This window comes from Brassica rapa, chromosome A07 (genome assembly GCF_000309985.2).
Source record: "Brassica rapa cultivar Chiifu-401-42 chromosome A07, CAAS_Brap_v3.01, whole genome shotgun sequence".
NCBI classification, from domain to species: Eukaryota; Viridiplantae; Streptophyta; class Magnoliopsida; order Brassicales; family Brassicaceae; genus Brassica; species Brassica rapa.
In genome coordinates, this window is record NC_024801.2 from 9971748 (window position 1) to 10023223 (window position 51476).

At 33.5% G+C, this 51476-nt stretch overlaps 1 protein-coding gene and 2 long non-coding RNA genes across 3 annotated transcripts; all 3 read right to left on the reverse strand.

Annotated features, from left to right (window-relative positions):
• Window positions 1–5434: 5434 nt before the first annotated feature.
• LOC117126700 lies at window positions 5435–7898 on the reverse strand. The gene is made up of 2 exons (XR_004449448.1): window positions 6060–7898; window positions 5435–5725 (listed from the first exon to the last, which is right to left on the reverse strand). It is a non-coding gene; the product is annotated as an uncharacterized LOC117126700 (long non-coding RNA).
• A 1520-nt stretch (window positions 7899–9418) lies between these two features.
• On the reverse strand, window positions 9419–12814 carry LOC103828784 (LOB domain-containing protein 4). Its single transcript, XM_009104418.3, has 2 exons — window positions 10593–12814; window positions 9419–10106 (listed from the first exon to the last, which is right to left on the reverse strand). The coding sequence occupies exons 1-2, from the start codon at window positions 10767–10769 to the stop codon at window positions 9765–9767; spliced, it is 519 nt and encodes a 172-aa protein (XP_009102666.1). The 5' UTR covers window positions 10770–12814; the 3' UTR covers window positions 9419–9764.
• A 7469-nt stretch (window positions 12815–20283) lies between these two features.
• LOC117126692 lies at window positions 20284–38173 on the reverse strand. Its single transcript, XR_004449434.1, has 2 exons — window positions 25713–38173; window positions 20284–22042 (listed from the first exon to the last, which is right to left on the reverse strand). It is a non-coding gene; the product is annotated as an uncharacterized LOC117126692 (long non-coding RNA).
• Window positions 38174–51476: the final 13303 nt, after the last annotated feature.

A 51476-nucleotide genomic window follows, 5' to 3' on the forward strand; every position in this document is an offset into this window, starting at 1 on the left:
TTTCTGTCATGTTGTTTAAAATATTTGATTAGCAATAAATTACATAGAAAAATCAAATGCAGATGACATGCTTATCCTGCCTCCCCATTCACACGCTTAGTTAATTAAAATCTCAAGGCGTAACGTGTTATGCACCAAAAGTATTTGACGAAATACTTGCAAGAACTTAAAAGAATTTATTCCCTAACCAACGATGATGTAAAAGTGATTAGTGGACTTAGTGAATTTCCTTGTTAATGCTTATTAGCTTTGTTATTCGCAAACGATAATTTAGCCAAACTAGGTGATAATAAAATGATAAGCACCACGACAGTGTTTTAATTTTGTTTAGTGGTTCATGTCCTAAGGTTATATTTAGTGCTTGGTCTTGCATCGTTAATTAGTTTAGGTCTGGGTATGTTTTCCGGACCAAAAATCTGAATTGGAACTGGCTCAAAACTACATGATTCGAAACCGTACCAAAAATTTACTTGTACCTAGTTGGATCCAAAATTCATCTATCCAAAGTAACCAAAATCGAAAAAAACTCGACCTGAATAAATGTTAACCCAAAAAAACCGAAGAAATAAGAACAGGTTTATATAAGATAAAAAAACACGAATATTCAAGACTGGAAAACCTAGGCGGAATGAAGATAATCTGCTTAGATGTTAGATCTCAGAAAACCAGTTTCATTGACACAAAAGCATTTCTGGTCAATAATACATTCATATGATACTATACTGATAAACTATAAGGGACTAAGGGTAAGTGCCTAAGTGGGTTAGCTGGGAGTATGATAAGGCTGACAATGCCATTGAGTTGCGCTTATGTGGGTTCTAAAGGATGTCCAGAAACATGAATGGTCGAATTATGTTTACACTTTGACGGACAATGAATTCATTGTTGGCAGTGTTTCAATTGTTGAAATGACCGCGAGTGATGAAATTGTTTGTGGATGGCCGAGTATACATCTAAAAAACCGTTTTATGTTTTCTACTTCAATCCCAAAAGGAACACTCTCCAACGTGTTGAAATCCAAGGTTGTAATGTCACTGGTAGAGTTTTCGTCTTTGTGGTCCATGTAGAGAATCTTAATGTTGTCCATGCAAAGCTACTCAACTTAAGCATGTCTGTGAAGAACAAGGCCATATAATTTATTAAGCAATGGATGTTGCTCAAGTCACGTCTTTTAAATTTCTGTTTTATGTTCGGTTTTTTTTGGCATAAAATTTCAGGCGTTTTCAAGAAAGCTCATCCTAGCAAGTGTTTGAGCTTATCCTAGTCGCCTATGATTAGGGTAAAGTTTTACTTGATTATTTTCCTACAAAAGAAACCCTCAATCTCCTGCTCTATGCATAGAACTTTCCGGAAGCAACTTCTATCGGTTGAGCTGATTCGAGTCTTGACGCTACACTATTATGTAAACATGAGCAGTAAAAATCTCATTGATGTGGCTAAACTTAACAACCAGCTCTGTTTGGTGAAGCTGCTTGCTTCAAAAGGACGTTTTCATTTAGAAGCTTTGATAACATTTTCCTGTGAGCAATCTAACAAGTACATATCAACCATTGTCCATTGATAACATAAGCTTTGTATAGTAGTAGGTGACGTATTTTTTTTTTTGTGGGTCAGTCAACTAGGACCTCCCCATTTATAGACTGTATGTACTTTTAAATAATTAATTCAATAACACGAAACTATAGCTAATGTTTTCTTAGAAAAGATAGAACGAATAACATAAAGTTCATATCAAAATTTGTAAAATTATTTAATCTAGTGACACAAGATTTGATAAGGTCATATTCACTACAAGAAAACTCAAGCTTAACGAGGAATATTAACGAGGAAAAAAAACCCTCGTAAGTTTACGTCAACTTTACGAGGATTTTACGTGAATAACGGTATCATCGTTATTTCCTCGTAAACTAACGACAAAAACCGTTCGTCGTAAAGTCGATGTAATGTGACGTGTCATTTACGAGGAAATAACGATGATATCATGTTTCACGTACGTTCCTCGTAAAGTGGACGTAAACTTCGCGTCTTATTTACGAGGAAACTATTTACTTGGATTTAGCGAGGAAATTTTAAATCCACCAACTTTGTAAGTGACACACGTTTTTTTTTTGCACCTAATTAATTTTGAATCCACCAACTTTGTAAGTGACACACGGAGATTATTGAAGTCGAATTTCCAGGGATACTGAAGCTGAAATGCGTCCTCTTCAAATGTGAATGGTTCGACCCCGTCGTCAACAGAGGTGTTCGGTCTAACAAATTCGGTGTAGTTGATGTCAACGGTGGACGACGGTACAACAAATTCGAGCCTTTCATCTTAGCTTCACAAGCAGACCAAGTTAGCTTCCTTCCATACTCTCGGATGAGAGATTCGGGTATAAATTGGTTAGCAGTGATCAAAGTAACACCTCGAGGACGAATCATCAGTGGCGAAGAACCACCATTGCAAGAAGAACAGATAAATGAAGTCGAGGAACCTGAACAAGAAATTGATGACATCCTTCTCATTGATCCGCATAATCACGAGTATGAAGATCTTACCGATGATGCCACAGACGAAGCTGTTGAAGACGAGTTTAATGAAAATGAAGACATTTCTAGTGATGACGAGAATGTCGATGAATCCGATTGATGTATTTCCGATTTTGTGTAGTTTGTTTTATGAATAAGGTAATGTGAGAGTTTGTTTTATGAATAAGGTAATGTGGGAGTTTGTTTTGTGAATAAGAAAATGTGGGAGTTTGTTTTATGAATAAGTAAAAGTGGGAATTGTGGTTTGGAATATATGAATTAGAAGATAAGGAATTGTGGTTTGGAATGAAAATAAAGATAGGGTTTGGAATATATGAAGTAGAAGATAAGGAATATGGGGTTTGGGGTTTCGGATTTTAGGGATTTAAACGGAATACTCGTTAATTCCTCGTATGTTGACGTCGAACTTACAACGAATTCCTCGTTTATTCCACGTAGGAGAGATTCGTCGTAAATACCACGTAGGACAAATTCGTCGTAAATACCACGTTGGAGAGATTCGTCGTAAATACCACGTAAAATAAATGATGAACGCGGCCCACTTTAATTCCACGTAGGACGGAATCGTCGTAAAAACCACGTAACCAAAATCGTCGTAAACACCTAGTACTGTAAAAACTAGAAAAAAAAAAAGAAAAAGAAGAAATATACTCGATTTTGTGTAGTTTGTTTTATGAATAAGGTAATGTGAGAGTTTGTTTTATGAATAAGGTAATGTGGGAGTTTGTTTTGTGAATAAGAAAATGTGGGAGTTTGTTTTATGAATAAGTAAAAGTGAGAATTGTGGTTTGGAATATATGAATTAGAAGATAGGGAATTGTGGTTTGGAATGAAAATAAAGATAGGGTTTGGAATATATGAAGTAGAAGATAAGGAATATGGGGTATGGGGTTTGGGGTTTCGGATTTTAGGGATTTAAACGGAATACTCGTTAATTCCTCGTATGTTGACGTCAAACTTACGACGAATTCCTCGTTTATTCCACGTAGGAGAGATTCGTCGTAAATACCACGTAGGACAAATTCGTCGTAAATACCACGTAGGACAAATTCCTCGTTTATTCCACGTAGGAGAGATTCGTCGTAAATACCACGTAGGACAAATTCGTCGTAAATACCACGTAACCAAAATCGTCGTAAACACCTCGTACTGTAAAAACTAGAAAAAAAAAGAAAAAGAAGAAATATACTGGATTTACATGTGGCAAGACTTCCAGCAATTATATTACTTAAGTCTCACCAACATAAATTCCAATATCATCTTCTCTTCCTTTTTTCTCAAATTTTTATAATTTGAATAGGATTGGATTTGAGAGTATGATGTGAGATAGGGTGTGATTTGGGAGTTTGGGTGTGGGTTGAGAAGAAGAGTTACGGGTATATTTATAGGGAAGCTTTCCTCGGTAATTCCACGTAAGCAAAATCGTCGTAACGTCCTCGTACCTAAAAAACACGGGCCTTTGTAATTCCTCGTAACTTCCTCGTATAATAAAACGCGGGCCTTTGTAATCTCTCGCTGTTTCGTCGTAAAAAAAAACACGGGCCTCTGTAATTCGTCGTAAAATTACGAGGAATTTGCGACGGTATGTAATCTTATATATACACCCCGAGCGCTCACTCTTTCTTTCCTCTCTACGTCCTCTCCACTTCCTCCCTGTTTCGTTGCAATAGTAAGCCTCTCTAATTCCTCTCTAATTTGGTTAGTTTAGGTAGATTAGGTGGTTAGTATAGGGAATTTAGATAAGTTTACGGATCTTATGTTATTTAGTGTTGATTAGGTGGATAATGTTGGAAAATATACTGCTGACGAAAATTTAAAAAATTAAATTTTTTTCTCAGGTTCGAAAAGGTAGACTTACTGCCCATTACAGAGAGATGTTCGGTGAGCCGGGTAATCGTTTAGACCCGTCGTCTTCATCAGCTCCCGGTTCTTCGGGACAAGAGACTGTCCCCGAGACTCAGTACACTCAGAGAGTCTTTGGGTCTCCTTCTTCTAGAGGACCATCGGTTCCTCCTCCCCCGATGACCATGCGACAATGAAATCCTATTCCAGGCGAGTCAACATCCGACACACATGCCGAGGCGGATGTAACGGCGAGGAGTGATGAATTCTATCGGGCGATTCACGACCCTTAGTTCTTTTTAATTTCGGTTCTTGTATTATGAATTCAAAACTTATTTATATATAAAATATTTTGGTTTTGATTTTTTTAGAATTTTAATTTTATTAATAATTTAAATAATTTAAATTATTTTTTTAATTATAATTTTTTTATTTCTGTAAAATAACGAAACGAAGTAAATTCGTAGCTAATTTTGCGACTTCTTTACGTGGAAGCTTAACGAGGTTTTTACGAGGAATTGTTTACAAGGAAATGACGTGGAAAGTTCACGTGGTCTTCACGAGGAAAGCTATCAAGGTATTTACGTTTACTTTACGAGTATTTACTTTCGAGTTATTTACGTGGTTTTACGAGGAACGTCTTTCGTGGTATTTACGAGGAAATTTAGCGACGTTCTTACGTGGAAGCTTTACGTGGTCTTTACGACGAAATATTCCTCTTTGCTTTTACGACGAAATTATTTCCTCGCTATGTTACGACGAATTAGCGAGGATATATGCGTTACGACAAACGTATAACGACGAAACGGGTTTCCTCGCTAATTCCTCGTAACACTGCTTTTACGACGAAGTCACAAGGAAAACTGCCCTCGTAAAACTTGTGTTTTCTTGTAGTGATTCTTCACACCGGTTTCAAATCAATTCGGTCTAACATTACCGCATTGTTTGATCTAAAAATGGTGTTTATGCTGGTAGTGTTTGTTGAATCAATACAATAAAAGAATCTAAGAATAAAATTAGATTCTTGAGGCTTAGGAGAAATAATCAAATGAAATCAAATGGAAAAAGAACATAAAATAGATTTATTGATTAAAGGTTCATCACCAAGATGATTACAAAGGTAAAGTGAACCTTAGAATACAAAATCTATATGAAAATATGTTCTTAAGTCTAAAAAGAGGTCCCGCTCCTTTCTCATATGGAGGTACCTCTCCATTTATAGAAGAAAGATGTCTAGGGTTTTATAAAGAAAGTGGGCCTAAATAAATGTCTAATGGGCCTTTGAGAGAGGATGTAAATCCACCCCCAACAGTAAGCCCCCCAAGTTCGTAGAGAGAGATGAAGTCGATCTCTATGAATTTTACGAATAGGGTTTATTAGGCAATTAATTAGACACATTCACGCCTATGACGATTTAGGCGAGTTTATTTCGAACTTGTGCCTAGTAAAAAGCAAGTTTGCTTTAAACTCGTGCTTAGCGAAAGACGAGTTTACTTGACTCATGCTAAGACAGAGGCGAGTTTACTGAGAACTCGTGCCTAGTGGAAGGAAAGCTTCTGTAAACTCATGCTTAGCCAAAGATGAGTTTTTGTAAACTCGTGTCTAACAACAAGCGAGTCGACCGCAAACTCGTGCCTAATAAAAAGCAAGTTCAATTTAAACTCGTGCTTAAAATACATGTTTACTGAACTATTGCCGACCCGAAGTCTCGTGTTGAGATCGTGTGCCCCAAGCAAGTTGTTGGCTTGTGTGTTCGTCAGGCTATGATGATGTTGAGAAAGCGTGCTGGTTTGTGTCGCTTGTACTGCTTCCAGTAAGCTCGTAGCTGAGGGTTGTCCTTCGAAGCATGAGGACATGATGGTGGTAGCCGCTTGTTGATTCTCTTTGGCTCAGCGATCTAATCAACTCTGGTTCACAGCAAAAAGCATGATCATGATTAATATAAGCCAAAAGAAATAACCAACTGTTGCATAATTAATATGCAAGCTATCGAACTTGTTTTTGTTTAGTGCTCTCACATGCATGTGATCATATAATAATTGTCCACCAACAGCAAAGCAATTACAAGAGTCATCTCATAAAAGTTATAATAAGAGTGAGCAGCTTAGAGTTGTTTAATGATTGAAACCACATTTATAATATATGCTGTGACACATGTGTACACGAAAGCATGTGATAATATAATTAAAGGACTTATCTTTGCGGTGGAGCTTTGACCGGCAAGTGGTTTTGTCGGTAGAAGATAAATTGGTAAACTGCCAAAGAAGAGTTGAAGCCTTGATGAGCTGTCTGTTGGAGATCTGACGAGAAGCTTTATGCAACTGGCGATCTCGTCTAGAGAGCATCACTTGATAGAGAAGCAGTTAGCTCTGAAGCTGAGTTGGTGAGACTTTTTCTTTGAAGTGGATGATCATGAGCTGATCGTAAAGAGAGGTTGAGATGGTCTGATCACTCATATGTTCCCCACGGCGAGTGCCTTCTTTCTTTCGTTTTGGAGCTTGAGCAGAGCTTGAAGCTTTGAGCTGCTGTAGAGATCATGACTCTTCTCATCTCGGGGCCGTCTCTGTTCGTCGAGCTCGTGGCGAGATGACACGGTGGCTTTACTAGATTGGTCTTGACGATCCTATCCAATATTCTTGAGGTGTCACGGCTGGGATCATGAATATGCTGAGATAGCTTTGTCTCAAGCTTCCAGACGTCTGTGGCGAGGTGGCTGGTTCACAGTGATCTCCCAAGGTCTTCTCTAGAGCTCTCCGCAACTGGCACGAACAGGAGAGGAGAAGAGTTCAGTAAGAACAAGCTCATCTCCTGATCTCGCAAGACTGCAACGATGGAGCCTAAAGCCTCGAAGAGATTGATGTATCTGAAGCCTAACGTTTGACTGCGCTTCTTGTTGTCTCTTTCCTCGTGATTCTCACGATCCCTTGATGACACTGGTGACGTGACGAGGTGAATGCCGAGAACAAAGCCGTTGACGGAGCTTTTGAAGACGTCATGGTGGTGAAGCGCAGGAAGCCGGGTGCGGAGATCAGATAATTACTATCTGCAATCCCAAAGAGATCTTGTTCCTGTTTAACTTTTTGCAGTGGTTTCGTAACAGAGGTCAAGCCAGAGCTTTGGAACGTCATCAATCTCGTGGCCACAGGGAGAGGACGGTGACAGAGATCACGACGTCGAAGCCACAAATTCTCTGGTACAGAACGTCGAGAAGGACGATCAGAATCGCTATGATACATTTGCGACCAAGGTCAAGTCTTCGCTCGATCCATTAGCTCCTTGCAAATTTTCCCATCTGCACATCACCAAGATCAACACAAGCAGACAAAACCATGGTCACAGTTGCTTCACCACTAAGCTTCTTCTTCTCGTCAAAGCTCGAGTTTTGAACTCGCAAGAACCATCTCGTCACAAGCTGGTAACCTCGTCACAAGCTTACCATCTCATCCTTTTGCTTGGAAAGGCTCCCTCGCGACCACTTCAGGGCTCACACTAGTGGAGGAGAAGGAGTTGCAGAATGGAAGTTCATCGCTGAAGCTTCTACCATGGAGTATCAGAGAGTACACGAGATGGTTCAGAGCTTGTACTGAGAATGAAAAAGCTCTGCAAGCTATGGATGGAATGGATGGGAATAGTCATCTCCTTGGCGAGTTTGTAGATGAGAGCGGAGATTCCAAGGGCGTGGACAGCCTCGGTGGCGACGAAGAAGTCGTCGTGGTCGTGGTCGTGAGCAATCTTTCCTAAGAAAGCAAGAGCAGCCATGGCGGAAGCAACACCGAGAAAGGCATTGACTTTTGGTGGTTGCGGGCGAGCCCATGTCGTGACAGCGTGGATTTGATTCTTCACCGCCTTCATCTCCTTCGATTTCACTGACCCCGTCGCGGGATGTTGGTGAAAGCTAGAGATGGAGATCTCCGATCACTTCCCCCGCCGATCGCCGTTTTACCAGGCCTCCGTCACCGTTGGGCTGAGAGTCGCTCAAGGTCTGTATCCAGGTGATTCGATGTTGTTTAGCTCCCCAGCGAGGAACGGATGGACGTTGAAGCTAGCACGAGCTAAGGAAGCAACCGGACCTCCATCGCAGCAATCAAATGCGAGAAAGTCTCCGGCTTTATCGGGAGCGGAGCAAGCTAAGGCTGATTTCTCGACGAGAGTGATGCTGATAACGCCTCTGCCGCTTAGTCTTCGCTGCTCGTTTTGATGATTTGGAGCCGATGGCCATTGTTCATGTACAGCTCCGTCGTCGGGATCTCGCCAGAGTGAATGACGAGGACGAGGTGATTACGTCATCTCTTGGGTTTCACTTGGGCTTTCAAAACAACATTTTTTTTTAGGCTCAAACAGCCTGGGTTGTTTTTGGTGAAGATCGAATGTGGAAACTGACCAGATATAGGGTTTTCTCCCAAGTTCGATTTGATTCGATGATGGTTTTCCTTAGCCCCTCCTTCTAGCGCCAACTGTTTGATCCAAAAATGGTGTTTATGCTGGTAGTGTTTGTTGAATCAATACAATAAAAGAATCTAAGAATAAAATTAGGTTCTTGAGGCTTAGGAGAAATAATCAAATGAAATCAAATGGGAAAAGAACATAAAATAGATTTATTGATTAAAGGTTCATCACCAAGATGATTACAAAGGTAAAGTGAACCTTAGAATACAAAATATATATGAAAGTATGTTCTTAAGTCTAAAAAGAGGTCCCGCTCCTTTCTCATATGGAGGTACCTCTCCATTTATAGAAGAAAGATGTCTAGGGTTTTATAAAGAAAGTGAGCCTAATTAAATGTCTAATGGGTCTTTGAGAGAGGATGTAAATCCACTCCCAACACGCATCACTTGTTACCATGTTCATGTGTCATGTCCTAATTGTGTTACACTTTACTTGGGACCAACCTAATACTTTATCGAAAGTTCTTCTAAGACCTCTCCATAGTTTTCTTGTTTTCTCTTCTGACTTTATTAACTTTACGAAATTATTTGATGATACCAGAAATAACCGCCTGTTTTAAATCCCTGGGCTAAACAATTGGATATTACAAACTGGCAAAAGCAAAAACATGTCCGTATATAGAAGTCTTAAGATAAATATATATTTCACAAGTTTACATTAGATCGATAACAAAGTTCTCTCCTCGGCTAGAAATGACCCTCGTAGATCCTGATCCAAAATCCCAAATACCCGAAATACAAATAAGTACCACTTATATTTATATATAGATAGTAGATTTATAGTACTTAGTATACATATATGTGTCTATATCATGTTAATAGTTTCACTCTGTAGTCAAAACAGAGTATTTTCATTTCCTACCCCTAATTAAATATATAATCCCGAAAATTTCCCAAGAAAAAAAAGAAGAGGAAATGCATTAGAGAGAAAAAAAGGACATCAAACTAGCAAGACCACATAGACTCTCCCAAACTGGCTTCATCCACCATGTCCATATGGCTAAATATGCCCTTGTTGTCCTGTGGACTCACTTGCTTCGAGGACGGTGAGCCACTGCTGCTCGGGCTATCCGGGCACAGTCCATTTCCCGGAAAATTAGTTGAATGGCGCACACGGAGGTGCACCACTTCAGCTTGAGCCAGAGCTAGTTGGCCTTGCAACACATCAATTTGTTGCTGCAGGGAGGAAATCGCACCTACGCAACCATAGACAGGATCCCGCACTCTTGCATTAGCCTCGTAGACCATGCTGCTCACTGCGTCTCCCCGCTGATGGATCGGTAACTCCTGTTGAGTTTTTAAACATCTTGTGAGAAATTAGACTAATCAGCTTCACAAGATTTTTTGTAAAGTACGTTGTTTAGGCGTATAGAATCTCACTGAATGTAGATTCCACATTAGCTAGCTAACAAATGTTGACCGTATTAATAACATTACCTAACAAAATGTATAGCTGTTTAATTCTATATCAGCTAACAAAAGTTAAAAGTGGTAGAATTCTACACCTGCTGACAACTGCAGATGTCATTAACAAGTAAACGTTTAACAAAAGAAATGCAATTCACAAATTCTCGTTTAAATCCTTAAATTAGATTATAATAAAATAATATATATGGATCGGACCATGGAGTAGTTGTAAATAAAAGTTCCGTGGAAATGATAGTAATGTCTTATCTAAAATAAAATTTAAACAGAGAAATAAAAACAAAATATCCTAATTAAACAAAGTAAGCTTAATCACGTTTAAATTATCATGAAAAGAAGAACAAATACCTGGAGCATCTTGTTGACGTTGCTAGCTCCGAATACTCTATGAACATTAGCAAATTTCTGAGGCTCATCCGCCGGAAAATACGGCGAAAAAACGCAATCTTGAGCGCACCGCCGCCGTAAAAGCTTGCAGGCCGCGCATGGCGACGCCGCTCCTTGCTTTCGGCTACTTTCTTTCATCCTTTTCCTGGCCACGTGTCCTTCGTATGGGAATGAAATGAAAAAGTGAAGTGTTTAGTTGAAGAGTGAAGAATGAATCTGTCGAGATTTATAGAATGGAAAAAATGAATTAAAATTTTAAATATAAAAGAATTAAGACAAAAGAAAAGAAAAGAAAAGGTCAGCACATCTGAAAGGTGGGGCCCGAAGATTTGGAAAACATATTAGATTTGTCTGGTGGTCATCAAGCAAACTTACATCACGTGACACGACCATTAAGCTTTTTGGCGCCATGTTTTCTTTTTTTTCTTCTTTTGCAATGTTTTTACTCCACTAAAGTTTAAGAAAAACAGAAGAAAAACTCACATGCATTTTTGATCCAAAAAAAAAAAAACTCACATACATTAACCAAAAAAACATTTCCTATCACTCTCGTCAAAACTCAGTAGCCATAAAATTTTAGATCTCAATCGACTGACACGTGACGGCTTCGATAGTGCCACCGCTGGTCCCCTTTCTCTTATGTATTCCTTCTATTGTAAGTTTTGTTCGTAGTTTCGTGTTTCTTCATCTCGATTCTCGACGCCTTTATTGTAGAAGGTCTGATTTGGTCTTGGGAAAAGATCTGTCTTCCTGGTGGATTCTTGTTGCTCGAGCTGGGTCGGAGGTTCCGCATGTTGCAGTATTGCTAGGTTCTGTGTGGTGGTTGCGGGATTGATGTTAGGGTTCCGGCGCTGGAATTTGGGGATCTCGTTTTGTTTTGGAACATCTCATGTTTGTTTCTTCTCTTAAGGTGTTGAGTTTGGTGTAGCTAGTTTGTTAGGATGGTTGTGTTGAGGCCTCTCGTATGGGGATCTTTATTTTAGGATCCAGTTTTGTTGTCCGTTTTGGCTAGCTTAGATTGCTTCTCTGGGTTCGAATCTGTTTTCTAGTGGGCGGTGGAGGTTATAGCCGGTTCTGATGTGAGAGTTTATTTCTTCCATCGAACCTGGTCAAGCGGCTTTCAAGCGTATCATTGGTCATTCATCGAGATTGTATCTCATTCTTTGTTTCTTGGAGATGAAAGAGTGTTAGAGGTTTGTATTGTGCTAGAGTGTGGTTGGTTTGGCGACTTGCTTGGATGGAGTTCTTGCTCGGGACATCGGTTGGAGTTTATCTGCTGTGGTCTTAGGGCGGTATGTTCTTCTTTGAGATGTTTGGGTTCAGCTGCGTGTGGTCTTTGGTTAGTCTCATCGTTCAACATGGGTTTGTGTTTAAGATTTCAGTAGATGAAGCGTCGTAGCAGGGAAGTTGTGCGGTTATTTTGTTTGCAACCAACGTTTTTTTTTATTTCTTGGTAAGAAGCTGTGGAGCTTATGCTCAATCGCAACGGTCTTGGAGTAGTCGATCGTCAAAAATGTATGTGTCTCATTGTTGGCTGCTCGAGTTAAAGGATTTTTCTATGGTGTATTCTCTTGTTGAAGAAGTGGTAAGTGTGTTGGTTACTAGTTTGGTTCCTAAGGGAACGGTTCTAAGAGATATCAGCTCAACTCTAATAAGATAGGCTTGTTTCGCTTTCTCTCTCAATCTTGTTTCCGGCTTCGATCTGCTTCATTGTTCTTGAAGTTTATGCTTAATCTATGGTATGTTTTAGCCTCTTATTCTCTCATTTGCTCTCTTAAGTTTGTGAAGTCGGTTTTAGTTCCATCATTTGTCTCCGAGTGTATCATGTTTCACGCCGGCTTGTGGCTCCGGAATGGCATTATACCTTTGTCGGCTTTGTGTAAGAACTATTGCTAATCCACTTTTAATATATTAGATGACAATTTTTTTTTAAGAAAAACATCAGTCACTCTTGTGACTAAGCTCTAGGGATATTTGTTTTTTATATACACAAAAACCCCAAATTCACTAACTAACTAAAATTCTCCATTTGTTCCTATTTACTTTTCCTATCTCTCTCTACTATTTCTTTAAAATTCTAACTTATCCTTTTTATTTATTTGGGAAATAAGTTATTAACTCTTAACTTCACATAAAATTTAATTTTTGGGTCAAAATACTAATTTATTTCTTTTTATCTTTTACTCCCCATAAAACTCTAATTGGTCTGAAAGTTTTTTAAGTTTTAAAATTTTCTAAATTTTCGTTTTTATTGTTTTTCTTCTATTCATTTAAAGAGTATATTAAGAAAAACGTACGTGAGAGAAAGAGTTTTTGTTTTGTTTGTCGGATTCTCCTCAAGTTCGGCACTGTCTCGACAACCAATGACGACTCTTACAGTACCGTTTTTTCAGCTTACCGTCTCTAGCATAGTGGTTTTCAAAGCACCGTCATGGTCGACATATCACTAGTGATTCAAATTTGATTTTTAATGAATTTTGTTTAGCGCATATTTTGATTTCATCATGAATTCTTTTTTTTTCCTTATTTCTTTGATTTTCTTTTCGATTCAATTTTAATGATAACCCTATTGGATTGTTATGATTGATATCATTTAATGAGTTGTTCTACCTTTGGTTTTATCCTTATTTTTAAGATGAATTTTATTGATTTTCTGATTCATAGCTATCTTTGTTTTAATTGATATTGGTGAGATTAATTGATTTTATTGGTGAGATTTATTGATTCTATCTGAAGTGAAGTCACAGTTTATGGCTCTACTAAATTTGATCTTTCGTTATGTTTGGTTGTTCTTATCACACTCACTCATCTCTTCTTTCAAGACCAAGAGGACAAGGTTATGGACACATGTCTACACTGTAAGATAAGCCATTGTGTACCACCTTTAGTCCCAGGGAACCCATATACTTTTTTTTGGATAATTCCACGAAACTCAACCACATTCATCACTTCTACTTACCTACATGCAAGGGAATAAAAAGGAAGGAGTGTGGAAATTGAATGCTCAGTGAGATAGCTTCTATACAAGCTTCTCCGCATGAGAAATTATACAACCTAATGTATAACGAAGACTGACTAGCCGCAATAATTATGATTCACTTACAATCAGATTTACGACAAGTTATCACCAAACACACATAATCACAATTACAACTCATTACACTTTTTTTTTCCCACTGATATCTTTTATACGCCAACTGCATGTACACGCAATGTGCCACTATTTTCCTCCCAAGGCCAACACACTTACACACATTGCTTCTACTTCCCCAACCGTCATTTCTCTCTTTCACATTCCTTTTCTCCACCAATCCACACTTTTCACCAATCACAAACAGCACATGGACTCATCCTAACATCATTCATCTAATCCATTACATGTATCTAATAACTTACTCGTTCAATTATTCCTAACAACCTAGCTTACACACAATTCATAAAAAAACAAGCACAACAATCATCAAGAATCATCAATCAATATAACAATCAATCTATCGCAAAAACACAATCAGTCCATCAAATCCTTTAAATATATAGGAGTTCTTATGCAATATATAATATGCATCTAACAACCTATAAACCATGATGATTTATCAACATAACAACAAACAAGACTTACTAAAACCTAAATCAACATCAGATAATATAAAAGATTAAGTGAAGAAACTGGTTTTAAAACCACCTCACCTGGGTTATATATCTGACACTAATTTGGAAATGAGAACGAAGAACAACAATCAAACGAAAATGAACAACTACAAGGACCAAGGGCACAACTTGGTGGTGGACTGGGATGCCTGGTGGCTGCTTCGCAGTGGCACACATCGAGGAGAGAGAGAGATGATGCAAAGGAAGAGAGAGATATCAACGATACATAGAAAGGCTGAGAGAGAGGAATAGAGAGAAGATAAAAAGAACCTTGACTACTATATTTAAGAAAAGGAGGGGAACCCTAGGTTTAATTCTAATGGGCTATGAGGTTTTGAGATGTTACAATTCTTATTTTGTTAATCAGAATTTTGTCCAAATTATAATCGTCAGACTTCAAATCATAATATCCAAAACCAGAACAAACATAGAAGACACAAATAATCTATGAGAAAGAACTCAAAAAGCCGAAAATGAAAAATAAGAAAAACATATGTCCCGCTCTTATGAAATGAGCCCAAAATCTGAACTAGATACAATGAAGTAGAGAAGCGCATTCCGACTCGGATCTATGATCGGTAGCGCAGGAAACTCTAGCTGACAAACTCTGGCTCATATTTCCACTTTGAATCTTTAGGCGAGTCCTTCTCGGGGACAGAAATAGAGATATCAATGGCCCTATCAATGATCAACTTCTCTGCCACTATCGCTTGACCTTCCATCTCCTCACCAAAGCAAACTCTAAGTCTCGTGATATATAATAAATTTATTCCTCAAATCAATGTAGTATTTGAGAATTCAATCCAATCCTAGTGATCCTAAACAATGAGAATGCACATTTGCTTAATCTAAGCAATCAATTTGTAATGAAATGTAACAAGAAATAGTCCAATATTTAAGCTAAAGAACTAAACAAGTTATCAATCAATATGGCAATATGAACCTAAGAGAATTGACTTTGGATGATCAAAATCCTATCTAGAGTGATCATACAATCAATCATTAATATTCTATAAGTCTAGACACAAGCAGTAAACTAATTCACTTCCATGGTACTAATCCCTACACTAAACAAGCACTAAAATCGACTTCCATTGATCTAATACGAGCAAGTATACATGATTAACAATTATATTAACTTTCTAAGCTTCTTTAACATCAATTTTCATTGGTTAAACAACAAAAAGCAATATAAAGTTGGTTCACGCATTTCATTAAACACATTCAATGCATGAAATGCCTAGAATATAAATTTAAGGAGATCAAGCCTAACCTGGTATTAAGATCACAAGATACACATATGACAAGAAGGATATAACACTACATACCCTAGATCATCACTTAATCATCCTAATCTACAAAGCTCATGGACTCAAAGCGAGTCTACTCACTAATCACCATGAGAAACCTTAAACTCATACAAGACTCAATATTAATCATAATTAGATAGCAAGAATAATAAATAAGCACAAGAAACAAAAATGAAAATAGACTAAAGGTTGAATCTTTCACCAAAATGTCAAGTGCTTAAAAAGAAAACAAGATACTCTAGGAGTTTTCACCTAAAACACTTAAATAGATTCCTATGCGAGCGAAGGGCTCGACCCAACAAACAAAGGTAGACCCTAAATAAAATAAGTAACAATTTGTTCAAAACATAAGAGTTACCTTTTCGGAGGCTCGCAACAGCCTTATAAAACTGATGGGGAACACCGTTGCATGCTTCTAGTTGTTAGAAGTCAAGATTTCATACAACTGTTGAAGGCTGATTACTGATGTAATATTCATTTCTTTGCAACGGTTACATAAAACTGCTGCCTCTTTCTAATTTCAAATAGAGAATAGACATTTTGTTCCATCGGCTTTCGCAGACCGCTGCTATAGCCTATGTACCGCTGCTATAGCCGATGGACCGCTACGAGTGTTTGGCACAACTGGGCTTTTTTATCTCTGAGATCTGCAACGGCTTTATGAGACCGCTGACTCTAGCCGCTACACGCCTACAACGGACTCTGAATTCACCTTCTTTGGGTGGCTATGATTCCTCTTTTCTAGCGTCACCTCTACCTTTGGTGATGGCGGAAACAACTAACAAATCGCTCCACACGCCTCCGGGAATGGGATAACAACAATTTGTGGGTCACTACTTACTCAAATGGGTAAGTGAATGGTATCATATTGCCATCTCTATCATAAATGGGCTTACTAGTATACACATGAGTTGTTTTATGTCCACAGCGCATACAATCATCTTTAAGGTTAACTCTAACTGGCAAAGACCTCCTGCACGTAAAAATATATTATCATAACTATAAATAAAAGCATACGTATCATATATGGTTGGTGGCTTTCAAAATATTTTACAAAAATTTTAAATGCCAAGAAATTTCACAAAGTTTTCCCAAACTGAAATAAGAATTTCGAAAAGGAAGAAATTGATCTCTCATTTTAGTACTAAGGGATATTAACACATGCTATGATAACAAATTTTAACACTCACTTCCCCTCTTAAGCCTGAAAGTGCAGGTTAGGGACACATGTTTACACCATAAGACATGCCAGCAAGTCCTGCCATTGGTCCCATGATATGTAGACGTGTTTCCTTCTGTTTAAGTCCACAACCCAACCATATATGTCACTTATACTTACAATTATGCACACAATGGAATCGAAAGGGAGGGGTGAGCAAATGAAATTATCAGTGAGATAACTTCTAGACCAGCTTCTGTGCATGAGTAACTATACAACTCAATGCAAAAATGAAGACTGACTAGCCAAAATCAACAAGATTCGATTACTGTATTATAAGTGCGACAAGTTGTCACCAAACACACATAATTACAATTGTAACTTCCCACTGCTGTCCTTCCTAAACCAATCGCCCATACATCCAGTGAGCCACTGTTGTTTCCCCAAGGCCAACGCCTATAAAAAGTGCTTTTACTTTCCCAACCGGCATTCCTCTCTTTCACACCCCAGTCACAAACATCAAATAGTCTCATCCTAACATCATTCATATAGTCCACTACATGCATATAATAATCTACTCATTTAGTTTTCTTTTTCAACAACCTAGCTCACACGCAATTCACACATAACAATCACAACAATCATCAAGCAACATCAATCAATTTAACAATTAATTCCTCGAGACAATCAATTCATTAAGTCCTTTAAAAATATGGGCGTTCTTATGCAAGATGTGGTATGCTTCTAACAACTTAGCAACCATGATGATCTATCAACCTAACAACAAACAAGACTACATGATATATTATGGGTTTTATAGGTTTTAACCATCTTTAGAGTCTATTTGGAGTTTGTAGAATCTTCAAAATTCGAGGTGCGTTTTGGGCAACTTTGAAGATTTTTGAGCAATTTGAGATGTAAGACTGTGCAGATACGTCAGACATTTTGCAATGGATAGAGAACTTCTCACTGATGGATGAAGCTCTTATCTTGACACAATATACATAATTGAGTTATCTTGCTAATGCCGCCATTTTGAGATCTATCTATGGCTTAGATCAAAAGTTATGTTTGTTTTACTGAAGAGTGGTTCGTCTGATACGAGAGAGGAAGTTGTCAAGCTTATAACATATTGTCGACCGACACCAACTGAGTGTCGAACAACACTACTCCTGATATGCTCCCGACCAATTTTTATCAGCTTCTAATAAAGACATTTTGGCCCAGAAGTTTTCCTTATTTACAAAGTGTTAAAATGTGTTTAACCTATATTATATGTTTCTAAGCAATTGTTGACAACTAGGCTTTATTTTAGATTTGGAGAGCTAGATTAGAACTCCTTCAGAGTTTATATGGAACTCATGCTTTTTATTATCTATGCTATATATTCATACTTCATGTCTGAGTAATCACCATGTTAGATTTAGAGATTTGATGAACTTAATGTCAAACTGATAATCATTGATTGTTAGAGTTATTTACCGTATTTCATACCAAGATGGCTTACAATACTAGGATCTAGAGTAATTAAATAGAACCTAGGATATAGAACAATTGAAAGACACAAGAGTGTAATCGGTTAACGGAACCCGACTCTTGCTGGACTCATGATATAGGAAGTTCACAAAACATGAAAATTATATTTTTTCGTTTCAAATTATATGATGTTTTAGAAGATTTATGTTGTTTCAAAATATATAATATGTTTTGAGGTTTTAAAGTTAACTTTAACTAACTATTAAACCAATTAGATTAACAATCTTTTTTTATAACTGGTTGAATGATTTTATCATTAAATGTATTTTTAGAGAAACATAAACTTCTTAAACTTTGTGCATTAAGACCAAAACATCATATATTATGAAACAGATAATGTATAAGATTAGCAATGCAGAAAACTAGTTCTGGTGGAAAGCTCAGGATGAAACTTTTCATCAATGTCAACTAGTTGTTGCCTTGTTGGTGATATATATATATATATATATATATATATATATATATATATATATATATATATATTCATTGTATTTAAAAATGTTTGGAAAGATTCAAAAAAGACTTTTATATATTTCCTTAGGGCTGTTCAATATGGTAAAACCGAACTGTACCGAACCGAACCAAACCGAAATAGACAATATGGTTTGGTTTTGGTATATACCATATAAACCGAATGGATATAATTTTATAAAAACCGTAGGATTTGGATATGGTTTGGTATATAACTGATTAAACCGAATAAACTGAACAAAACCGATTAAAAGTAGAAACATGTAAATATGTATCTATTTTAAAACAATACATGAAAATCTATTTGTTACATAAGTTAAATTTGTGTTAATAACTATTACCATAATTTTATAGTAATAAAAAACTTTAATTTGTAAAACACTTGAACTATAACTAAATAACAATACATCGCAATTCATACATCTTATTTTCTAAGTCTTTTTGATATTTTTGATTTATTTTAGTATGCACTTAATTAATTAATATGAAGATTATAAATTTGATGGATAATAATTAATGGGAAATTTTCAATTGAAAAAACATGACTTTAATGAACACTAAATATGGAAGAGTGAAAAAACTTTTCTTTTATGTTTCTGTTTTGTTTCATATTTTTATTTTCAAAATTTCAAGCTTTAATTTTAGTTATAGAATTGATTATTTTATTTGATGGTAGAAGTATTTTTATTTTTTTGTTCATCTATTTGAACATGTAATATATTTTTAATAAATGACTGTGTTGACAATATGACTCTAAAATTCATATAATATGATCTCAAACAAAATAATTATGTTTTTTGGTATAAAACCGAATAAACCGAATACCGACGGTATATAAACCGAACCGAACCGAAGTAAATATGGATTTAGAATGGTAGTTATATTTTACTAACCGAAATACCGAAAACCGAAAAAAACCAAATCGAAACCGAACCGATATCCGGATTGAACACCCTAATTTCCTTCAAAAAAAATTCTTAGAAAAACATATGTACGCAAATCTATGAACTCAGTAACTATCAATAAAAATCCATACAAAATATTTTTTTTTTTTTTGAACATCCATACAAAATATTTGTTAAGTTTACTTAATTTTTAGAAATCCATCAACTTTTAAAATTGTTAAATTTCACACAATTTTTTGTTCCAATAAACCTTCTAAAGGAGTCTCTTTGGGGTGTTATGTAAGAATGTGTATATGATACAGTCATATATGTATAAGGGTGAGAAATTTGTTCCTCGTGCTTCTGCATGTAATCATTGTTTTCTATTTCTTTTCTTTATTAATATTTTTATTTTCACAGCTTTCCATGTGGGTCCCCCAATATGCATTAGGAGGGAATATTAAAAGAAATCAAAATCAACTTTATAATGAAAACTAAATTTCGTTGCTTAGAAAAACTTGAAGATGGGTTAAACAAATAGGGGGCAACAACATGTTAAATCACTAAAGCCATATTCGTTTGCATGTTATTTTTATCTACACTTTGTAAATTTGCGATCAGTTACTTTTCGCAAATATTGTTCGTATGCTAAAAATTTAAGGATATAAGAAAAATTACTTGTAACTGATTGCTACGACAACCAGACGAACAATATATATTTTTTTTTTTTGAACATTTTCGTCAGACGAACAATATTTGATGCAAACATATCGTAGTCAGACTCGCATGACACAACAGTCTTGAAAACGTACACATTTTTCTTTTACTTATCATCATTGTTAAACTATTAACATATTATCAAGGTTAAACAGAAATGCAAACATAAGTTTATATATTTATAATTTTTTTAAAAATGCAAACATTTACAATATATTTCAATATCACCATTTTATTTAGAAATTTAAAACCAATTTATTTTATTCTATTGCTTGTTAGAATTTCCTAAAATTATGATATATTAAACGAATTTATAATATTCTTCATCTAATATTACAAGACAGAGTCCTATGGAAAACATATGAATAAAAATAGCAATGCTCTAAATATAATTAAAACAATATTATTTATCTTGGAAAATAAATAGAAGTATACTAGAGTATCTTTAATCTCATTTCATTTCAAAACAGAATTTGGAATAAGAAATATTCTAAAATCTATTTTATTTTTAGCTTAAGTATGAGTACACTGCTTAAATAGAATAATATTTTTTTGGTCACTATTTAATTTTCAACATCAAAATAAAATGTAATTAAAATAAAACCAGTTTCATTATATAATTATTCTATTTTAGAAGAAAAATAGAATTTTAAATCGAAAATGCTCTTACACAATATTTTGCTCTATAATTTTAAAATAAAAAAGTAGATTGTAATAAATGCTCTATATCTTCTTTTACTTTTTTTTATAGAAGGCACAAATTATAACGAAAGCTACCTTAAAATAAACACAAATATATATAATAGGGACAACAATATGTCCATTCATCACTAGTCAAAAAACAAAGTTGAAAGAAACTATACAGTGCACGCTATTTTCGTAGAAAAGGACAAAAAAAGATTGAAAATTAAAAGAACAAAAAAAAACAAAGAAGACGCCCACAGCTTTCGAAATCAAAGAAAAGAAACGTAGTAGAATCCTGGCGAGTTTGCTAAAAAAAAAAAGAGAATCGTGGCGAGCTTGTCCTTTTATCAAACAATAGTAGAAAAGTAATCTTGTGGAAAACATCTTAATAAAACATCTTAATAGAACATCTTAATAAAGCATCTTACAATATCTTAATAAAACATCATCTTTTCTTTAGAGAGCTTTACTTTGTCTATCTTTTTACTATCTTGGCTCCGGGAGAATCAGTTTGTAAACTCGCTGGCTTGTGTCTCTAAAAGGTTTGTAATCCTTGTCAGCTGAGTGATGTAACAGTCGGTTTCAAATGTTCGAATAAATTTATAGATACAAAAAAAAATATAATCATATTTCGTTCCTAAGATTTTAATAGAATGAGCGTAGAACTCTGTCCATTTTTGAAGATAAATTTGCTTTCGAATTGCAGTTGAGCAGATCTGAGTCTACTGTAAACTTTTAATTTCAATAGAAAATCAAAATTTACTTTTGGAAGAATTTAGAAAGATAATATTGTTTTATTAGAAAGAAAAAGAACTCCACACTCGAAAAATAAAACTCCACACTCGACAGTTTCCACTAGTGATAAGATTTGTAGTTATATGGTGGAGTGTCTTTCCGACAATACTACAACAGTCGACTCTTTTCAATAACCACTTATAGCTTTTGCCGTTTTCCATCATTTTTATTGGTCATGTTAATATTAAAGTTTACTGATGCATTAAACTTATGGTCCGAATGGTGACGGCGGATTTGATAATAAAAGCGGTGCGGAATTAAAGTGCGGTACGGTGCAAGTGCGGTCCGTGCGGTTTGCGGGATAAGTGCGGTTTTGATAAAAAAGAGTAGTGCGGTTTTGATAGAAAAAGTAGTGCGGTTTTGATAAAAGAAAAGTAATATAAAATTAATATATTAGAAGAATTAGAAGTTAAATTTTTGTTTACTGATATCATAATATTATTTTATTTTAAAATTAAAATATTAAAAAGAAATCAAAATAAAAATTCAAATATACATATACATATTTATTTATTTTTATTGGACTGAAACTTATAAAAACTCAAACTGTTCATATTTCTCTAAATCTGAAAACCTAAAATCAAATCAAAATGTTAAAATTAATTAGAAAAAGTAAAAGTAATATATGGTTGTTTACTGAAAAGAGTGATCTTAGTATTTATTTTATTTTTTGGTAAAAATGTTAGTATTTATTTGATTCTTATTCTGGTTAGTATTTTGGATAATAAATATTTAAGAAACCGTTACTAAAATTGTATGATTGTTTAATCAAATTGTTTTTTGTTTTTTTTTTGTAACAGAATTAACGTACGGTATGTTTTGCTATATATTTAAATATTTTAAATTTGGGACTTACCTACAAAATTTTAAACATTTAATATGTTCCACACATTTATAAAGATGTACAAAGCCTCATCAATAACTACCGTTGAAAACACAAATATTATTACGTGCTCTTTATTTTATAAATAAGCATATGATACAACGCATAATTACAAAAAAATGGGACGGTCCCTTCCTCTCTCTCTCTATTTGCTCTATCTTCTCTCTAGAACTTTACTAAATCAAATATCGTCTCCGGTGGCCGGTGACCCTTGTTGCCGGTCACCACCCCTTTTTGTTTTTGTTTTTTTGGTGTAAGATATTTTCAATCGTTGTTCGATTGATCTTTTATTCCGCTTTGTCGGATCAAGCTTTCGCGGTGGCGAGTTTAGGTTTTTCTTCCGTTGCGGATTTTGTCTTCCGGTTTATCCGGATATGATGTTTCCCTCTTTCGCAATTCCATTTCTATCCCACTTGCTTTGATCGAGATTTCTTTTCCTTTAATTATCTTCAAAGTCTTTTTCTACGAGTCTAAAGCTTGCTCCTTTGAAAGTTGTTTGTCTATGATTTTGGAGTAAAGTCTCTCGAATGAAAAAGATGATGAAAGTGATGGAATTATCTTAATCGATGTATGAGAGTTTCAGTAGAGTTGGCATCTCTTGTAGATGGTCCAACAAAGTTTCTTCTCTAATTCGAATTAAGATTTCTCAGTTTTAACAATTGAAGGATGTAGAAGTTATTAAGCCACACAGCAAGCCCACATCAAGCCCAAGACTATGTTATTGGAGAAGTCCATGTAACTAGGGTTCTAGCATTTAGATTTATATAAATAGTAGTTTAAGGTTTTGTAAAACTCAACTTTGGCTGCGCTTTCTAGCAGCCTCTCTTCTCATCTTTATTAAGCATCAATATAACTCTTGAATCTCTTGCAGACAACCCAAAGTCTTTCCCCTTCTGTTCTTTGTATTTCAATAAAGCTCATTGAGCTATCTTAGTTTATGTTTCAATAAAACACAACTCTATCTAGTTCTCAAATGTTATCATGGTATCAGAGCACCAGGGATTAGATCTTGGTGTCTCTACGCTTCATCTCAACTTCTCACAAGCTCCATCAGTCATCTCTTTTTCCTTTGAAAAAAAAAAAAAAAAAAAAAAGAGAGAAGAACCAGCGACCAAGACAGATCCTATTAACACTGTCCTGACCAACCCAGACTTGCGTTTTATTTGAAGAAGCAGGCTTGCCAAGTTGTCTCCTTCCTGTCGGCTAGCACAAAAGCAGGGGAACAAGTTGGAGATCCCAATGAAGAAGAAGAAGAGTTAAAAGGTGGAAGCTTTAATCAAGTGACAGCTTCAAAACTGCAAAGCTTGTGGAGTTGGTGCTATAAATGACGGTTTCAGAACGGACATAGAAGAAGGCTTTGTGAAGACTCAGCTTCCTAACCATGGTATTGTCTCTGTTTCTTTCTTTTGAGACAGAACAAAGGATGAAAAAAAAAAATATTTGTGTTGGATTGAGTTGCTGGTTAGCTTAGATTTTTGGGTTCAGATAGGTTTGGAACAGAAGCTATAATGAAATAGGCTGGTTTGGGTTTGTTGCGTGTGGAATCTCTGGCTTTAATTCTACTGCACACAAGGTGCTCGCGGAAATGCCAACGAGAAAGTCAGATTGTTTGGAGACAGTTTTGGTGGTATATTAATAGGAATCAGAGAGTTAGTAGGATGGTTTAGTAAGTGTGGAAAGAGAGTTTTGATTCTTCATTAGACATAGTAAGAAATAGGTAAAGAAAGCCTAGATTCATAGTGAGGCAAAAAGGTCACAATTGTACCTCTGAGTGAGATCAACTAAGCTCTCCAAGTTCAAGAGAAACCTCTGAGTGAAGCCATGTGATACTCTCCAAGTATAGGCCTGAATAGATCTCACACTTAGTTTCTTTTCCATGAAGAAGAAGAACCATTTGCCTGCATCAAAAGCCTCCTACTTCAACTACTCATGCTCTCACAGCTCATACTCGTTTACAGTTCAAACTCAGCTTCTTGGTTTCCACCCGAAGCTATGTTTGCGGGGGAGTATTAAGCCACACAGCAAGCCCACATCAAGCCCAAGACTATGTTATTGGAGAAGTCCATGTAACTAGGGTTCTAGCATTTAGATTTATATAAATAGTAGTTTAAGGTTTTGTAAAACTCAACTTTGGCTGCGCTTTCTAGCAGCCTCTCTTCTCATCTTTATTAAGCATCAATATAACTCTTGAATCTCTTGCAGACAACCCAAAGTCTTTCCCCTTCTGTTCTTTGTATTTCAATAAAGCTCATTGAGCTATCTTAGTTTATGTTTCAATAAAACACAACTCTATCTAGTTCTCAAATGTTATCAGAAGTTCCTGATTTGAAGCAGTGGTTGTTGGCGAAAGGTTGAGTTCAAGGATTACAAATCACAGAGAATATAGTGTTGAGGATGAGGAAGGAATTAGCTTTGGCGTCTGACTGATTGGAGTCACCGGAGGTGAAGGTTGGAGTTACCGGAGGTGAAGATCGGTGGAGCCAACGAAACTGAAGTGTCAAGTTGCATGTTTCTCAATCGACACGTGTTTCCATTATTCTCTGTGGAGTTTCCACATTTTGCTTATGTAATATTTTAATAAGTGGTGTACTCTTCTGTATCCTTGTTTCGTGGGAATAAAATATGGTTGACAAAAAAAAAAAAAAAAAACAAAAAAATGGACCACGTGTCTTTGAAAGTTCTTATGTTTGTCTTTAATGTCTAAACTCTAAACTATCCTGCAGATTATTATACTATCATTTTTACTTTTTATTGCTAAAATACACATTATACAAATACTGTATGTGCGTTTTTTAAGAAAACCACACCTTTTTGTATGCTTGAGCGGATTTCACATTCGCGTAATCTTTTGTGAGGTATCGAAACCCGTGCGCGGTTTTCTGTAATCTTTAAAAAAAACGCCAGATGAAAACAATAAATACATGATTGGTGTAACAAAAGCGTTTTTTACAATTCCGCACTTAAATCCGCACTTAAGTGGTCGCCAATCACTACCTTAATATTTTGTATATCCAATGAAATAAAGTTCAAAGATTTTCTTGGTATTTTATGATTTTATATGCAGTGACAGGACCAAAAAGCTGAATTTTATGTATTTTAGAATTGAATTAGATTATTATTATTATTGTATTACAAATGAAATAATTTGGACCGTCTGTGTCGGTTTCAATAGATCTTTTCCTCTCTAATCCCAAATCTTTGATTTTTCTCTAAATTAAGAAAAAGGTATTGGCAGTTAGCTACTCGTTTTCTTTCAACTGTTATCTGAAGCCGCCCGATTATTATACCACTGTATATATTATTTAATAAGTAGTGATCCTTGTTACATAAAAAAAGTAGTGATCCCAGTATTAACATCTTAGTTACACAGAAATAAAAAAAACTATAGAACAATCCAATGCTCGTGACGGTTTGGATTTCATATTTGTGACATGTTATTTTATAACCATATTAAGCTTTGAACCCTAAATCTACAAACATACTTAAACTTCCAGTCAAGTTCTCCACTTGACACAATCTCAAGACTTCAGGGGAAGCTTATTACTTACCATCATCACTCACTGCCCTCGGAGGCTACAAGAACCATTCTTCTTCAGCTCTGTTTTAGATGTACTATGTTCATTCATTAAGGGTTAACTTCCAATTGTCTACATCTTTCTTGATTTTTTATGTACACCAAAAAGGTTTACAAAATTAAAGAGAAGTACAATGTAATATCATATCTAGTCTATTTCAATATTTTTTCTTCGAGAACAGAGGACTAAATTTCACCAAAATAGATGAATCATGAACGTTATATGTTATGTCAAAATTATGGTTTATAGTTTTTTTTTTGTTGTGGCGCGAGTGAAATATGAATATATGTGACATTTCTACTAATACTGTATCACTTTCCTTAACATACATTAAACTACATCAGTTCGGATCAAGCAAACATAGCCAACTTATAACGTCATTTTTTTTTTGCTAAATAACTTATAACGTCATCCTCTAATCGAGGTATAGCTAATTATATTAGGGCTGGACATTTTATCTGTTAAATTTGATTCGATTCGTTATTCGTTTTGATTTGATCCGAAATTTCCGGATATCCATAAACTTTCGAAGCAAATCAAATACTAAAAATCAATATCCGTTAAAATCGAAACAAATCACAAATATTAAAATTTTGGAAAGCGGATATCAGATCCGATCCCTCAATATATAAATACATATATATCTATATTATTAAAACAGAAACATTGTGTTGGACCTAACATTTATTTTATAAGTTTTTAAATTAAATACATCTTCCTATATTATAGTTAAACCTACATTAAATCACTAATATTCTTTTCTTTATACTACTATCAATGTTTCCAAACAATATAGTCATTCCTTTATACTACTATCCATTTTCCCAAACAACACTATAATTAATTTTATGTCCAAACAATATAAAATATTGGAACTTATCTTTTTAATAACCAAATATTTAAATAAATTAAATAATTAAAAAATATTCAAAAAATTATAAAAAAACGAAAATAAATAAAACTTACTTTTACAGGTTTAAATACTACAAAAAAATTTCAATCAATGATAAATCTATTAAATTAACATATTATTTTATTTATATTTACTACATAATGGTTCTATCATTTATTTAAGTAAGATAACAATTCAATAATAGCCATTACATAAAAAATAAATATATAAACATTATACAGTGTACAATAACTATAATAACAAAAATAATTATGAAAAAATGTTCAAAATATATGTTATCTAAATAAAAATGCTTAATACTAATTGTTATCAAAAAATTTAAAGCGATTATAATATAAATGATTAACAAGAAAAATTACACAAAACAATTATAATAAAATTGATTAAGTTACATAAAATGGAGTAATATGATCAAGACATTTATAGTTGTTAATTATATCTATTATTTTCTCTATCAATTTTTGTAGAAATGTCATAATTTAATAAAATTGTACAACAATAAACTTTAAAATTTGGATTAAAAGGTGACAAATTACGAAACTATAACAATTTAAATTAAATTGGATATGTTAACATATCGGGCATCCATCGGTTCAATTGGTTAGTCTCAGATATAGTAATTTTTATAAATATGGATATTTTTAAAACTTAAATTGAATTATCGAATCACCGGATTAACCGATTTAATCGCAGATACGGGTCAAATTTAGAAGCATTGATTTAAATGCAAAAAAAAATCAAATTAACAAAATTCTTACAAATTAACAAAATATTTATTAATTATTAATGAAATTTTTTATCATAAAATAATCCGCGCTTTATAGTCTTGATTATACTTAAGTAATCATACTTACAAGAGTATGATTATACAAGGCGGGGTCCTTGAATAAGTAATTCTTACGAAATATCATTTACAAAGTGTTTATGCAATATATAATTTGTACATCCATCTTGAGTGTTATTATTACCATAGGTCAACTATTGTTGGAATTAGAAAATAACTCATGGTAGTTAATTAGTCAAATTAAGAATGTCCTCCACAACAACCCTATTGATTACTTATTGTTCCTTCTTTTTGTAACCTCTTGCTGACTTGATGTTCCTTTATATTTATTCCCTAAAACACAAACAATTGAGTAAATATTTCTCTGACTAAACAATTGTTAAATTTTAAATTCCATAGTTTAATTCATCACAATAAGGTAGTTATACTGTAGTCAAAAAGTAACTCTCATGATCAAAAGTATTTAGCATGAGATTGATCATTAGCTTCCCCTTTAACCAATCAAATTATCAATTAAGTTTAGTAAAGAGGATTCAGTATAGATATGGACTATTAGAATCCATATTCAAAAATGATGTATTCACTTCATGTAATTCATTCACTATTGTACTAACTACTAAGTTAAAAATTTATGGACTGGTTATCAAATCACCAAAAATTTCTGCAATGCACTTTTACCTGATTAGTTTAGAGATATACTCATATAATTTTCCATAAACTCTAGACACGTATTTTTGTTTCTTAAAAGAGAGAAAAAGCTTGCATATTGATAATATTGTCTTTTTGTGTGCCAGTTATTTAACCTTTGATAATAGCCACCACCTCTATTGGTTCCTCAAGGCAAGATGTTCAAACAAAAAGAGAAAAGCGAGAGAGTAGAACACTATCGATTGAACTAGGCAAATAGCTGAGACTAGAGACGTCGTTTCTTTGACGGTTGAAAAAGCTCGAAAAAGAAATAAATCAACCCAAAAAAAAGCTCTTTCGGTTGATGGAATTTTTTTAAAAATACAAAAATCTAAAAAACTAGATTGGAGAGCGGTTTATTTCTCAGTGTAAAGAAACTGTCATGGACTTTATAATAACAATTAGTTAAGAAGAAGATCACTTCCATATCATTATGGCCCCTACCAAACAATAAAAAATTCTTTGGCGACATCAACTCTCCCAGTATACATGTTGGGTTTGATTGGGAAGTGGGTAAGTACTAATAAGTATTATTATTTATCAGTCATACGAAACGCAAACAAAAAGAAAAATTTTAAGACAAAAAGAAAGGAATCAGCTGGACGAAACAAAAAAAAAATCCTGAACTGCTAAATCAAAGCACTCTCACAAAATAACTAAAGAACCATAAGACATTGAAACTGAACCAATTGAAGTCAACATCTAAAATTTCTGTGACCTCTCCACCAGAAATTTAGGGGCTGAAGAAGGAACTAAATCGATTTCAACTAGTAATGAGAACGACAAAAAATACATGGCCAAAACAAAACAGAGCAAATGAGCCATACCAACTCACTTTTCCTCAAAAGTTAAGCATATGAGACAACCTAGGCCCGAGACTAGAAACCTTGGCTTTCGACTGGGAAGCGCCAAGAATGTCCAACAACTCTTACATGTGAACACTCACAAACCAACCTCAGTTACATAGCATATAAATATCGTGGTAATCCAGTTATCATTTTTTACATGATTTGTTTTCTTCGTATAATTGTTGTTTTTCCACTATCTGTCTATCTTTTCAGAATTTATTATCTATGTTTTGATAGTTTCTGCTATTTTTTTTTTCTGTTGGAAGGTTCATTTTCAATTTTTTTCAGCCATCACCAAACCTTTATATATTTTAATGTTTCTCCGATAGTACAATCTCTAAAACACAGAAAAATGCAACTGCGTGAATTAAGGACACTCAGTTGATCCGGCTGCAGATGAAGGAGTTCAACCAAATCTTTTGGAGAGTCTATTCGTCCGAATTCCAAATCTTTGCCGGAAAGGAGAGATGAATATAGTAAATCTTCGCCGGGAAGGAGAGATAAATTAATATAATAAATTATTATAAGAAAATTGGATTAGTTGATCTCATAATCGTAATGCTTTTCTGAAAGAAAATAATAACTAAAGATATATGTTATACCTAATTTACGTTGATGATTAGTAATTAATATTTATGCAGATTTATATCTCTATTTCTTGATTAATAAATATATATTTAATAATTCATCAAGGGAGACTTTATTCGATCTAACTTTTAACATGAGAGTTCCGAAACTTAAAATCAGTTCGCAAATAATGTTATCAAATAGATAGATAGATACATGCATTTTAAATTTTAATATTTTTTTGATAATCATTGGGATCCCAAAATTTTTCTATGCCCAGAAACTAAATCCACGAGCCTTGTATCGGGGTAACAACTAATCCATCTTAATGACACAACTAAAAATCATATATAATGTTATAACGAAAAAATTTAATCAAACATCTTATTATGTATGTTATAACAATTTTTTTCATCAAAAACATACATTTGTGAATATGTTAAAAAATTTGCGTTTAAAAATCATATATAATGTTATTGTGTTCGTCAATTATTCTTTTTTCTTAGGTTTTATTTAATCATGCATCGTTAAGTTTTCTAATTTTAATTTTTATCACTGAAATATTTTTTTTTGGATAACAACATAATGTATAAGATTTTTCTTATTTATTTTTAAAATACAATTTTACTTAGCCAATTTTATTATATTAATTTATAATCAGTTATATAATCTAATAACTTAATATAAAAAATATTTTTAATTGTTCCTTTTTCTTGATTAGTATTTAATCATGTATCATTATATTTTCTAATTTTAATTTTTGTGATTGAAAATATTATTTTTTGTTTTTAATATAAAACTGTAACATGAATTTTCTTATACAAATATATAAATGACATATATATATAATAAATTTTATTAAATTTCACTAACACTTATATATATATATATATATATATATTTAATTTACATATTAATGATTCCATATTTTTTTCTGTATAACGTTTTTATGCACATTATTTTCTGTATAATATTAAAATATATAATTACACTAATAATTAAATAAAATAGTTTATCAATATATAGGTTATAGTTGATTTTTATTCTTGTTCATAATTAACATACATAAACTAACTAATATTTTTTAGACAGAAACTATAATGTCATTTAATTATATTTTTTTATAGTACGATATTGTCCATTTTGAACCTCTAGCAAACCTGCATGCTTTATTTTCGGTTTTTTTTCCAAAACATTTTGTACTAGTAAAAGTTGGTTATCTCTTTATATATTAGACATTCGTTCGTCAAACAAAAGTTTGATATCTAGTGTGTATCTAACACCATTGACACATCATTTAATACACTGATCTCCTTTACGTTTTGAGTGAACTAGTCAGGTCGGTGTTGCCTCCCTTTTAAGCTCATAGGCTTTCGTTTTTCTTTGTTTTCTTAGTAAGTCTTACATTAATGGACCAAATCTTTGAATGGGGTCTGGAGTGGAGTAGGATCTACCTCCAACATAAACTTAAGCTTTTTCCTTACAGCAATGAATTCAAATCTTATAAGTTGATTGAATACTATCGAATTATCAAATTCAAAATGCAAAGATACATTTGAAAAACATACGTTGGACGACCTTTCGAAAAACATACAAACAATTACACTAGAAGGCACAATAATTTACCATTTTCTAAAAATAGTTATAAGTATCAAATCTCCACAATATTAAAACAACGGTTCAAATTATTTTGTCGCCAATACATAATTAAGGACTACGTACAGTACTAATCTACTATATATGTTAGCTTTTATTTACTTGAAGACGAAGAAACGTATATAAAAATTCAGTCAAAAAAGAAGAAGAAAAGCATATACCTATCCTTCGTATGACGGTATGACCGTACGTAGAATGTGACGACGATTTTTCTTCTTTTCTTTACTCCCTCCATTTTATGAAAGTGTTCTTTTGACATAATATTTGATATAAAAATGATTAATTTCATATTTTTATAAATTGTATATAATTACTCAATAAAATCTAAAGTAAATAAACTTATTTTAAGATAAATAGATTTTATAATTAATATTATATATATACAAATTGCATTAGAATTCTAAAATAACATTTTTATATAAAAAGAAAAAACTATCAAAATGACACTGTTTATAAAATATATGGAGTATTAATAAATAAAATCGCTAATGAATTGAGTTAAACATTCATATGTAAATTTACTATTTAGATTGTAGATATTCGTAAACATATTAACAGGAAGAAGAAAATTTTGTTTAATTTGTAATAACCTCAACATCTGAAAATTGTTTAAGGAAGTTTGGGACCCATGAGATTTATCACACTTTTTGGTCATCGAAAGTAATAAAACATATAAGGCATGCCCAACATTTGGGGACCTAATGTCCAATTTAGATGGGGCAATATTTTAGCTTTTAAATTTTCCTTGCAGACATTAATGTTAAAATTATAAGAAAATAATTAATATACTGAAACAATAAGTAAATTTACGAATCTTATTTTGAACTTTGATAAACACAGAAGAACAATTTGAACCCCGCAAAAAAAAAAAAGAGCAATTTTCTTCACTCGTCAAAGGAGATTTTAAGTTTTAGGCCCAAAAGATAAGAGAAAAACTGAAACATATATTTGCCAAAAATTTAACTCCAAACGAAACAGAACTTGACATGTTCATAGTTCATGTATTTGATAAAAACTGAAAACTGTATTAAAGGTTATTCATATTAGGCCCTAATTCATATTTATACTTGATGTGCTGTTTACTTAAATGATATAATTTGAGGGATGACATAATAAAGGCCATAAGCCCAAATATTAACTAGCATATAAAACTTGTGGATGAACTTTCCAAAATTTATTATGTTAACCTTCAAATTATATCATTTTGTTGTAAAAAGAAGGAGAAATCGAATATATATAATTTACATTGTTTTAAAATAACGAACCTACTAAATGATAATCCACGTGCGCATGTGCGGAGTGAATTTTTTATACTAATGTTTATTTATTAAATGATTTTAACATTTTACAACACTAATTTTTTTACTGATTGTAAAATAATGAATACAAATGTTGGTCTTTTAAATATATCATCGTTGTTGAAAAGTTAACGTTTTACATCTTATTTTAATTATTTTTAAGACATCATATACACACAAAAAATTAAGTTTTGTGGCTGACACAAATCACCACAACCAGATAAGCAACATCGATTGTAAAATAACGAAAAGGGATTAGACTTTCTGCTCTCGATTTGTTTACTATTGACTCTGTATAAATAATTTCATTTTCTACCTCTATAAAATTATGCTTTCGTTTTCGTTTCTGTTTCATTGATTTTTTTTTAACTTCTTCTATGAATTTGAAAAATTACGTAAATTAAAAAAGATAGACATCTATAAAAATTAGTTCCATTCCAAATACATATCTAAGAATAGAATTTTTGAAGAAAATCACCGGCAAACTCTATTCACAGATTAGTATTCAAATATAATATATCAAGCTATTATAGAATATAAGTACATACTCAAAATATAAATGTATACCTAGTATATATTAACCAGTCAGGCATAAAATCATCTAATTGTAGAACAACAAAACCAATTACTTATTTTATTAACCTATGCTTTTGAGGTTTAGTTACTTAAGAGTATACCGATAAAATATATACATAATACTTTACTATTCTAGTATATGTAAACTATGTATAAACTAAGAACTGGTAATTTACTAAATGATAAACCAAAAAACTTATAATAAATAGTTCAAATCTATCATTCTTACAATTATAATAGCTAGACAAAGTATTAGGGAGAAGCAAATATTAGACGAATGATCAAATCTCTCATTCTTCGAACAAACTCAAAAGGAGGTGACTCAAATCTTGTCATGATATTTCATCAAAAAATATACGAATAAAAATCAAGACTAAATTATTTAATCTAGAAGAACTAATATATATTTATATATAGAGCTTCCAGTATTAAAAGTCGCTTCAATTCGAAGAAGTGTATCTTTGGGATTGTCAGAATCAAATAACATATTAGAAACCACCTATTTAAAAAATAATTTGTATACATAAAAGTATATACATTAGAGTAAGCACATAAATAAAAACTAATACCTTTTTTAATTTACAATCATGTTTCTGGTAATAAATCAAAACAATAATTTTATTTACTTTATATGGTATATAAATAAACTTTAGTGATATTGACATATATATATATATTATATAGTATATTTTAATATCAATATTTTTTATTGACACTTCGTACTTATAAGATTGTATTAAATTGTATATTTGTTGTAACAAAAAATTTAATGCGAGATTTTTCAAGGGGAATTTTCATGTTTAACACTTTCTTGGTACCATTATACATGTTTACTACCACTAAAGAGACATTTTCAAAAATACATTTTTCATTAAGAGGCAAAAGACCATAATATCATGTTCTCTCTACATATATAATAAATAATTATTTAAATAAATAAAAATTATAAAAAATACTTTTATATGTTTTCTAATTATACTTTTTAAATTCAAACTTTATTATAACTTTTTCTTTTTTTTTGAATTTCTTTCAAAATTTATTTTTGTAAAATAAAAAAATTATTATTGAAACTATTTTTAAAATTTTTTAATTTATATATTTATTAAAATCCTAAATTTCACATTCCAAAAACTCTACTCCTCTTTTTTATTTTTGATAAAGGATTTTCATTAATACTAATGTGGCATTAGGCTGCCAGCCTTTTACAAACTAGAAAGAAGAGGGGGAAGGATCATGAAGTGATAATCAACATTCAGATGGAGAAAATAGAAGGTACATTCTGTTGTGGAGGCTGCCAAATTTGCAGCTGGGGAGGACCACGAGAGGAGCCAAGAGAGCACAGAGCATGGCAATTGTCCAAAAGAATATCCAAAGCTCTGCGTGCCACAGCCAGAAGGGAGAGAGTTAGACTGGAGTGCATACGAGCATTGCGTTCTTGCCATAAGAAATATATAGCAGCCTGCCAACCCTGTAGTAATGCCAAACGTCTGAAGCCGTCCCCATGGGCATGAGGAAGCCAGAGTAAAATTGCTGTCCAAGCCGATGGAGGAGTTGGAAGAGAAAGCCTGTTTATAATTCTGAGCCAGACCTGCAGGGAGTACTGACATTCAAAGAACAGATGATCATGTGATTCATTTTCTAGCCCGCAGAGAAGGCAAGTAGTCAGTGATTCTGCATCCCAGTTGTGAATTCTATCGAGAGTAGGATTCCGATTGAGTACAAAAAGCCAAGCATTTGTTGTGTGCCTCGGAACAATAGCTTTGTGCCAAACCAGAGAGGCCCACGAGACAACCTGCTTCACAGGTCTTATCTCATTCCAAACTGCCTTTGAGACAAACGATTTATGAACTGAGCCTGAAACTAACTAGACTGGAGAATCAGAGTTCACAACCGTAGGTACTGTAGTAATATAAGCATGTAATAGAAGTTGTCTCTCTGAACGAGCAGGAGGAAGGTACCAGTTAGTACCATTTCTAACTTCTGCCACTGTTGCAAACAATGGGATTCCAAGCCTAGACGGACCATCCTGTCCAAGGTAAGAATAGAGACTGCCAAATGGTGTTCAAGGATCCCACCAGAAGAAGGTTGAATCCCCATTTCCCAGTTTGATTTTCAAAAACTGAAGAGCTTTACTTCTCAGCTTAAGTAGCCTGCAGAACATCCAAGAATATATATTAGTTTATATAGTACATACTTTAAAATTTAGTGATCAATGAGACTTTTATCATTTTTAGTTATTTACAGTCGTTTTAAAAAATTCAAAATATAACATATAAGAAAAAATCTAATTTTTTAATATGCTTAATGTGATTTCTTAATTTTTTAATAATATTAAATAAACAAAAAATAGATATCAGATACAAAAATTGTTATCAAATATTTTTATTTATAATCATAATTGTCATATATATGTTAATTATATTAGTTAATTTCGTAGTTTATATTTAAGAAGAAAATTGAGGATATTCTTTTGTACACTACTAATCAATTTGATAGTTAGTTTAATAAAAAATACAATATATATTTTTATGGATCATTTTTCTTAAAGATTCTAAGAATCATTATAGTGATGACATGTAGCTATGAAAACATGTTTTAATGTTCCAAGATTAATATATAGAGAATTGTTAAGTTAAAACTCAAATTTTGACCAAGAAAAAAAAATTAAATAGATAACATAAAAAATAATTGGTCAAATCAATATTTGTGGGTCTATGTTGCCCCACTATTAATTATTAGAAAGAGAGACGCTGACACATCCTCTTCAGTTTTATGTCTTTTTTTTTTGTCAACAGTTTTATGTCTTAAAAGAACGAAATGAACATTTGTTTTTCATTTATCAAAATAATCTTTATTTTACCGGATATTGGAATCTATTATTATCGAATGATGGAAAAACATCTTATCATTTCTTACGGTGCAACTAGAATGCTTATGGGTGTGAATGTGATGCAGGTGAGCGACAGGAGAAATGCAGGAGATTTAGTCATGCAGTTTTATTTGCATATGTTATCCATTCATAATGAATTTGCAGAACAAAAAAAATATAATAAAATCCTTTATATATTAAAGCACAAGTCACTTGACAAGTCAAAATTTGACATATAGAAAATATAAAATTTTATATAAAAAAATTGATTTTAAAAAGTTTCTTCAATTCCTAAATTTCAACACATATATCCCAAGGATATTGCATCCACCCACGTTCAAAATCATTTGACCACGATTTGTCAAACTGTTTTCTTCTTCTATATGATTCTTATCTACTAATTACTCCTTTTTTTTTCTCTTAAATTTCAGTTTTGACATGGACAAGTTTCTTCCTGTCTTCTTTCTTTTTCTCTGTATCAATTCAAAACTTTATTTATTCATTGTCTAAATAACATCAATCGACAAGACTTTAAGTACAATGGAATTATGGGAAGAGATATCCTGGTATGATATTTTTAAAGAGAAACAATTTTAGATCACTATTCACTGCAGTATATGACTTATAAACTTCCTATATCAATTGATTTACAGGCACTCTAGGTCACATTTTGGAGAGATGGGATGGAGCACAATCAAAATTATTCTCATGAAAAGGGATTAAATGGAGCATCATGTTTTGGCCTGGCAAAAAAAGTTTTGCCTGTTTTTCATTCTTAACTTTTTTTTATTTGTTGATAAATATTTCCTCCGTTGAATCAATTATTTTTTAGCTTTCACACCAATTGAGTTCGACCCTAAAACTATTGTTGGATGTATCATGGAGAGTGCATCTCTGAATCCAAAGTTCAGTTTAGGTTACTTAATTACTACTAGATAGTGTTACAAAAAAATTACTCTAGATAATTCATTACAATTTAATAAAAAGCAAATTAAAGTTGTAAATTTAATCTTATAAATTTAACAAACTACCAAAATAAGTAATGTGGGTTAATTTCAAATGTGTCCTTTTACAAAGAAGACGTTTTGGTAAACTAACATAAAATATAAATGCACCACTTATTTTTAACTGTAAAAAATAAAATAGCAAATTTATTAGATTCATCATACTTAAATTTACATAAATTAAATTAACTGTTATTATACAATCATCACAAAAAATTAATGGATCAAATAAAATATTTAAATTATATTATATTTTTTGTATTTTAAAAAGCTTTGCAAACATGTATCCATTTTATAATGATATATGTTTATCCCTTCTTTATTTTAATGTAGGAACCTCTATTATTTATTTGCCACTATTCATATAATATTTTAAATAGTAATGTATTCTGATTGTAAATTATGACATTGATCAAAAAAAAATTAAAAACAGTAAACTAACCTGTGCGAAACACATGGGTAATACTAGTATGGGCAATTGTCAATAATAGCACATTTTGAGTATTTGTCTCAAAAATAGCACTAGAAAGATAAAGTCACAAAAATGACATTCATTAAAGAGTAAAATATCCCTAATATCTTTGGTTTTAAAATTAAATAAACAAACAAAAATAAATAAAATAAAATAAAAATAAAAAATGAAAAAATGAAAAAAAGAATTTTTTTTTAGAGTTTCAGATTATATGTTTTCAGATTCAAAATTTTTTATAATTTTTTTTATAATTTTTGTTTTCAAATTTTTTGTTTTCAAATTTTATTTTTATAATTCAAAAATACTTTTTGAAACTGTTTTCTAAATTTTTGTTTTTAATTTTTTAGTATGTATTTTTTATTATAAAATTTTAAACTCTAATTCCAAAACTCCACCCCTTAACTCTAAACCCTAAAGTTTGGATTAATTAACCCAAGGGTTATAAGTGTATATTTATCTCTTTAATGAAACCTATTTTTGTGACTTTGAACCTTGAGTGCTAATTTGGGAACAAAAACTTGGTTTGGTGCTATCTTAATCTTTTTCTTTACTAGTATTTGATAAACTGTATGCAGTTCAAGTTGTGTATAAATAAAATTGTCCTGCGAATAAGGAAAAAAAAAGAGTCTGATTAAATGTTGAGGCCCAATGAGTAACTTTTATCTTTCTTTACCTAATAATAATACTACACACAACTTTACTTTTTGTTCGTAAATCAAATAACAACACTAAAATCTTTATGTAAGGTTTAAATAAATAAAAAACATATATGCTACAGTTTATTTTTATTGACGATGATTAACATAAAAAAAACTAATTACAGTTGTGTACAAGAGTTAAATATCAATTTATAATATTTTTATAAAAATCATTTAAATGAATTTATGCACTTTAATAACTGCTTATATTTATAAATTTAAATAGTTACTTTTATAGAAATCAATTTTTTTTTGAATGCATTATGCATCATTTCCAATGAATTTCCATAAAATGTCTGCCGGTTATCACAAATTTTACATATTTTATTTTCTTGGAATGAAAAAAAAATCTTTGTAAACTTTTTTATTTCCTATTGTAAATGTTCATCAGTCAATGGAATTAGTAGAATTCACTTATTTCAATTTTTATTCTATTTATTCATTACTGAATTTTTTCTATTCCAAATTCTTTTATTTTTGTTCCACATATTTTATTTAAGGAAAATTTGAGCTTATAACCAAAAAATATATATTTCACCAACTAACCATTTCACTTCATCTCTCTTCTTTTTTTATTTCTATCTTTCTCTATCCTCTTACTACAAAACTAATACTTTTCCCAATATAGTCATTTAGCAAATTACCCTTTATTTAACGACAATATGTTACAACCTTCTTTTTGTTTTCTGCTGATGTTTTTTCACTGTTGTAGTCAACATTTATTCTAAAATTTCAAGAGTGTTGTGAAGCTACACATTATTCTTTTTACTGTCACTAGTTACACTACAGATTACTGGGACTACTACATCCTTCTATCTATTTATTATATTGAAACCGAAGTACAAATATGAAAATAACCCTTGATAACTATTAATTACATTTAATGCCACTCCCTTTTTCCTTTTAACTATAATTAATACTAATAAATAGAATTCCCATAAAAAATGTTTTAAACTTTTCTAGTATTTAGCTACCAGATAAATTTAGAAGATTGAAATCCTTTATTTACTCAAACAACCAATATCTAAAAATCAACTTTGCAATTGATGATTGTCATGAATGAAAGAAGAACTCGGAGATGGATTTAGTTATAAGATTAATTTATTGGTTTATTGAAAATTAAATTAATCTAAATTGGTTAAAATTTCAGAAAAATAAAATTAATCCAGTTATATATAATTAAGGTCTCTTCTAATTTAATTAGTACAATAATGTATGTATCTAAATTTTTTCTCTACTTTTTTATTGAAAACTTTTAAAATGATAAAAAAAAAATATCATGTATGAGATTCAAAAAAAAAAAAATATAAAAGAAATATATATTTATTGATTTTAAAGATACATAAAAAAATGCACGAATGAATAAATTAGTGTTTAGATAAAATTGAAAATGATATGTATTTAAACTACGGAAGATTAGAGCAATTTTCATATTTTGAGGTACATTTTCAGATTAATAAATACTAATCTAATTTATATTTATATTTATACTATACAAATATATTTAATAAAATTTTTTTGTAAATTAAATATAAAAATATTTGCGCGAGGCAAGGAAATTTTCCAATTTAGAGTTATCAGAGTTAATTTTGTAAGAAACGAGAAATGCATATGCAAATTTGAACCAAGAAATTTTATTTTACAAATGAAAATGTGCATTTATTGTGTTTGGAAATACCTAAGTTTACAATTTTTATATTATTGTTAATTTATTTACCATTAATTATGTAAAACAAATATTAATGTATAAAACTGAAAAGAAATATCCTGTTAAAGTCTAGTAAGATATTAATGTTAAGAACTTCAACTGTTATCTGAAATATAGTCAACAATGTACGAAAACTCGAGTAATGGCCGAGTTAGAAAAATTCAGATTGCTTAAACAATGCTTAATTCCCCACTATCTACATATGGGTAATTATCTAGTTTGGAATCCGTTATTTGGTCAGTAAAAACAAAATCTTTTAACAATTTTAAATATCTTTCGATACTTTTTTATGTTCAAAACTTAAATTAAATTATCCATGATATATTCAATTCCAATATGCCTATACCTTAGATTATTATTTTTTAAACACAACTTACTTTCATTCAAATTTTAAACTTCTTCCTTACAATAAAAAGAGAGAATTATCCATTCTCTTTGACCATAAACCGAAAATACAATACATAAGTAAACTAAGCAAGAAAGGTCTTCAACGAAAAATGACAGAAGATTTGAAACGATGCTTGAATGCGTCGGAGAAGCTTTCACGACAACATCGGGCAGCAGGAAAATAGTCACATAATGTGACCTTGAGATCCAGACCTCATCTACGAAAAATACCAAAGTACTCTCGGTTGCATCTTCTGGTCTTGAAGAGACCACTCCGCAAGATAGCAAACCAATGAGGAAATTGAAACAAACACTCGGCAACAAGGCCAAGGAATCATCTCTTTCCATTGGAAGAGGAAATGGTGGTGAAGATAGTAACGGTTCCGGTGCATTGACCAGTAAAATCTTCAACAAAATATATATGACATAAAGCTTGAACAGTAGACCTCAGAAAACACAACCGAAATCTTTAGAACACTCTTAATGGGCATGGCCCAACCTTTTGAATCTTGTTTGTCGACATCCGACCAAGTAAGACGAGCAGTGGCGAGGCAAAGATGGTTGGCGGAGATGGTGGAGATGCTGGCGGAGGAGGATAAAAAACAATCGTTGCTAAGGGGTTGTCCTCACCAGAAGAAACTTTCGGATCTGGTCGGCGAGTCAGTGGCTCCTCACGGACAAGGAGGGCCTTTTTGATGGAGGTTGAGGCAGTGAAATGGTGTTGCAAATGAACGAGTGGGAGGTGCCGAAGAAGTTCTTCAAATCGGAGGTGGATGTGGTTCGCGAAGATGACGAGACAAGACAGGGTGGAGCAGAGGGATAACTGACCAGGTAACAAAGCCTTCCCGGAACCTGTTCCGATGGTTATGAGCTCAACAACCATAAACAAATGCATTGTCGCCATTAAGGTAAGAGAACGAACTATAACAAAAGCAGAGCGCAGAACAGAGCAAAGTGAGGGGAAGACGTCGTCCGGACAAAGCAAAGAGGAGGAGGAGCAAAGGCAACGCCGGCGTTAAAAAACGTTCTCAGATCTGGTTTCTCGATAATTGGGCCGGAGAGAAAAACCATACCTTACCTTACAACATTTAGAAACAAAATTTGATATTAATAGTCTGAACTTTTTGTTGTCTACACTTAGGTAATGAACAGTGACTTGTTAATGTGCGGTTTTTGACACAATTGAGAAAACAACAAATTCATCATTATTCATCATCTATACTGAAAAACGCACTTCAAAAACAAAAAGTAAATCCGCAAAAAAAATTCTGGATACATGCGAGATGGAGAAACCACATTATAATTATTATCACATAAAAGATAGTGGTTCATTTGAAAAACGCACTCTATCATGCAAAATAAATAATTTTAATACAAAATTTGTTTATTCATTCAATTTCTCTCACTAATAATTCAATGTATATGTTTTCTTTTTAAAATAGTAAACTTTCTCACCGTTATGTAACTAAAAGTATTTAAGTAGTTAAAATTATAAAAACTAAAGAAAATATGTAAAATATATTATTATTTTTTCAAATAAATTTTGTTATCTGAAAATATAAAAATAAATATAAAATAATATAACTTAATCACTAAAGAAAACCTAGTTTTTAATTATATTAATATATTTATTTTATATTATTTTTCTATCAAAACCACATTATTTTTTCTATCAAAACTACACGACTTTTTTTAATCAAAACTGCATTTATTCTGCAAAAAGCATAAATCAATGTACATTTCCGCTCCGTACTGCATTTTATTTCCGCTCCGATTATATTATCAAATTCGCCATTACCATTCAGACTTTAATGTACATTTCTTTTCTTTTTGAAAAAGGCCCACACTTAATGTATATCATAATTCTAATATTAGAAAGCATGCCATATATGTACGGTGAATTTAAAATCCCTACATACTAGTATGGTTATGAGTCGGGACTACCAGAAACCAATTCCTTGCAAAACATACCTTAGATAAGCTTTCAGTTACGTATTTTGAAATACTATATAGATTTGAAAGAAAAATGTAATCCGAATAACTTTATCACATCATATGACAACATTTTACTTTATCAAAACTGTGTCTTCAATGATATTTTTAGTTCATTTTTTAATTGGTCAAATTAGTATTAAATTTATATTTTAATTTTAATGTCAAATAAAGATAAGTTTTTTAATAGTTGTGGAATAGCATAAAACTTTAAATATTTTAAAACAGAAGAAGTATAATATTTCCCTAGGGTTTCATTGTTTTGAAGTGACTAATTAATTATAGTGGCATGCATGTAAACCGACAACCATCAAACAAGCATATAAATAAGAAGAGCGAGAAACAAACATAGACTAAGCATTTATTTTTTTTTTTTTTTTTTTGCTAACCGAGTATCCTGGCCCCACCGAGGTGGTCCAGACTAGAGACCGAAGTGAGCAAGGACGCTGCCAGGGCGTCACCATGTGGCTCACCGTGTAACGGTCTTCGGTCTCGGATGCTGCAGCCCATATGTATATTCCGCAGTGGCCAAGGCTCGAACCCAGGGGTGGGCACTCCAGCTGGAGCTCCTATACCACTAGACCAAAGCAACTTGGTTGACTAAGCATTTATGATTGTTAAGGTTGTAACGTCGGTCTTGTTATTGATTCATGTATTCTTTTGATACTAGAATTGATTTATTTATATTGATTTGACGTAATTAAACTTTCGAGGTTCAAGAGATTTGAGCTTTACAGAAACCATACGATCCATGCATGCAGAAGTACATATGATTCAGTCCACTGCCTCCATGCAAAACCGAACCTGAAAAATTTTGGCCTACAGGCAAAAAATTTTTTTTGCCCTTTTATAATCACAAATACTAATACTTTTAAGAAAGAATATCTAATCTGATCCGTTATATACATATTTAAAGAAGCTGGACAAAAAAGGAGTACATAGATGATGACGATGCAGCTCCAAACAGATTTGATCTGTTGATAGTTATACCAGCGGGATGACTTGTTGGATCAATAAAAGGCATTAACCTTTATTAAATAATGTGAATGCAATGACATTAGGCTTCTGATGTTTCAAGCCCAAAGATATGTCAATTAAATGAATAATGGTTATGGGATTTGTCCCACATCGGTCAGGAGAAGAGTCATAGAGATATTTATATATTGCCTAGCACTTGGTGTTGGTTAAACAGCTCAGAGGAAGAGAGAGCTCCCAACGCGCGCGCCGCCGCCGCCGTCCGGCCGGCTCGGCGTGGGCTTGGGCTTGGGCTTGGGTGGAGAGCCGTTGGCCCGATAAGAATTATTCTTTTTGGACCAAGTTAAGCTCAACATCTTGCCATTTAAAGTCTTAAAAACAACATGCATTTTATTTTTGAAACGACAAGCAGTTTGTCTATGAAATAAAAACATCATGCAGTTCATCCTCTCGAGATATTTAAACGAGATAAGAGAGAGAGAGAGAGAGAGAGAGCGAGTCTTGGGAATAAGTTTCTAACTTCAACTTTCCGAGATCTTTGCCAAATCCCCACTAACGAGCGCACGTTATGCAACAGTTACGGGAAGTCGCTCCTCGTCCATCCCTTTAAATACAACTCGTCTCTCTTCTCATTTCTTTAACCTTTTCCGAATCAAAATCCAACAACAAAAATCCCTCTGCGTAAGTCTATATTGCGAGAGTGTTTCGTAGATTTTTAGTTCGATAGGGCGATCACGGGTGAGGCGTGATTCGTCTGCCATGGTTTTATCCTGGGACTCTATATTCGTACAGTTCTGTCTCACTAACGGAGTGAATATTTTGAGTTAAGAAAAAGAGATCATATCTCGACTCCATGTCTCTTTGCGAATACGATTTCTTATCGTTCTTGTATTCGTCTTTACAATCGTCTATTTCCTTAACATCGTTTCTTATTTTATCGTTTATGTCAGTCCGGTTTTCCGGCTTTTACAATCTTAACTCAAAATAGCTTTATGTCTAAAGCTCGAATCGGGTTGAAGAACGATTTATAAAAACGGGTTTTGGAATCGTGTTTGCGATTTGCTTCCTAGCACTTCCGCGAAACGTTTATTCTTATTTCATAACGATGTTTGCGAATTGCTATACGCTTATCCGCGAAACGTTTCTGCGTTATTTTAAAAACGTGTTTGCGATTTGCTTTATAGTACTTCCGCGAAACGTTTATGTTTTATTTCGTTACGATTTGCTGATTGCTTTTTAGCTTTTTTCGCAAAACGTTTTTGATACATCTTCAAAACGTTCTATAAATGAATCGTTTCAAGATCGCTTTCTTAAGCGAGTTTGTGAAACATTCTAAGTCTATAAAAATGGTTTCTGCGAACGCTTTTAAGCGAGTTTGCAAAACTTTTTTTCAAGACTTATATCGATATGATTTGGTTCAAACACCAAAAATGAACATCGATTTTAGACTATTATTTTCTTTAAAATAATATGTTAATTGTTGAATGGAGTACTAATCCGTTTTCATGTTTTCTCTACAGGAAAATGACAAACGAGAACGACACCCCCACTCCCATGGACACCTCGGATGTCATTCAGACTCCACTCAACGCTGCAGCAACTGGCGTGACAACCGCGTCAACCACTGCAGCAACAACAAGCACTATCCTCTCTGCGGGGAATGCTGCTGATGAAACCACTCGCCGTACCCTATTCGGTGCTGGTCTTTATCAGACGGGTTCAATTTCAGCAACTGCAAGTGGTCCGGTGGCAGTTCGAACTCCTCCGGCTATCCCTAGTGTGTTCACTCAAGGACTGATGCCAAACCAATTTGATGGCAAAGGTTTCAAAACGTGGCAGAAGAAGATGTTGTTCTTCCTGACAACGATGAAGCTGGAGAAGTTCCTCCAGGAGGACAAACCCCTTATGCCTTACGGGATTAATGATGTTCACAGCCTCGCAACTGTTGACATATGGGGGCATTCTGACTTCATCTGCAAATGCTACATTTTGGGTCGCCTCATTGACCCATTGTACCGTGTCTACTGTGAGATCCCCACGACGAAAGAGCTATGGAGATCACTAGACAAGAAGTACAGAGGTGAGGATGCTGGCTGCCAGAAGTATGTGGTCTCAAAATTCCACGACTTCAAAATGGTGGATTCGAAACCCATCATGGATCAGGTGGAAGCGCTTCAGCTCATTTGCCATGAAATCGCTGCTGAAGAAATGTCCATCTGCGAGACATTCACAACTCTCAGCTTCATTGAAAAGCTTCCTCCAAGCTATGCGGATTTCAAGAATTACTTGAAGCACAAAAAGAAGAAGATGGGGCTCGAGGAGCTCATCACGAGGCTTCAGATGGAATCCAGAAACCGAACTGCTGCAAAGGTCGGTACAAAGGAGCACAGTGTCAACATGGCTGAGCACAAAGGCAAAGGAAAGGCACACGCTTATTCTCCTGCCAAACCTTCCAAAACTGCTGCAACCTTGAAGGCTTCTGGAAAAAACTTCAAGAACAAAGGTATTGAGATCAATGCGAATGAGGAGAAGTTCAAGGGGAAATGCCACTACTGCCACAAAGTGGGGCACAAAACTGTTGAGTGTCGCAAAAAGATCAAAGATGAGAAGGCTCAGGAAAATTTCACTGAGGAGGATCTCGTTGCTGTGGTGACTGAAGCAAACATGGTTGAAAGCAACAACCCCTAGGAATGGTGGTATGACACTGGTGCAACCACCCACATTTGCACCGATAGGGCGATGTTTAGCACCTATCAGAAAAGCAAGACTGAGGAGAAGCTCAAGATGGGAAACACTGCAGTCTCCAAGATTGAAGGACGCGACAATGTGATCTTGAAGATGACATCTGGACGTGAGGTCACTCTGACAAATGTGAACCATGTGCCTGACATGAGGAAGAACCTGGTCTCGGGAACCTTGCTCAGCAAGAATGGATTCGCCACAAGCTTTGAGGCGGATAAGCTCGTGATTAGGAAGAATGGGATGTATTTGGGAAGGGGATATGTTAAGGGTGGACTTGTCAAGTTGAATGTAATGACAGTCACTCCAAAAGTTGTAGCTCCAAAAGTTTCAATGAATAAGAATGAGCCAGCTGCTTATTTGGTTGAGTCTTTTAATATATGGCATGAAAGATTAGGCCATGTAAACTACAAGTCTATACAAAGATTAATGAATTTAAATCTAATTCCTAAATGCAAAACAAGTAAACAAAAATGTGAAGTATGCGTACAGACTAAGCTCACAAAAACGCCATCACCTCGTGTTGAAAGAACAAATAAACCTCTAGATTTAATTCACACTGATTTATGTGATTTAAAATACTTACAAACTAGAGGTGGTAAAAAGTACTTTTCGACCTTCATAGATGACTGTACAAAATATTGTTATGTTTATTTATTACATAGCAAAGATGAAACCTTGGAAAATTTAAAGAATTTAAACTCGAGGTCGAAAGTCAGCTTAAAACAACTATTAAAGTAGTTAGAAGCGACAGAGGAGGCGAGTATGATGGTCCGTTCAATGCATTCTGTAAAGAACATGAAATAATCCATCAAACTACAGCTCCTTATTCTCCAGAATCTAATGGAGTTGCTGAACGCAAAAATCGAACTCTAAAAGAGATGATGAATGCTATGTTGCAGGAATCTGGGTTACCCCAGAACATGTGGGGGGAAGTGTTGCTTACCACTAATTATATCCTCAACAAGATTCCACACAAAGTAACTGTCAAAACTCCATATGAATTATGGAAAGGTAATTTACCTTCGTATAAATACCTCAAAGTGTGGGGGTGCCTGGCAAAAATTGCGGTACCGCCACCAAAGAAGGTCACTATTGGACCTAGAACAGTGGATTGCATCTTCATCGGATATGCACATAGCAGTAATGCTTATCGATTTCTGGTACATAAATCTGAAATATCAAACATTCATGAAAATACAGTCATGGAATCAAGAAATGCATTTTCTTCGAAATTTTTTTTCCATATTAGGAAAAACAAGGTTCAAAACGAACTCGAGAAGAAAAAGACAATGACAAGAACTCAGAAAGTGAGACAAACGTCGAGATTTCTATAAATGATATTTCAGAAAATGAAGAAAAAGATGAACCTCGAAGAAGAAAAAGAGTTCGAAAGGAAAAATCTTTTGGAGAAGATTTTCTAATAGCATTTTTAGTGGAAAATGCTCCAAAAACTTTGGCAGAAGCCATGGCTTCACCAGAAGCTCCATTTTGGAACGAAGCTGTCAGGAGTGAATTAGATTCAATTAAGCAAAATTATACGTATTACATAACGGATTTACCACCTGGCTGCAAAGCATTAGGGAATAAATGGATAATGACTCGCAAACCTGGTGGAAAATACAAGTCTAGGCTTGTAGTTCAAGGATTCCGACAAAAAGAAGGCCTTGACTATTTTGATACATATTCTCCAGTGACGAGAATAACATCAATAAGACTGATGATAGCAATCACAGCCTTAAAAGACTTAGAAATTCATCAAATGTATGTACAAACTACTTTTCTAAACGGTGATTTAGAAGAAAAAAATTACATGAAACAACCTGAAAGTTTTATCATTCCCGGACAGGAAGACAAAGTATATCGACTTGTAAAGCCACTTTATGGGCTTAAACAAGCTCCTAAACAATGGCACGAAAAATTTGACAATACAATGATGTCAAATGGTTTCAAAATAAATGAATGTGACAAATGCATATGCTACAAAACTACCAAAAATGCGTATGTTTTGCTATGCCTATATGTAGATGATATGCTCATTATTGGAAGCAATAAAGACATTATCAACCAAACAAAGAACATGCTCAAAGGGACATTTGAGATGAAAGACTTGGGATTAGTAGATGTAATTCTCGGGGTTAAAGTCATAAGAAATTCAAACGGAATTATCTTAACCCAATCTCATTATGCTCAAACTATATTAGAGAGATTTAAAAATTACTCTAAAAGTACGGTAAAAACTCCGTTAGATCCCCAAATGCACTTGACAAAGAATTCAGGTGAAGCGGTTTCACAAAACGAGTACGCACGTGTGATCGGAAGTCTCATGTACTTGACAAATTGTACTAGACCAGATCTAGCGCATGCAGTAAACGTACTTAGTCGATATAAAAGTAATCCAGGTCATACACACTGGAAAGCTATTACGAGGGTACTCAATTACTTGCGCTACACTAAAGATTTTGGGCTTCACTATGGTAAAGAACCATCAGTTTTAGAAGGATACAGTGATGCTAACTGGATATCAGATTCTAAAAACTCAAAATCCACGAGTGGATATGTCTTTACACTAGAAGGATCAGAAATATCATGGAAATCTACCAAACAAACAGTATTAGCCAGATCTACCATGGAATCTGAGTTCATAGCCTTAGACAAAGCAGCAGAAGAAGCTGAATGGCTTAGAAATTTTTTGGAAGATATTTCTATGTGGGAGAAACCTGTGCCAGCTATACGCATACATTGTGATAGTCAATCAGCTATAGCTCGGGCTGAGAATAATTTCTACAATGGTAAATCTCGTCACATCAGAAGGCGACATAAACCATTAGACAACTTATCTCAACTGGTGTAATTACAATAGACTACATCAAATCGGCTGACAACCTAGCGGATCCATTTACTAAAGGTTTGTCACGAGATGTTGTTGCTAAATCATCAAAAGGAATGGGTCTAAAGCCTATAATGAATGAGGATGCTTGATTGCAACCCTACCTATCATGACTGGAGATCCCAAGACGTAGGTTCAAAGGGAAAACAAAATCAAACATAATCTAACCAAAGCACTTGAGACAAGTAGTCTCTTCCCAGCTCCTAAGATGATAAAAGTGCAAACAAATGTGTGAAGGATAAGCATAAGCTTTTAATGATTCCATAGCTTCTTAAGCAGAGTATTACTCAATACTTTTCATGGTCAATCACCTAATGAGTGTGAAATGAGGCCGTTTCTAGGAGAATGAATGCTAGGCTATATTCTCTAAGTTCACTCATGAAAACCATGAATAGTTCAGGGCCACAATGAACACAATAGAGAACTAAGTTCTACGAGAAAATGAAGCTGTGTTATGCATGTTGTCTCGGTTTACATAAAACACCGGTTGGTTCAAGACATCATGTTCACCTTCTGGTAAAGTAAACCCGACAGATATTAACTATGAGTGGTTCAAGGCTTAAAAATGCCACCAACTCAAACACAGTGAATTTTTCGCAAACACTCTCGATAAGTCTGTCTAGTCTAGTTATGATTAGAATAAGTATAGTTTTTTTTAGTCTATCGAGTCTGCATTTAGTCTGCATATGTTTAGAAGAGTCATTTCTATTCATGTGGGGGATTGTTGGATCAATAAAAGGCATTAGCCTTTATTAAATAATGTGAATGCAATGACATTGGGCTTCTGATGTTTCAAGCCCAAAGATATGTCAATTAAATGAATAATGGTTATGGGATTTGTCCCACATCGGCCAGGAGAAGAGTCATAGAGATGTTTATATATTGCCTAGCACGTGGTGTTGGTTAAACAGCTCAGAGGAAGAGAGAGCTCCCCACGCGCGCGCCGCCGCCGCCCGGCCGGCTCGGCTCGGCGTGGGCTTGGGCTTGGGTGGAGGGCCGTTGGCCCGATAAGAATTATTCTTTTTGGACCAAGTTAAGCTCAACATCTTGCCATTTAAAATCTCAAAAACAATATGCATTTTATTTTTGAAACGACAAGCAGTTTGTCTATGAAATAAAAACGTCATGCAGTTCATCCTCTCGAGATATTTAAACGAGATAAGAGAGAGAGAGAGCGAGTCTTGGGGAATAAGTTTGTAACTTCAACTTTCCGAGATCTTTGCCAAATCCCCACTAACGAGCGCACGTTATGCAACAGTTACGGGAAGTCGCTCCTCGTCCATCCCTTTAAATACAACTCGTCTCTCTTCTCATTTCTTTAACCTTTTCTGAATCGAAATCCAACAGCAAAATTCCTCTGCGTAAGTCTATATTGCGAGAGTTTTTCGTAGATTTTTAGTTCAATAGGGCGATCACGGGTGAGGCGTGATTCGTCTGCTATGGTTTTATCCTGGGACTCTATATTCGTACAGTTCTGTCTTACTAACGGAGCGAATATTTTGAGTTAAGGAAAAAGATCATATCTCGACTCCATGTCTCTTTGCGAATACGATTTCTTATCGTTCTTGTATTCGTCTTTACATTCGTCTATTTTCTTAACATCGTTTCTTATTTTATCGTTTATGTCAGTCCGGTTTTCCGGCTTTTACATGACTCACCTTTACAGTTCTAGTTCTTATCCCTTAAGTTTGTATCTAGATTGTTCTGTCCAAGCAGTAGAAGTGTATGATGTAAGCCTGTGTATGAGGTTAAGCAAAATAGTATTATTCAGAGAAAAACATATTTTGTTTCAAATTCTTCATATCAATATCGTATATTCGTATACATGTATACAGGCCCCGTCCAGCATGATTTCGTGCCTAAAAGCCAAAAACCTGAAAAAAAAAAATTTGTATAAATTGTAAGAAAGGATCGAACCTGGGCAGTGGGATCCTGACCACTGTACTACTATCAACTCTTTAAATTTTGCTGCCTTCCAAATATATAATGCAATTTAGCACCTAAAGCAAAATCTTTACCTGCTTTACCCTAGGGCCGGCCCCTGCATGTATATGACATAATTTCTTATGAAATCATTGTTTGAGCCTTTTTGAATGACTTAGAACTCTGTATCGTAGATA

Bases quoted from the DNA above. Each gene is read 5' to 3' on its own strand.
- LOC103828784 (XM_009104418.3), bottom strand. From the start codon at position 10,769: ATGAAAGAAAGTAGCCGAAAGCAAGGAGCGGCGTCGCCATGCGCGGCC. The intron at 10,107-10,592 runs GTATTTGTTCTT...AAAACTCAACAG, and splicing joins ACGTCAACAAGATGCTCCAG to GAGTTACCGATCCATCAGCG.